A 72,089-nucleotide genomic window follows, 5' to 3' on the forward strand; every position below is an offset into this window, starting at 1 on the left:
GAGAGTGGATGTTTTGCTTGTACTTGATGAGAAGAGGAATTAGAATCCCCAAGTCCCATTGCCCTTCAATCCAAACTCCCAGTAACCAGCCCCTCTTCCAAGAAAAGGGCTCAAATATGGAGTAGAAAGGATTTTAAGGAAAAGCCAAAATATTTTTCAAAATAATATTCAGTATACATCTAAATTCAACAGTGAAAATGGATTAAATAATTATTCCCTTAGGGAACATCCACTGGCAAGCATTTTACCCATTCATTTTTTCTAAAAAGTAAATTCTAGAAAGAAGACTGAAAATTATATTCTACGTATTTTTATACCAATATGTGGAATTTTTGAAAATATTATATAAAAAGTACTAGTTTCCAAAGAAAGTTCAAAAGAAAATCTCTTTCTCTCTCTATATATATGTATGTATACATATATATATTTTTTATCCAAAACTAAACAGTCCAATAGTCCTTATGACAGAGGCTATTAATGCCATGGAAGAATATAAAATTGTGTACAAAGAGTGTACAGAAATATAAAGGAAGTTGACTTAGAATAAGTTTTCTGCTGAAACAATGCTAAACTGAGATGTCATTTATTCATGAAATCAAAGTGAACAGTAAACAGACTCACCATGATTCAAACATATAAATACCCCCAAATCAGTTTTTTTCAAATTCTTTTCTCAGGGTTCTCTCCTGGGATATAAAAAAGAAAATCTTTCTTCTTTTACCAAATCCTCACCCATTCCAGATGATGAGGGTGGTAAGCAGCCACCAGAGTAAGAGGCTGTTTTCATTATTTGCCTGTTAGCTGGTGAAGAAATTCCCTTAGAATTTCTATGTAATTGCATTTGCCACTGAATTAGGTGTCGCAGAGCTTTTCATGTATAAACAGTGTAAGCTGAAACAGTGTTCAAGGGTAAAATTTAGACCTATTAATTTGAAGATTCTTTCTTGAAGAAGTGGTCCAATCTATACTTTTGCATTTAGTAAAACACTGCTTGAAGTGGAAATCAATTCCTAAGTTAATTTAAACCTAAGCTGTTTGAGTACCCAGAAGTCTCAGAGCTCCTTAAAGAATTTTGTTATAAGATTCCATTAGGGACAAAAATATATTTATGAAACACAAAGGTTACATATTGAATTTATATGTATCATATAAAAAAGCATACTCTGCACATAATAGTGATGTGAATAAAATTTCACCATGCTTTCCTAATAATATCAAATCAGTGAGCTATCTGATTAAAAAAATGGAATATTAATAAATTACTGTAAGCAGCCAGAATGCTTGTCAGTCTATTTCTAGTTCCAGCCTCTCCTCTTCCCTCGGATTTTCTTCAAACTCTTCAAATTATATTTTCCAAATTCAAACCCAATTTTTAAAAAGACATGAAAAGAAAGAAATAAATGGCAAACAAAGGTCATTTGGGTAGTGTTCTCCCGCTCCTAAAAAAGAAAGTTTATGATAAGCTTTAGGGGAATTTTATGAAATCCATGGAGAAAAAGTATAGTTCTTCAGGAGGAACCTATCCTTGAAACTAGAAAGTATCCAATTTCTCCATCTCCCTCTCTCTCTCCTTTTCAGAGTCATTTGTTTCTAATTCTATCTGCATTTCTGATTGGTGGGTTCCCCAGTGGTACAAATATAGATGCTTTATGTTCCCAGCACTTATTGAGGAGCCTGACGATATTCTTTATTCTCTGAGGCCCAATTTCATATTCTTAGGGAGAAGATTCAATTTTCTTACATTGGCTCAGTTCCTTAACAAAGAAAGGAGGATTCTGAGGGGTACATCGGATCACAAAGGGCTCATTCCTGAAAAAATACAGGAGGGGGAACATTATCTAACTCAAAATTATTACAAAAAACGAAAACAAAATTGCAGAGCAATGTCGTTAATCAACATAAATGCCAAAACAAAACATCGACAAATTAAATTCAGCAATGTATAAAAGAAAATAATACACGGTGTCCAACTGGGGTCTAGTGCAGGAATGCAAAGTTGTTTTAACATTTGGAATCCATCAGTGCAATTCATTACATTGACAGAATAAAGAAAAATATAATCATCTCAGTGGGAAAAAAAGCATTTGGCAAAATTTAATATCCACTGATTATTTAGTAAAAAGGTTCAGCAAATTAGGATTACATCTGCAATATAATAAAGGGTATCTGTGAAAAGCATATTGCTAATGTAATATGTAATGGAAAAATATTGATTATTTTCCTTCTACAACAGAGAATGGAGCATGGATATCTGATCTCACTTCTTTCATTCAATATTAGGTTGATGGCCCAACTATGCAACTAGGTAACAAAAAATAAAACAAAAAGTATACAGATTGGAAAGAAAGAAATAAAACTACTTGTGATGGACAATTTTATGTATCAATTTGGCTGGGCCATGGTGCCCAAATATTTAGTCAAATATTATTCGGGATATTTCTGTGAAGGTGTTTGTTTGTTTTTGTTTTGTTTTGGGATGAGAATAACATTTAAAGTGGAGGACTCTGATAAAGCATATTATCCTTTATGATGTGAGTGGGCCTCATTCAATCAGTTAAAGCCCTTAAAAGAACGAAGACTGACCTCTCCTGAGCAGGAAGGAATTCTACCAGGAAACTGATTTTGAATTTGAACTGCAACTCCTCCCTGAGTCTCTGGCCTCCTGGCCCACAGCATCAGACTTTGAGTGGGCCAAGCCTCCGTAATCATGTGAGCCAATTCCTTAAAACAAACCTCTCTCTCTATAAATACACATCTTGTTGGTTTTGTTTCTCTGGAGAATTGTGACTACTACAGGTATTTACACAAGAGAAACAAAACGAATTTCTACAAAAAGACTACACAAAAGTGTTTTTCACAGCTTTATGAAAAATAGTCCCAAACTGGAAACAATCTATAACTTCCTCAAACTGGAGATAACCCATAACCCAATCAACAATAAGAACAGATAAACTGTGTAGAAGTATTATGCAATGCAATACTTCTCAGCAATAAATAGGAACTAACTACAGATATATGAGACTACGTGGGTGAATATTTCAAAAATATTATGTTGAACAATAACAACAAAAAAAACGGACACAGAAGAGTACGTTCTGTAGGTCCTATTTCATGAAGCTCAAGAAAAGGGAAAATTAATTTATGGCGGTTGAAATGAGAACAGTGGCATGAAGGAGGTGTAACTGATTGGTAGGAGGAACAAGGATATTTCCAGGTGATGGAAATATTCTGTATCTTCACTGGGAAATATTTAATATTTGTGTGTTTCACAAGATGAACTGTGAACAGTTTACTTCATTTAAGTCAACAAATAAAGATGTAAGTAAATATGTAAATACATTAATAAGTAAATAACATGGGAGTGAGGTGGAATGTTAAATAATGCAGTCCAATCAGGAAAGACTTCATTAACAAAGTGATTTTTGGCAAGGACTTAATAGGGGAGAATCAGTGAGCCATGAGGCTATCTGGGGAAAGTCTTCTGGTAGAGCAAGAACAAGTATCCCGAGGCAGGAACATGCCTGGCATGTGGGAAGAACAAGAGCGGTGTGGGCTTGGAATCGTTAGTGCACAGGTCACACAGGTCCTTGTAGGGTATTTTTATTTTATTATTTATTTTTGGCCACAGCATGAGGCATGTGGGATCTTAGTTCCCCGACCAGGGATTGAACCTGCGACCCCTGCAGTGGAAGCTCAGAGTCTTAACCACTGGACCGCCAGGGAAGTCCCTTGTAGGGTATTTTTAGAACTTTGCTTTTTATTCTGAGTTTCGTGGGGTTCCCCTGCAGTGTTTTAGTAGAGGACTCACATTACTGCACTTACATTATAAAGCACTGTTTAACAAAAATCCCTTTTCATTTAGAAAAATTTCTTTTACTTTGGCATGTATAAAATTAAACAAAAAGTTGTAAAATTGGTTATAATTTAAATGCTGAGCTCTATCAAGTCCAACCTCCATTACAATAGCATTCACGTACTCAGTAAATATTAAGATGGAACAGTTAAAAATATAACTGTAATCTGCAATTTCATCACCCTTCTTATCGATATTTCCAAACAATGTCATGTAAAAAGAAAGTAATCTTATCCTAAAACCCTCACAAGCCCAGGTGATACACAGCATAGAAGCTTATTTTCTAAATTACAAAATCCTAGGTAACACAAAAGAGACGTGCACCTGTGCATTTGTCTTCTAGGTACAGGTGCAAGTGTTCGAGCAATATACAAAGTTTGAATTTGTAATATTACCGGCTCTTACTTATATAATGAGTTTTCCCAGAAATACTCAGAAAATAGGTGTTGCAGATGTGACTGAGTTAATGACCTTGAGATGGGGAGATTATGCTGGATTTTTCAGGTGGATCCAAGGAGATCAGAGAGGAGAGGCAATGCAATGATGGAAGCTGAATGAGATCTGCAGATAGTATGCTGCTGTGTTTACAAATGGAAGGGGCCAGAGCCAAGAAATGCAGGGAAAGCAGTGCTGAAAGCTGGAAAAGGGAATGAAGAAGGTATTCTTCACAGATCCTCTAGAAGGAACCATCCCTGCCAACACCTTGACTTTAGTTCATTCAAACTGATTTCAGACTTCTGACCTTCAGAACTATAAGAGAATACGTTTGTGTTGTTTAAAGCCAATAAGTTTGTGGCAATTTGTTACAGCAACAATAGGAAACTAGTATAACAACACTGTGAAATAGAAGTCTAAGATTTCCTTTTTTATAAAGCGTGAGAAATGCTATCAAAGTAAAATTGCACCAGACAAGTTAAACAGGTAAGGATGACGATTCAAGACTACTGCAATAGTAGTCAAAACTATTACAATAGGGGAGAGAGATAAAAGCCCACTCCATTGAAACAAAAGGTGGGAAAGTTTGTAACCACTGGGCTGAGCTAGTGGAAAAGTACTGGGGGAGGTTGGTCAATGTGATTGGGTCATCTGTATTTGTTAATTTGCTTTTATGGAAATTAATTTTCTATCCTCCCATAGATAGTGGGAGACAGCAGCCCTATCTTTCTTGATGATTGTATTTCAAAACGATGGCCCCCAGATCCGTGAGACATTCATTCATGGGTTATAATCCTGGCAAGAGGCTGGAGGAATATTTAAATCTCAAAGGGGCAAAGAAAGAATTTATAATTGAGAGTTTTTTGAAAAGTAAGTGCTATCAGAAGAGGGAGGTCAGTGGCCTATAATCAAGAAGAAGCTAGTCTAAAGTTTAGTCAAGCTGAGGGGAACATTAAGGCCATCTTGGTCTATGCCTACTAAGAAACCAAACCAGGGACTTCCCTGGCAGTCCAGTGGTTAAGAATCCTTCCAATGCAGGGGACGCAGGTTTGATCCCTGGTTGGGGAACCAAGATCCCACATGCTGCAGGGCAACTAAGCCCACGCGCCACAGCAAAAGATCCCACGTACTGCGACTAAGACCCAACACAGCCAAAAATAAATGAATATTAAAAAATAAAAACTAAACCAGATATTTATATCCAAAGAATGTGTCACATACATTAATTGTATTTGTTTATCCCTTACATTAAAAATCTGGAAGTTTTAAAGTCATAGTAATAAATGAATACTTGCCCATTAACACACAAAAAATATTTTAAGGAAATAAATTGAATGTGCCACTTTAAAGTCTTAAAACATAAATAGGAATTATTTCTAATGGAATGTGTTCTTTGTTTAAACTATTAGAAAGCAGAGATATTTTATAATTTTGGATTTATTTTATGAGTATGTGCCTCCTTAAAATAGAGGAGCTGCAGGAATGAGATATATGTGAAATTGCTATGTACAATTAGGGGAAAAAAGAAAAGAAAACCTAATCAAAATACTAATAGAAGAACATTGGTGCTTTTTTAGAATAATCCTCAAATGTGCATATTAATTATCACAGTATTTGTTGAATATTATGTCCTAGACCAGAGTGAAATACAATTACTGAGAAAAAGTACATGTCCTTAAAATATATACAAATATATGAAAATAAGCAAATTTCAGTGCAGCCTGGTAAATGATATTTAGAGATAAGAGTGAAACAGCCGTGGGGTCATAAAAGATAAAATATCTAACTCTAACTCAAGGAATGCAGTAACATTACCAAGGAAGTAATATTTGAACTGATTCTTGAAGATGAACAAATAGGAAGCACAAGGTGGAAAAAGGGTTGGAAAGCATTTTCGTAGGATGTGGAAAATTTTAAGATAGAGTTAAAGAGCATAACTTGTTAAGATTATGGCGAGTTTAATTTTACAGAAGAAAGAAGACCTTATTAACAAATAATGTCAGCTGACGTAGTACTAATAGCAGTGGTGGTGAGATAAATAATACAAATAGAATTAGAATAGAAATAAAAATACCTACATTTTAGTGAACACTTATATAAGACATTCTAAGAGATTTCAAAGCTTGATCACATTTAATTATGAAATGTATAAAGATTTTATGTCTTTTCCTGATGAGGAACCAAGATTTAGAGAAGATAGAGGATAGTTTAAAAGACTGTGAAAGACCTTGTCTGTTGTGAGAAATTTGGAAACTAATCTTTAGAAACATGAAACAAATAAGAGATCAGTATTTTTTTAAAACTAATTTATTTATTTATTTTTGGCTGCGTTGGGTCTTCGTTGCTGCTCGCGGGCTTTCTCTAGTTGCGGTGAGCGGGCTTCTCATCATGGTGGCTTCTCTTGTTACAGAGCACGGGCTCTAGGCGCGCGGGCTTCAGTAACTGTGGCACGCAGGCTCAGTAGTTGTGGCTCGCGGGCTCTAGAGCCCAGGCTCAGTAGTTGTGGTGCATGGGCTTAGTTGCTCTGCGGCATGTGGGATCCTCCCGGACCAGGGCTTGAACCCGTGTTCCCTGCACTGGCAGGTGGATTCTTAACCACTGTGCCACCAGGGAAGTCCAAGAGATCAGTATTGTCTTCTTTGTTACCTTATTGTTATTAATAGAGGATTGATTGGGTCAGTTTCGTCTTTTGATAATATAGTTTTGTGACAATACAGGAAAAGAGAGTGGACAGTTGTCAATAAAAGGAAACCGAGATACTCCTGGTGAAATAGCCAGTACAGTGACCTAATTAATAGTTTGTGTTAAAGTTTGTAAGATTCTTGAGCACAAGCTTTGTATATAATTTTTTTTTTTTTTTTTTTTTTTTTTTTTGTGGTACGCGGGCCTCTCACTGTTGTGGCCTCTCCCATTGCAGAGCACAGGCTCCGGACGCGCAGGCTCAGTGGCCATGGCTCACGGGCCCAGCCGCTCCGCGGCATGTGGGATCTTCCCGGACTGGGGCACGAACCTGTGTCCCCTGCATTGGCAGGCGGACTCTCAACCACTGCGCTACCAGGGAAACCCTTTGTATATAATTTATATTTGGAATCTCAGAACGCAGCCCAGAAGCAGCCAATGGCATTTAATACGTGTTTTGCTGAGTTTAGCAGAACTGAATAATGGACTGGAACATGAAATGTTCAGAGAGGAATGGAAAATGCAACATCGCATAACATAAATTATTGTTGAATGCCCACTAGGTGGCTATTGCTTATGTTTTAAAATTTTTTAATCACAAAGTCCATTAATATTATTTTCACAACAATTTCAGAGATAATAAAATTAAGCTTTAGAAATATTCATTGAGGGGAAGTCATCCACCAAATCCACAGCCTATAGGTTTTTCTCGGATGGCCCTGGCCACCTGGGATTTTCACATGATAATGGCATGATTTTAAGAGAACAAGTAAAGAAGTGCAAGGGCTCTTAAGCGTATTCCAAACCTAGCACGTCGTCACTTCCACCAGACTGTATTGGTCAAAGAAGTCAACAAATCAGCCCAATTCATCGGTTGAAGTGATAGAGTCTACCTCTTGATGGAAAAATCTGCAGTCACACTGGAAATGGTTTAGTTAGAGGAAGAGTTGGGGACATTTTTGCAATCAACCTACCGAAATGAGTGAGTCTTAATGTTCCCCTTCCTGCCCTTATAGCTCTACAAGTCCAAACTAAGCAGAAGTAAAGGACAGAATTTCAGAGGCTGACTTTGCATGTGAGGCAAAGTTGATCTAAAAATAATATTTAAGTTGAAGCTGACTTGAAATATAGCCTCCTAGATATAGTATCCCAAGTATATATACACTTCTGTGAGTGGCACCCTATAACAAGGTAAGCTCTCTTAGGGGACCTCTATAGTGACACCTGGAAATTTTTGCAATGATAGAGAAATAAATCCACCCAATTTTTCTGCTCTTTATGAACAAGTTACTTACCAAAATGTAATAAACAAAAATAACTCCCTGCATCTAGCTTCCTCTGGTTTGGAATACCTGCTAAAACTTTCTCCCTTGGTGTGGTCATGACACAAGACCAAATCTCATGAAACCACGACCTGTTTATTTTTTATTCACTCGTTTATCTATTCAACAACACCTGGCTAATAAGATTCAGCAGTGGGAAATTACCCTAGCTTTATGTCATCTAAATGAGAAGAATGACATTTATGGATTAGGCTAAGTCACTATTAAGATTGCACATGTGCGCCATAACCTGAAACTTCCATGTTAATTATGGTTATTTGTCTGTTTACTGGAGACATAATGAAGGCAGTAACTGACAGTGCAGTGAGGAGGACAGTTAGAATGAAGAAGTGTTTTTCAGTAATAGTTTGGTGAGAATATTTTACATGGAAGATAAAAATCCATAAGAGAGGTATTGCAACGAATGTCAAAATTGTTTTAAGTGGATATTGGATACAGTGAGGATCCAGTGAAGACCAGAGGGGACACTGCCAAGAAGAAAACAAATTATTCTTCAGAAGAAGGCAGGACACCGTTTTTTAAAGAGATGAAGAAAGTAAGAAAGGATGTGTGATACTTGAAAGATGCCTGTAAGCTCAGTAGTGCAGGTAGTGAGCTCATTTTCTGTTAAGTGTGATTTGGGAAGACAGTAAAAGGAGTTTTAGCACAGTCTATACGAAAATTTCGAAATGGACTTATTTAGAGACCAAAAAAAAAAAGCAAAGGTGCCAGGGGGCAGTTGAATCTGATCGGCGTGACTCACAGTTGATCTAGAGTGGTCATTACACAGATGGTTCACCAATAGTGCTAAGCAGTGCCCCAAAACAAGGGGTCAAAATGAAACAGTCTTAGATAACTGTTTCAAAGTTTTATGTTTAAGTAAAATTACCCAAAACACTCTGTGTTACCACTTAACGTTGCATAAAAGTATCCTAATACTTTACAATATGTGTGTTTTATGAACATTTTCATTAGTTATCTTTTTCTCAGCTTGCCTGAAGGTTCCAGTGTGCAGATAACTCTTTGTTAGTTCTTTGAAAGTGCATTAAGTCTTTGAGGTTTAATGCTCTAGGGTGGCATTCAGTTTCTTAGAGTAGTAATTTACTAAATAGTAGGGTGGGGTGCTCTCTCCTCTATCCAGGAAAGTGAACCAGAGCGAAGAATTAAGGGACTCGTCCTTATTAAAAAAGCTTATTATAGAACTGTGGCAGCGGAGCTAGTGAACATAGGAGAAGAGTACTACATAAAAAAGAAAAGTGAGTTTTCCTTTGATAATATATTACTTCCAATTGGCTAATAAAAAGGAAAATGTCATATAAAAAGCATGCAATTTTGCTAATTAGATCAGCATGATCTCTGCAGTCTTCTCCAAAAGTATGCAATACTTTGGGCTATTTAAATCCATTTAGCCCTTTTGGAAAGGAACTAAATGAAGAGCATACTTTCAATGGTGGATATAGCTTTCTTTTTATCTAGGACAAAGGAGTTCTCTCATACTTACCAAACATCTTGTTTTCAAGTAACGGGGATTTATTTTCAGTTCAATTTCAAGCTGTCCTGTCTGCCAAAATGATCCACATTCAATGACTTTTCAAATGACTTGAACAACTCAATTCAATTGTGCTCCCCCAATCCAAGATTTTACAAAAACAGGGAAATTATTTTAAAATTCTGAGAGGCATCCATTAAGATGACTCCATTTAAAACACTAAGTGGCTTAATGGCATTTTCTGCACAACACAAAATATTCTAACCATGAAAAAAATTCAGCTAACTACTAATATGGAGGAGCTCACTAACTTCAAAAGATATGCTCAGCACGGGCTTCCCTGGTGGCGCAGTGGTTGAGAGTCCGCCTGCCGATGTAGGGGACACGGGTTCGTGCCCTCGTCCGGGAAGATCCCACATGCCGTGGAGCGCCTGGGCCCATGAGCCATGGCTGCTGAGTCTGCACGTCCGGAGCCTGCGTGTCCAGAACCTGTGCTCTGCAGCGGGAGAGGCCACAACAGTGAGACCCGCGTACCGCAAAAAAAAAAGATATGCTCAGCACACAGAAATCTAGTGTAGCAGCTAGGAAATTTCTGAGTAGGTAGTAGATTTATATATATGTATCTACTATATTGTAATATATATAATATATATTTCTTTTTAATTTAAATGAAAATGAATGAACATATTTAGTACTCTAAGCACCTAATAGAAAAATAATTTTATCAGCATAAAGATAGTGTATAAATAAGATCTAAACTGTGAAAAGTTGCAACATGGATGTAATATAAAACCTCTGCACAAACTTAATGTGTCTAAGAAAACATTTCACTTGAATTGACAGGAGGCACTAAATTAAACATACACTAGTCAGATTTGTACCACGGTGTTGTCGGGTCAAGGGTAATTTCCATGAGGCATGTTACAAGGTGTGGCTTTGGATGTGTAGCTTCTACAGATGTTGTTTCTATCAACTCCCCACAGAGGCTAAAACACAAAACAAAACTAGGGGCCTGAAATAGTATAGTAGGTTGAATTCAGAGGAAGTAACCACCTAACACATGGCACTTTCTTGTTTTTTTTTTTTTTTTACTCTTTTGAAAACAGATATATTTGGATGATGCAACTAAGAAGTGCTTTTTCTTTTTCCTATTTCTCTGCATTTTTACATTTTGCTTTGAGTATTGACTATTTTGTGATTAGTATTTTTTAAATTTATTTTTTAACATCTTTATTGGAGTATAATTGCTTTACAATGGTGTGTTAGTTTCTGCTTCATAACAAAGTGAATCAGCTATACTTATACATATATCCCAATATCTCGTCCCTCTTGCATCTCCCTCCCTCCCACCTTCCCTATCCCACCCCTCTAGGTGGTCACAAAGGACCGAGCTGATCTCCCTGTGCTATGTGGCTGCTTCCCACTAGCTAGCTATTCTACATTTGGTAGTATATGTAAGTCCATGCCACTCTCTCACTTCGTCCCAGTTTACCCTTCCCCCTCCCCGTGTCCTCAAGTTCATTCTTTACGTCTGCGTCTTCATTCCTGTCCTGCCCCTAGGTTCTTCATGACCTTTTTTTTTTTCGATTCCATATATACGTGTTAGCACACACAGTATTTGTTTCTCTTTCTGACTTACTTCACTCTGTAAAACATGGCACTTTCTGATTTTAAAACTTTCCAGAAAGAGAATATTTCCCAAGGTATTTATTTACTTTGAAGGATAAATAATGTTAGCTACTTGTCTTGTTTTTCCCAAAGAGACTGCTTTCTTTACATCAAACAATGCTAATAACCAATTCTGTTCAAAGGTAGCACTAAAAAAAAAGAAAACCTTGATCTAGCTTTTGAGTAGAACGATAAGTACATCAGACTACCAAAATGCATACGGCTCACCAAAATTACATATATTCAATTTATATCTTCAGTACATTTGAAAGCAGATGCTCAGAAAGCCATACGGAAAAAATATATATAGATTTTCATTTGTCATTCAGTGTAGAAAAAAAGGCAATTATCACAGTTTTTGGAAGGAAAGTACTGCTAGTGTTGATGGTCCTGTGCTAGTTTCATATAAACCAAAGAAAAACTCATTTCAACAAATAATCTTTAAAAATTGCTATCATGAGGAAATTTCAGCTTGTAGATTTACATTTTTTATTTACATTGTTATACCTTACGTTAAGCCAAAAGGAGAACAATTTAAAATGGGGATAATTTCCATTTTCCTAAATCTGTGAGACCAGATATGCCAACTATACGGTGAGTGAGTCACCCAAAAGGAAAAGAAGCAGCAAAGTTTTAGGGTACAATACTGCAAACCCAAAGTCTCTAAGGAAGGAGGAATTTACTTTTAGCACTGAAGTCTGAGTATAGTTTGGGTAAAAGCACTAAATGGAGTTTTCTTCTATGTTTTCACTAAGTATCAGTCTTTTCCTCCTGGAATTACAGGCAACATGGAATAGTAATTCTATGGCAGCAGTAAGTTTAGATTCAATCAGACATTCAGTTAAGATCTCAAAACACTTACTGAAAATTAATGAATTGAGATGGTGGGAACAAATATCTAAAATTGGAATTGGTCCCCAATGTCAATTTACAAATTTAAACCATGTCTGAATTCAGTTTTGAAAATTTAAGCCCTTCTATATTGTAGTTCAATTCACATATTGACCATTTAATCCTAATAGTCAATGATATTATAGTAACATCTGTGATTCAGCCATAATTATAGAAATGCATTTTGGCCAAGACATTAAACATACAAATGCTAAACACAAATATTTCTCATCTTCTGCAAAAATGTTGGTAAGTGTATTTGTGAAGGGAGTGGCTGTTTTCACAGGAAGTGTCATGTTATCCATATTGAGATATCTGCTTTTATGTAGGACAATGATCAAAAAGTATGTGTTTACAAAATGAAAATAATATCAGAGTGTTGCATCAATGTCAATACTGTTTGTGCTACTGTATTACATTTTTGCACAATGGTACCACTAGAGAAAACTGGATTATGATTTCTGGGATCTCACTGTATCATTCTTCACAACTTTGTGTAAACCTACAACCAATAATAATTTCAATTAAAAGTGTGAGTTTGGGCTTCCCTGGCGGTGCAGTGGTTGAGAGTCCGCCTGCCGATGCAGAGGACGTGGGTTCATGCCCCAGTCTGGGAAGATCCCACATGCCGCAGAGCGGCTGGGCCCGTGAGCCATGGCTGCTAAGCCTGCGCGTCCGGAGCCTGTGCTCCGCACCGGGAGAGGCCACAGCAGTGAGAGGCCCACGTACCGCAAGAAAAAAAAAAAAAAGTGTGAGTTTTCCCCCAAAATGGAGTTCACACACTCTACTTTTCACTACAATGTGTTAGACAAATGCCAACAAGGCAGAAAGTACAGAGATAAGTCAAAAAATGTCTGAGAGTCTAGAGGAAAAAGCTACTACATGGCTGTTTTAAAATATAGCATATTAATGGAAAATTTAAGGCATAGTAAGGACAGCAGATCCGGAAACACTTCCACTGTAAACATAGTTTGTTACTCACAGTACCCAAGAAGAGGGAGCATCCTGTACCAGGGTGGGCGGCGGGTGGGGAGGGGAGACCAGGAAGCACTGAGGTCCATCAAGAGGAAACTTGGGCGAGTACTTTTACTGTGGGCTCTGGGACACAGCACTGTCTCTGATTGTCTGATACAGGCCCTGGGGTAATTAGTAGGATGGCTGGATTGTGGTCCAGTGAGAGCCCAATAAAGGAGGTGCTTGGTGTGTGGGCTCTGGATTGATTGGTTTGTATTAGAAAAGCACACCTAAGGGAGCCGGGGGCCGGGGGGTGCAGAGGGGCAACAAGGAATGCAAGAGGACAAAGCAAAGTGATTCAGTTATATGACTGGTTTGGCCGGAACAAGGAGTGTCCATCATATGCATGTAGGGCAGATGTTAAAACATCAAATTAACAAACGTTTGAAACACGGTTAACGTAGGTCTAAGGAGAGAGGCATAAACTTTCCCAGAAGCATATGTAATGCAGGCAGCCAGCAAGTGCCAAACACATTAGAGGAAAACAGCTTCCTTTAAAATGAATTGGTTATATCTGTTTTCAAGTGGGGATTTAGGGCATTTGCAGAGGGGAAAATTAAGTATTTTTTACTAAGAGTTACGTAACACTTGGCTGAATGCATTTACTGACATGAATTTGGCCAGATAATTGGTTTTGTGCATTAATTATACGTGGTACATTTCCACCACGTCACTTACAAATGAGTATTCTTTTAAATATCTGATTTACAGAAAAAAAAATATAAAATCATATTTAGAAATTTTAGTGAACCTAAAATAATTATTAACATAAATATTGTGGGTATAGAATGCATAGTGAGGCAGAAGCTGAGCTACATAACCCGTTAGCATCACCCAGACACACACGCTTCATTCCTTTGGGAGTGTGCTTATCAATGTTCTGGCTGCACTCATTTTCCCACTCACTCTCCAAGCTTTCTCAGAACTCTACAGCACAAGCTGATTGCCATCTGCTCCTACACCACATGAAATTTCATTAGTGTCATAGCTTGTTCCTTTCCCTAGGCTCGTCCCAAGAAAAATTCGCACTTTGTCTTGGGTGACAGGGAGAAAAATCCCCTCAGCCTCACTCAGTTAAATGCAATCCTTCTTCCTAAGCCCCATGGGCCATCCCAAGCTTCCCAGATGGACTTTTTTGGATTTCATGACCCACTCTCTAGCTAAATCAAACACATTATTCAGACCTATGAAATGCTAGTGGGAAAAAGGATTTTAATTCTTAGACAATCGTTATTTTTTCATGTTTTACCCCAGAGTACTTCCCAGCTCTTTTGGCTTTTGTTTGTTTGGGGTCAATCATGTGGCCTTAAAGTCAAATCATGACTCTCCTATTAACTATTGTTGCTTATCTCAGACAAGGTTCCAAACTGCTAACCCATAGTCTGTGTGGTAGGAAGAGAAACATAAATAACTGTATATTACAGAGTTTTTGTGACAACTAAAGAATGTAAAAGAGACCCATCACTGAACATAGTATCTGTTAAATATTAAGCACTCAAAATTTATTATCGCTATGATTATCTAAACAATCTAGATACATTACACATTGTGCTTAGTTATTTTGCTTCTATTTCAATTTTGCCATTACAGTAGTGATAAAAAATAAAAAGAAGGAAGAAGATAATCCTAAAAGGCCAGCATGGAAAAAAGAAAACATGATGTATTTAAGATCTCTCCTTTTCTAGAACATAAAAAAAGAAATAAAATCCAGAGAAGCTGAAAATAATTACTATTTCCTCAGGCATTTCAGCTGAGTATTCTCACAAATTTTTTAGAGAAAATGAACAAAACATTTTTATTAGAATCCACTGCATACCCTTTAGCACAAATGCATATATGATGCATACCTTGCTCTTTCCACAGAGCTAGAATAGTTATTTCAACAAAACATTTGGTCTCCATATAAAATCCTAATGTTGTCATTTGAGACAACAGAGTAGAGCCAGGTCCCAACACCACTCTTCTAAGCCTAACAGCTGACATGATAAAGAATTAAACACCAAAAATCATGAGAAAAGGGAATTGGTCAATAAGTAAATGAATAAGATAGTTCTTGGAGATTTTGTGTGGCTTGACAAGGTTCAACTTGACATAGCTCCACATAGTACTATATACATTCTTCACAAGAACGCTAAAAAGTTAGAATAAACAATCCTGAATAATTGACCAGTAATTTCTTTCTCAAAGAATTATACAAAGAACAGCAGGAGGAGAACACACTGAAATTTCAATAGAAGAAGAAGCCCCACTTTAAAAAACAAAACAAATCAAGCGCTAGTATTTATTAGACACACTGGGAATTCTCTGCTTAGAGGAAAGTAAGGGATGAAAAACAGTAAGAACATTGTCTCATTATCTCCAACGTTAAACAGAAATATAACCGCACAGGAAACAGATGAAAAAATAACTGAGGTGGGCAGGAGGCCACAAGACATACTGAATTCCCGACGGGCATCCCTGCCCTAACTGTTAGCTTTTAACACACGCACCAAAATGACCTTTCATGCACATTTCCTCATTCTTTAAGAAAGTAGAAGCTTCCACTGGAAAAGAGGAAAGAGGATGAAAATCCCAAGTAAGTGGAGTCTTCTTAAGGGGCATCTCTATATTTGAGGAACAATTTGAAGCCCAAGCGTATTCCAGATGACAATGAAGCAATGACTATATAGTGCTAAGGAAAAGACAAATTCTCCAATAAATATTTTATTCAAATATAAAAGTGGCATAAGCTCTTAGCATTACAGCAACTATGAGCATTTCTTCATTTAAAAAACAAACAAACAAAAACAGAACAAAGCTGAAAACACTACTCAAGGAAGAAATTCCATCAGTCAAATGAAAAGGAAAATGTCAGCAGGGAGTAAGCATCAAATTTATGTGCAAGAAAATCTATGGCTAAACGTAAAATAGATAGCTAGTGGGAAGCAGCCACGTAGCACAGGCAGATCAGCTCGGTGCTTTGTGACCACCTAGAGGGGTGGGATAGGGAGGGTGGGAGGGAGGGAGACACAAGAGGGAAGAGATATGGGGATATATGTATATGTATAACTGATTCACTTTGTTATAAAGCAGAAACTAACACACCATTGTAAAGCAATTATACTCCAATAAAGATGTAAAAAAAAAACCAACAAAATCTATGAGAAGTAAGAAGCATAATGATAGATTTGAAGTTTAAAATCTTAATAATGTAAGAATTAAAATGTAATTAAATTGAGAGGTAAAGGTGAAGAAGAATGTGAATAAATATAATTTTATTTCATTACGCTCATATTGACTTTCACAAAGCCTCATAAAAATTCATTCAAATAATGAGGATATTAACTGCCTCACATGCCTAGAATTCCAGAGTTAGTGAATCCTCCAAACATGGTACAATCAGCACCTCAATAATGTCATCAAAGACCCAGAATCTTTTTGTCTCTCTGTTTCACAATCTTCAGCTTTGGCTTAATTCTAAGTCTACTTCTTTTCACTGTAAGCAGCTTTCTAGGAGCAATCCAAGTTATGTACCCTCCCCTTTTCCCCCTCACATTGACAGTATAGAGTCAGAGGAAAGCTTTCCCACAACCATGAAGTATTCTTTCTTTCTTTCAATGAAATTGGGGTGACGTAACTCACGTGCTTACTGTTATGCTAATAATTGCCATCAAAAGGAAAGGCATTTGCTGATTGCCATATATAGACTAAGAAGGTTCAATACCTGAGTGCAGACACAGCATCCCCTGTGCCACATTGCTACGTGGGGCAAGGTAAACATTTGTACAAAACAGATCTGTTAGGAAGGCAGAGGGAGGGAGGAAATGGAGACAGTAGAATGGATACTGGGTGGGAAACCAACACTTACAAGAGACAAGGATGATTAGGGTGGATAAACCAAAAAAAAAAAAGATTTAAGTATATGATTTAATGTCATAATTATAATAACCAGCTAACTTTTAATAAGGAAGAAAATAACCAACAAAAATAGAAGGTTGAGGAAGTAATGGAGATAATAGGAAATATTAGTGTTTCAACTTTTCTATTTTTCAAAGTTGCAAATAGATAAGCATTCAAGATGCTCATCAACTGGGTTAAGTAAAATATAAAGTTAGTTTTTATAAAGTTAAAAAGATAGCAATTAAAATAATTAAAATAGCCAAATTCATATTACCAGAAGGTAAATAACATAAATAAATCAAGGAATCAAAATCATAATCGAAGTGAAAAAACAAAGAAAAAAAGTAAATTTTAAAATGATAAAGTACATGGTGACAGAATTAGCACCCAATGTGTTGGTTAATTTTATGTCTCAACTTGATTGGGCTAAGAAATGCTAAGAGAGTTGGTAAAACATTATTTCTGGGTATGTCTGTGAGAATGTTTCCAGAAGAAATTAGCATTTGGATCAGTAGACTGAGTAAACTGCCTTCACCGATTCAGATGGGCATCATCCAATCCACTGAGGGCCTGAATAGAACAAAAGGCAGAGAAGAGGCAGATTTGCTCTTTGCTTGAACTGAGACATCCATCTTCTCCTGCCCTCTAATATTAGCACTACTGGTTCACGGGACTTTGGATTTAGACTGGGAATTACATATTTGCTCCCCTGGTACTCAGGCCTTCAGACTCTGACTGAATTACAAGCTTTCTCCACCTTGTAGAAAGCAAATTGTGGGACTTGGTGTCCATAATCACTTGAGTGAATTCCTATATCTCCATATATGTGGTATCTATATATGCAATATCTATATATTTTTATATCTCCTATGGATTCTGTTTCTCTGGAGACCCTTGATTTACTGTTGCAACAATAAACACTTATCAAATATTCTCAAAGAAAGAGAGGCACAGATAATCACAAAAATAAAAAGAAAGGAAAAAAAAGGAATTTATTTGCTAAAAGAGATATGCATAAGGTAGGTGACTGAGAAAAAACAAACAAGAAAATACTGAAAGGAGACTTGCCAGACAAATACAAACAGATTTCAGACAGAGTTATGGTATTAATACCAAACTTTAATTTGTGTAAAATGTTAAAAGGCACAAAAAGGTTCACTTTATCGTAATAAAGGATTTAATCAAAACATCACTGTCTTAAATACATAAATATCACAATATGTAATCAATAAAATTTATAAAACATAAATCACAGAAATGCAAGAATAATTCAATATAGCAGAAAACGAGTAGGAAAATGCACATTATAACTGTCAGCTGATGAGAAGTCAGCATTTAAAAATAAATAAGGATCACACCATACACAAAAATTAACTCAAAATGGATCAAAGATCTAAATATAAGAGCTAGACTAGGAAAAATATTTTTAAAAGATATGGCAGAAATAGGATTACATCCCTAATTTCAAAAGACTCATACAATGAATTAGAAAAGTATAACCAAATTATGAAACAGGAAAAGGATAGAACAAGGGATACTGTATAGAAAAAGAAATACAAATGGTCAAAAAATTGAATATTATTTGCACCTGAGCGATGAAATGATACTCATTTCTATCACTGAAGTGTAAGCTTGCGCTCATATACATTTAGTGGAGTCAAGAATTAGTGCAAATTTTAAAAACTTTTGACAATTCATTGTCATAAAAATAAGAATGTCTTTGAACAAGCACCACACCACCAAGAATTCACCTTAAAGATACAATTATAAAAACTTACTTAGAAAAAAATACAAAGTATACTTGGATTCATATGTATAAGCACACAGGAAAGCTCTTGCCCAGTAATATAATTCCAGTAAATAAACTGAGCTATATACATAAGATAGAGTAATATGCAAAATATTTTCAGATTAACCGGCTTGGTGTGTACTGATAACAAAACACTTCACTGTATGGTATTAAAGGAAAATTGCAAGATGCAGAACTATGTAGAGTACCGGATCCCTTTTGAATGAATAATAAAATACTATCTAAATTGATGTACACGGGAAAATATTTGTCCTTAAAGAAACAGTGAAAAATGACCCAATAGATTCCTTTGGAAGAGAGACTTGGGGTGCAGAGAATTGAAGCTCCCAACGTGCAGGTAGGTTTGTGGAAACTGAGGAAACAAAAATACACAGAGATATGTATGGCAAGACAACCCACAACCCAAACTAATTCAAAGGGAATCCAGAGTACAGAGTCGAGGAGAATAATATGAAATTCAGCCTTCAAGGTATGTGCAGAAATCTTGCTGTGGACTCTGGGCTTCCCATGGCAATAAAGAAGTGGGAGAGTATTTGAAGGCAATTTTATCTAGATCTCAGGAGGAAAGGAAAACCAAATGATAGTTATGCACATTATATCAATTTAACTGTTTGTTGTGTGTTCTGTAATTATATAAATTCTCAGGCTTATATTCAAAGTGTCTTCCTGCCTATAACCTTTACCTATAGTTATCCCTATTGGCACCAGTAAAAACATCATACTTATTATCCTTTTTTCACAGGCTTCCATGTCTCTGAAATATTCTTTTCTTATCCAATGTTATTAAATCCTATCTTTCTCTGAGATCCAGCTTAAGCCTTAATAACTGCCTAACCTTGAATATAAGAGAACAATTCTCTTCAGTTCTCTAAGCCTCAGAATTTTTTCTCTTTAAAATAAAGGGATTGAATTTGACATCTCTTAGTTCTAAAATTCCATGAGCTTATATAAGCCCCAACCTAAGTCTCATAAATTTATCTCTCTTACCCATGCCCAATATATAAAACTGTATTGCACTTTTCCTAGAAAATAGAAAAATTGTGAGATTAAACCCTACACAAACTTGTCTAATTGGCAAAGAATATGAAAAAGAAAAATATTTTTAATACCTTTTGCTATATCAAAACATCATTTCCTTATTGTTTAATAAATGCTTGAATAGTCCTTAATTAATAATAGCAGCCAACACACACAAGCACACAATTTTGTAGCAGCAGTAGACACAACAAAATAATTTTGAAAGGATTCCTAAAAACAAAAAAAAATTAAAATAACATACCAAAACACCACAACGAAACATAAGACACTTATACTAACATCCAGTAGTAGATTGTATGTACATGTGATCACATGTACCATATGCTCATATCTATTATATTAGATATTCCAATTTTTTTCTGCTATAAATTTCTTCCACTGGCATTTCTTGCTATTTGTGAGTCTAGGTAAGAAATATCTCTACACTTAATCACCAGAAAACTCAGTCTTGACTATGTTAGAAAATTGTAAGTTAGTATTGATTTTCTCAATAGTAGTGATTCAACAGAAGGAGTAACAATGTTTTTTGGGGTTTTTTAAAATTCACTTCATAATAATAGTATTTTATTATTGGGAAACATTTCCTGAAATGAATATTAGAACCTATCAATTCTTTTGGGCTGATTCTAAATATCCACAGTAGGATGTTTTTATTGCTTGAGAGAAAATTACCATACCCAAGATTAGAGAAGATACAAAACGTGGTAATATGAAAGAAAACCCACATTACAGATATCCACATTACATCAATTTAACTGTTTGTTGTGTGTTCTGTAATTATTTCAGACATTACAGCATACTTCAATCACTGTGAATTTGGCATAATTCAAAGAGATCATCAGACAGAAATGGTTTTTAAAAAGGAAAACAAAGAGACTAAACACAGATTTACTCATTATTTCAGTGGTACCTTACAATTACAAGTATAATATATTGTACATAAACCTCTTACTTTAAAAAGCAGTAAGATAGAGAGGATTCTGTGAAGAAGGTAGAATAGGAAGCACTAGGAATCTTTTTTTTCACACCTAGACAAAAATTACAGTGACAAAATCTCTTTGATGTAACTATTTTGTAATTCAGGAGTCTACTGAAGGCTTGTACTTTCCAGGGGGAAACCCAATGGTAAATTGAAATTAATTTTAGTCAATTTCAGCTGTTAGCATAGTAGCATCTACCCATCCTCCATCCCCAGGCCAATGCCAGGAGGCAATACACACATTCTAGGAGCAGCTTGCATGCAGCTTGTATCAGCCAAGGTGGGCAAAAAGGATCCTGAGCTCCAAATATCAAAGACCCGTGTTGTTTCTTTTTGTTTATGGTTTCCATCCCACAGAATGGGAGAAAATATTTGCAAATGATGCAACTGACAAGGGATTAATCTCCAAAATTTACAAACCGCTCATGCAGCTCAATATCCAAAAAACAAATAAGCCAATCAAAATATGGGCAGAAGACCTAAATAGACATTTCTCCAAAGAAGACATACAGATGGCCAAGAGGCACATGAAAAGATGCTCAACATTGCTAATTATCAGAGAAATGAACATCAAAACTACAATGAGGTATCATCTTATACCAGTCAGAATGACCATCACCAAAATGTCTACAAACAATAAATGCTGGAGAAGCTGTGGATAAAAGGGAACCCCCCTACACTGTTGGTGGGAATCTAAATTGGTACAACTACTATGGAGAACAGTATGGAGGTTCCTTAAAAAAAACGAAAAATAGAGCTACCATATGATCCAGCAATCCCACTCCTGGGAATATATCCAGAGAAAACCATGATTCAAAGGGATACATGCACCCCAATGTTCATTGCAGCAATGTTTACAACAGCTAAGACATGGAAGTAACCTAAATGTCCATCAATAGATGAATGGATAAAGAAGATGTGGTACATATACAATGGAGTATTACTCAGCCATAAAAAGGAATGAAATACTACCATTTGCAGCAATGTGGATGGACCTGGAGATTATCATACTAAGTGAAGTAAGTCAGACAAATACCATATGTTATGGCTTTTATGTGGAATCTAAAGAAAATTATACAAATGAACTTATTTACCAAACAGAAACAGACTTACAGACTTCAAAAACAAACTTACGGTTACCAAAGGGGAAAGTTGGTGTGGGGCAGGGGAGGGGGCATGGGGGCGGATAAATAGGGAGTTTGGGATTGACATATACACAGTACTATATTTAAAATAGATAACCAATAAGGACCTACTGTATAGCATAGGGAACTCTACTTAATATTCTCTAATAAACTAAATGGGAAAAGAAACAAAAGATTAAAAGAAAAAGATGTGTTGTAATCAATGATTTTTGCTTCTGATCTTAGAAGTGCAGAAAAAGAGGTGGGCAGTCATTATGGTTGTGCCTCCCCACATCACTGAGAGCCACTCCACTTTGGTTGAAGCGAATTCCAGGAGTTTTAAAGGGCTGGTGCCCATTTCCCCCCCTTTATTTTTATCTTTTTTCTCCTTTTTGAAGGGAGACATTAAAGACTATGGCATTGAAAAGCAACCACATTTATGAAGGACATTAGAAAGCCATTCTCTATGCCCAGGAAAAGGTTCAGGCTCAGAAAAGGCCTGAGAAATTTACTCCTTAGGCTGATACTTGGTACAGAGATAGCCTACAACAATTAAAAACAACAATAACAGAAAATCCTGGTGACAGGGGAGAATCAGATTTCCAGAGTTATCACGCTATTAGGTGCAAATATCAAGTTTCAACAAAAAGTTATGAAGCATACAAAGAAACAGGAAAGTACAGCTTATTCAAAGGAAAAAAATCAGCAGAAATCATCCCTAGAAAAAACCTGATGGCAATCTACTAGACAAAGACTTCAAAACAGATATAATAAAGATATCAAAGAACTAAAGAAAGATATGCAGAAAGTCAAGAAAATAATATTTGAAAATATTAACAAAGAGATAAAAAACCTTAAAGGAAACCAAAAAGAAATTCTGAGGCTGAAAAGTACAATAACTGAAATTTAAAAATTCACTAGAGGATTTAAGATTTAAAGCAGGCATATGAAAGAATCAGTGAACTCAAAGATAAAACAATAGAAATTATCAAGTCTGAGGAACAGAAAGGAAAAAGATTGATGAAATGTGAGCAGAGCTTAAGGGACATGTGGGACATCATCAACTAGACTAATATACATATTGTAGGATTCCCAGAAAGAGGAGAGAGAGAGAAAGGAACACAGAGAATAATTGAAGAAATAATAGCTAAAAATTTCCCAAATTTTATGAAAGGCATGAATATAAACATTCAAGAAGTTCAACAAACTCAAAGTAAGATGAACTCAAAGAGACTCACACCAAGGTATGTTAAAATCAGACTTTCAAAAGACAATGAGAAAATCTTGAAAGCAACAAGAGAGAAATGACATAACACTTATAAGTGATCCTCAGTAAGATTATCAGTAGATTTTCTATCAGAAACTTTGGAGGCCATAGAGCAGTGGGCCAATATATTCACAATACTAAAAGGAAGAACAAAAAACCTAGCAAACAAAAATTCCATATCCAGAAAAACTCTCCTTTGAAAGTGAGGGTGAAATTAAGACATTCCAAGATAAACAGATGTTGAGGGACTTTGTTACCATTAGACCTGCCTTGCAAGAAATGCTAAAGGGAGTCCTTCAGGTTAAAATGCTAGACAGTAATTTGAAGCTATATAAAGAAATAAAGATCTCTGTGAAGTTAAATATATGGGCAATTATGAAAGCTAGTATTATTGTGACAATGGAATGTAACTCCACCTTTCATTTTGTATATGATTTAAGAGAGTAACACAGTAAAAAAAATTAGTCTGAAAGCCAAGATTATTTTAACATTAGTTTGTAACACTACATTTTGTTTCTACATAATTTAAGAGACCAATGCATTTAAGATAATTAATTTATGTTTTAGGGCATAGAATATATAAAGCTGTAATTGTGTGATATCAACACTGAACAAAGATGGGGTTGAAGCTGTAAAACAGCAGAGTATTTTGTGTACTCTTGAAATTAATTTGGTATCAATTCCAATGAGAGTGTTATAACTTTAGGATGTTAAATGTAATCCCCATGTACCACAAAAGTAAATATTTATAGAATATAGACAAAACAAAATGAATAAATTTAAATATTTTTTATAATCAACTAAACACAAATGAAAATAGTAATGCAGGAAATGAGGGACACAAAACCTATAAGATATATGGAAAACATCCAGCAAAATAACAGAATTAAGTTTTTCCTTATCAGTGATTACTTTAAAGGTAAATCAATTAAACTCTCCAATCAAAAGACAAATATTGGTAGGATGGATAAAAAGAAAACATGATTTGACAATATGCAGTCTATCAGAGCACTTTAGACCCAAAGACACAAATAGGTTAAAAGCGAAAAGATGTGAAAACACATTCCATACAAATAACCAGAAGAGAGCAGAAAAAATAGACTTTATATCAAAAAAGTTTATAAAAGATTATATATTAATAAAAGATTCAAAATGGCAAGAAGATATAACCAGTATAAATATTACAGACCTAAAAACAGACCGTCAGAATACATGAAGCAAAAATGAACAGAATTGAAAAGAGACATCGACAGTTATCTAAAAATAGTTAGAGACTTCAATACCCCACACTCAATACTGGGTAAAATAACTACACAGAAGACAAGTAAGGAAGTAGAGGACTTCAACAACACAGTAAATCAACTAAATCTAAGAGACGTACATAGAACACTCTACCCAACAAAAACAGAATACACATTCTTCTTGTGTGCATGTGGGACATTTTCTAGGATAGACTGTATGTTAGGGCACAAATTAAGTGTCTATAGATTTGAAAAGATAAACATCATACATGTATTGTCTTCATTAGAAATCAGTAACAGAAGTAAAGCTGGAAAATTCACAAATTTTTGGAAATTTAAGGATAAGCTCTTAAACAACCAGTGGATCAAAGAAAAAATCACAAGGAAAATTAGAAAATACTTAGAAATGAATGAAAATGAAAAAAATCCCACAACATACCAAAATAAGAGATGCAGCAAAAGCAGTGCTAAGGGGTAAAATTTATAGCTGTACACATTTACATTAAAAAATGAGAAATATATCAACTCAACAACATAGCTTTATAACTTACAGAAAAAGAAAAAAGAAAACGTTAAACCCAAAGCTACAGAAAGAAATAAATAGTAAAGATTAGAGTAAATAAAATAGAGAATAGTAAAACAATAGAGAAAATAATTGAAACCACAAGTTAGTTTTTTAAAAAGATCAACAAAATTAAGAAACATTTACCTGAATGGACTCAGAAAAAAAGAAAGATGATTCAAATTACCAAAATCAGAAATGAAAGTGATTGGGTACATGATTACCAATTCTACAGAAATAAAAAGGATTATAAGAGAGTACTATGAACAACTGCATGCAACAAATTTGATAACCTAAGAGGCACAAAAACTACCAAGACTAAATCATGAAGAAACAGAACAGATCTGGATAGATCTGAGTAGAAATCTGAATATATCTACAACTAGAAAAATCTTGAATCAGTGATCAAAAAATCTCTCTACAAAGAAAAACCCTAGACATGATGGTTTCACTGATGAATACTACCAAACATTTAATGAACATATATACTTCTCAAACTTTTCCAAAATTGAAGAGGAGAGAGTACTTCCTAACTCATTTTTTGAGACCAGTATTATCCTGATATCAAAGATAAAGACACTATAGAAAAAAAGAAAGAAATTAAACTACAGAGCAATAGTCCCCATGAACAATGATGCAAAAATCCTTAATCATATAATAACAAGCCAAATTCAGCAGTATATTAAAATAATTATACACCATGATCAAGTGGGTTTTATTACAGGAATGCAAGTATGGTTCAGTATACAAAAATCAATGAATGTAATACACCACATTAACAGAATGAAGAAAAAGAACCACACACACAATCATCTCAATTGATGCAGAAAAAGCATTTGACAAAATTTTATATCTTTTCATGATAAAACACTCAACAAAGGAGGAATAGAAGGAACCACCTCAACATAACAAAAGCCATATATGAAAAATGCACAGCAAGCATCATACTCAATGCTGCAAGACAGAACACTTTTTCTCTAAGATTGAGAAAAAGGCATGCATACCTGCTTTTGCCACTTTTATTTAACATAGTACTAGAAGTTTTAACCAAAGCAATTAGGCAAGAAAAAGAAACAAAAGTCATCCAAGTTGGAAAGAAAGAAGTGAAATTATCTCTGTTCACAGAAGATATGCTTTCACATGTATAAAACCAAAGATTCCACACACACAAAAATAATTGTTAGAACTAATAAATGAATTCAGCAAAGTAGCACCATACAAAGCCAACAGACAAAAAATAATTGTATGCTCATACAACTAACAATGAATAATCCAAAAAGGAAATTAAGAAAACAATTTCATTTATAATAGCATTAAAATGAATAAAATACTTAGTAATTAACTTAAGAAGGTGAAAGAAAACTATAAAACACTGCTGAAAGAAATTAAAGGAGACATAAATAAATGGAAACATATTCCATATACATGGATGGGAAATCTTATAAGACTACCCAAATCTTTCTATAGTTTAAACACAATCCCTATGAAAATCCCAAAGACATTTTTTTGCAGAAATAGAAAAACCCATCTAAAATTCATAAAGAAGAATAAAGCTGGAGGACTCACACTTACTGATTTCAAAACTTACTATAAAGCTTGAGTAATCAAAACAGTGTGTTCCTGGGACAAGAACAGACATATAGACCAATGGAATAAAATAGAGAACCCGGAAATTAACCCTTGCATATATGGTCAAATTATTTTCAACAAGGGTTTCAAGATCATTCAACGGGGAAAGGACAGCCTTATCAACAAATGGTGCTGGAAAACTGGATATCCACATACAAAGGAATGAAGCTGGATCCTTACCTAACATCACATACAAAAATTAACTCAAAATGATTCAAGGACCTAAATGTAAGACCTAAGGTATAAAACTCTTGAAAGAAAACAGCACAAGAGCTTCACAACATTGGATATAGCAATGATATTTTGAATACAACACCAAAAGCACAAGCAACAGAAGACAAAAAATAGACAAATCAGAATTCATGAAAATTAAAAAATTTTTTACATGAAAAGTAAATTTTTCTACTTTCAACAATGAAAATGCATCCCACAGAATAGGAGAAAATATTTGCAAATCATATATCTGAAAAGGTATTAATAACCAGCATATACAGAGAACTCCTAAAATTCAACACCAATTAATAAACAATCCAATTAATAAATGAGCAATGGACTTGAATAGATATTTCTCCAAAGAAGATGTACAAATGGCCAATAAGTACATGAAAAGGTGCTCAGTATGACTAATTAGAAAAATGCACATCACAACTACAATGAGATACCACTTCATACCTATTAGGGTGGCTACTGTGAAACAAATCAAAACAGGAAATAGCAAGTATTATTGAAGATAAAGAGAAACTGGAACTTTGTCATTGGTAGTGGTAATGTAAAATGGTATAGAGACTGTGGAAAACAGCATGGCAGTTTCTAAAAATATTAAAAATACAATTTCCATATGATCCAGCAATTCCACTTATGGGTATATACCCCCCAAAATTGAAAGCAGGGTCTTGAAGAGGAATTTGTATCCCCGTGCTTATCACAGCATTATTCACAAAAGCTAAAATGTATTCACAAAGCAACCCAAGTGTCTGTTGATGTATGGATGGATAAGCAAAATGTGGTATATACATACAAGAGAATATTTTTCAGTCTTAAAAAGGAAGAAGATTCTGACATACACTACAACATGGGTGAGTCTTGAGGACATTATTCTAAGTGAAATATTCTAGCCACAAAAAGACAAACACTATATAATTCCATTTATATAATGTACTTGATGGAAGAGATGAGGAAGAAATAGAAGCGTCTATTACTAAGTCAAGTAAGAATATATAATGAGTACTCTCTTATTCAGAAAAATTACCATATATATATATATATATTTTTTGCCATACGTGGGCCTCTCACTGCGGCGGCCTCTCCCGTTGTGGAGCACAGGCTCTGGACGTGCAGGCTCAGTGGCCATGGCTCACGGGCCCAGCCGCTCCGTGGCATGTAGGATCTTCCTGGACCGGGGCACGAACCCGTGTTCCCTGCATCGGTAGGCGGACTCTCAACCACTGCGCCACCAGGGAAGCCCCATATATCTTTTTTAGAAAAGAATAAAGCAGTGATGAAGATATCTACTTCCTGGATATCCGGTAGAAATTATATATTTGGCCAAATATATATATATATTTTGCAAAGTCATAATTAACAATGCTACTTTTTCCCATTTTCATTGTGTGTGTTTGTATAAAACAGTATCTATATAGTATATTCGTATGTGCAATATATATGTAGTATAATGTAATAGTACATATAGTATAGTAGACAGCATATATGTAATTGTGTGTGTATATAAATAAATATACACTATATAGAAACCACATATTATACTATATATAGTATATAGTATATCCTATACACTACACTACATATATAATATAGATACCATATATTATACCGTACGCTATACTATGTATATAGTATCTATATGTCTGTGTATATAGTATTTACATAATGTTTATTTATGTGTGTTTGTGTGTGTATATTCACCATATAGCTTTGATAGCCAAGTCAGAATCTTTAACACTTTGAAATGTATATCTTTAGTTTCTAATGAAGCATTTTTTTAAGCCTAATAAAAAAAGTCTATGTAAAAATAAATTTAACCACATGAAATAGCCATTTTGGTGGACACAACTTTACTTTAGACCAGCATGGGTTTCAGAACTAAATCTGTCACTTAAATAGCTATACAGCAATGAGAAAGTTTCTTTATTTCTTAGTGCGTATTTATCTGAAAAAATGTAATAATAAATCATGCACTGAAGGATGTTACAAAGATTAAGTGATATATGAGCATTTATATTTTTAGCATAATGTTGACACATGACATGTGTTTAATAATGTTCACTTTAATAACTAAGAACTGTAATTTGATAGACATTCTAGAAAATAAAACTGGTGCTCAAGTTGGAAGCCAAGACAGATTTCAGTATATTATAAAGAAAGACTTTTTCAACAGCCTAAGCTCTCTGAAAAACAAATTACAGTTCCATGAAGCAATAACTTTTCTATCACTGGATATTTTCAAATACAAATTTTCTCCTATAATGCACTCAGAAAATTATATTATTTGCATACCACATGGGGGTGTACAGATAAAGCTATATCATATATATATAACCCAATTGAGTAGTGCTGGCATAAATGCCAGTGGTTACAGAGTCATTGTTGTGGATTGAATGTTTGTATCAAACATTTTTATGTTGAAGTCCTAACATCTCAGTGTGATCAGGTCTTTGGCAGGTGATTGGGTCATGAAGCGAAGCCCTCATGAATGGGATCAATGCCCTTATAAAAGAGATCAATGCCCTTATAAAAGAGACCCCAGAGAGCTCTCTGACCCCTTCTGCCAATATAAGGACACAGCAAGAAAACAAGCTGGTCCTCAGGAGACAACTAACCTGCCAACGTCTTGATCTTGGACTTCCCAGCCTCCAGAACTGTGAGAAATAAATGTGTATTGTTTAAGCTACCCATTCTGTGGTATTTCTATTATAGCAGCCTGACCAAACCAAGACAGCCATCTAACTCCTTTCATGTAGACTAAAAAGTCTGAGTCTCAGGGGCAGAATATCCCATTTACCTGACCAATCAGCAGGAGGACAAGCATGCTGGAACAGATATCCCACATTTGCAGTTCCTTTCCTTGCAGAAATACAATTCAGTTGTGAAAAGTGGCTCATAAAATGTCTCAAACTTTGACCAATCATACCGGCGTCACATCTCTTATCTAGAAAAGGAACTAGTAAGCATGGAATGGAGAATGGTACAGAGGAAGAAGTTTCCTTTTCCTTATGGAAAGAAGTAGAAACATAAGAGAATACACGCCTTACTCCTCACACATTCAAATAGTATTTTATACACAATTTCCAGTCTGCTAGCTCTGATTTTACCTGCTTTTTCTCCCACTCAAGACCTAGGTCTTTGTTTCATTGTGGGTATCATAATGATTATAATTCAGTACTACATTATTAGTAACAAAAATTTTGAACATATGCCGTTTAAGTCCATCATAGGATGATATATTATGAAAGAATAAGTAACACAAAACCAGGCCGGCTGGGTGCAAATTCTCACTCCATTATTTTCTAGTTTTCATTATTCTAGCAAGCTGGTTAACTCTCTTAAGCCTGATTTTCTTAATCTTAAAAAAATAATAAGAATCAAAATACCTCCCTTAATAAAACGCTGATTCTTTCCCACTCCTTCATAGTGTTACCCTAACCGTCTCAATTTGTTCAGATTATAAAATAAACCAATTAAATATATTAATGTTTCCCAAACTTCTCTGATAATAAAAACCTAGGAATCTTGTTAAACATGCAGCTTCACAGCCTGCTCCCCTAGAGGTTCTGATGTTATGAGTTTCAGGCTCTTGGAAATTTGTATGGTTAATGAGAATCCCAAATGATTTTAGCACCATAGAAATTTAGGAAACACTGACCCAGGTTGTTCTAAAACACAAAGTTCTGGGCACCGTCCCAAATATGACAACTTAAATTCCAGAGGAGATGCCGCGTAGCCATAATTTTAATCAGTGACGCAGGTAATATATATGATTAGGCATGACTGAGAAACGCTACGTTAAATGATTGATAAGGTCTCATCCAGTTCTACAATTTGTTGAATACTATACAGTCTAGATTTTAAACCAATTTTTATAAGAAGCATCCTTTCCCAGACATAAAACCCTATTTTACCTCCAAGTAGCTCTGATTACTCTCAACATGTGGAAGGGATAATGCCCAGTAAAGGTAGAGAGCTTCTTGATTCTCCTGCCATTTTCTGTTTAGGGAAAACCTAAAGATAATACTTTGGTATGTGTGGAGGTTTTTTTGCTCTTGTTTTTGTTTTATGTGGCAGGCATATTTAGCTTCCATGTACTACGTTTACTGTTTCTTCTTCCTGCAAATACTAATGAATTCTGAGAAGAATCAATTATACTGAAAAGTGATTTACTTCTGGCTAATTGTCCTAAAAGCAAAATAGGCAGTAATTTTTAAGTTGATGCTACTTTACATTTCATTGGGTTACGTGGGACTCTACTGACTCTCATCAAATGATATGTACTAAAAATGTTGTAATATGAAACTGCCATTTGCTTTCACTTAATACATATATAGGTACATAGGTATACTTGCCTTAGTAGGTATAGACTATATTTTCTTCCATACACATTCATAAGATATATTTTTTTTACTATGTTCTATTCTTCATCTGACTCTTTCAAAATTCAATTCAGGATTCAGCCCAGTTTGATTTGGATTTTCCACTCACACATGTAACCCCCTATGCTTCACTCTATCACATATGGCATTAAGTAAAATAGAATTATTAAGTTACTTGTCTCTAATATTAGATACTTCTTAAGAGTGAAGACTACATAATTTTTAATTTAAATTCCCCAAACACAGTGTGGTGCTTGCAAAATAAAACAGTAACTGCTTAATAAATATTTGATGAACAAATAAATGATTTCCCAGAATGATGGCTGGTTCCACTAATAACCTGAAATATATAGTCTTAGACCTACTAAATTATAAATGTAAACCCCCAAAATCTCAACTGCGTATTTGAAATAAATCCAGAAGCCTACTCTGCATTTTAAACATACATGTGAAATCATTCAACAAATATGTTAAAGTCAATGTATGCTAGATAAAATTGATAATTTTTGGTATTACAAATATGAGAGCCAGACAGAACCTACCCTTACAGGTCTTATAGGTTAGTAAGAGAAAAAAAAACCATTAAAATAGTATGTAGGTAATATGATAGAAGTTTGCATGGTGTGGAGTTTTGTAAAGGGAAGGAGTACTATCAATACACTTTGGCAGGTAATTGCATTAGAATGAGTCAGAAAAAGCTTCACAGGGAAGATATTATTTGAACTAGATGTACAAATACAAGAATGTAGAAGGGTACCTGATGGGTGAGGATAATACAGTCCATAAAATAGTAGCAAGCGATAAAGAAGTAGGTTTTATTATAGCTGATATGTTGGATTCAAGGGGTCACAGGGAGAAATTGAAGATTAAAGACGACAGCAAAGTCAAGTAGAATCATGTTTGTGAATCCAGAAATGTGTATATTCTTTAGTAGATAATTCCAAGCCATTAAAGAGATGCCAGCAAAGAACTAATGTCTGAGAAAGACTCCTCTAAGAAAACGAAAAAAGAAACAAAAAGATTACAAGCTGGACACTGAGATATCAATTAAGAGACCACATCAGTAGTCCAGATAGACTTTGTTTAAGGACTATAACAGGATCTTTGGGAAGAGAAAGTTCAAATCTTTAAAAATGTAGAATTAACAGAACATGAATACCAAGTGGAGGTATGAGAATAAGGGAATAAATAATGTCATATTATCTCTAGAAAAGTTTATTTTGATGGATGGATGAATAGTGAGATCATTCACTGAAATAGGAAATAACAAGAGAAAACACAGTTTATTCTAGTAGGGGGTAGGAGTGAGGTAAATGAAGAGTTTAGTTTTGGTGGTATAAATCTTTATATTCCTGGTAGAATTTCTATAAACTCTGGGATAAACATACCTGGTACTGGAGAAATACTTAGATTCAAGTATATAGTATGAAGTTTATATTAAAACTTTGGATGCTAACGGATGTGACCGTAAGATTTGCCCTAGGTAACTCTGATATGAATTTTAATACTTCACTTTTGCACATTCAAAAGAGTCCTAGATTGAATGATAAATTTTATAATCTCTCTAACTCTGAAATATACCTCAATAGAAAGTTAGAAAAAAGAGCAAGATCTTAAATGGCTACCGAGGCTTTAACAAGTTGTTCTATGACATTTTGAGAGCCAATTAATATTTGTAAATGGAATAAATTTTCAAACAAGCCATAATGTCAGTTTCAATAGTATGATTTATTTAAAGCTATGCATAGATGTAATTGCTGCTTCTAACCATGACTAAATAATTGGCACTGCATCTTCTCTGCCTCTAAAAGAACTATAAAGCTGGAAAAAAATATGAGTCAACTCTTTTCATATGAAAAAGCAAGCAGGGCATGACTGTGATTTTTGAAAAAAAGACAGTATAAAAGATGAGCTTCATGAGGTCATTCCAGTTTCTTCCTAATAGCACTTCTTTCTAGAGAGCAGTTAGTAGATGCCCAAGTGAGGCTGTGGTTCTCACTGATCTGAGGAGGTAGAGATTAGAGTTCTAAGCTAATTAAGTAACTGCAATTTGTATAACTGAGAACTGGAAGCTTCTCATTTGGGGGTGGGAGGGTGTGAGCATTTTCTGAATGAGCATTAACAATGAGCTCTTGGCTAGGACTGATTTGCACATGCCCAGGGCCAGCCTTCATTGGGCTGAGAGGTCTTCTATTACTGGACTGAGAGCTAATACTAGAATTCACTGCTGAGAGACAACTGGATTTCCAGCCCAGCCAGAGCTGAGAGACCTCACTGAGAATTCAGCTGAGACCTCAGAAAGGCCAAGCCTTAAGAGTAAGTATCATGCTCTATGGTGAGGGATGTACTCTAAGAACAAATTCAGTTTTTCACCGAATGATGTTTGCTGTGGGTTTGTACTATATGGCCTTTATTATGTTGAGATAGGTTCCCTCTATGCCCATTTTCTGGAGAGTTTTTTAATCATAAATGGGTGTTGAATTTTGTCAAAAGCTTTTTCTGCATCTATTGAGATGATCATATGGTTTTCATTCTTCAATTTATTAATATGGTTTATCACATTGATTGATTTGTGTATATTGAAGAATCCTTGCATTCCTGGGATAAATCCCACTTGATCATAGGGTATGATCCTTTTAATGTGTTGTTGGATTCTGTTTCCTAGTATTTTGTTGAGATTTTTGCATCTATGTTCATCAGTGATATTGGTCTATAATTTTCTGTAAAGCAATTATACTCCAATAAAAAAATAATAAATAATATTAAAAAAAACAAATTCAAAACCAAAACAGACCTACCTTAACAAAGAATAAAACTGAGCCAGCAAGAACAAAATGATCTATCAATAAATTAACTATCTGCCAGGTATAATTCAATACCAAGTACAGAATAACCCAATCCAGACTCCCTACAATGGACTCTACAATGTCCAGTGTACAATAAAAAATTGCCAGACATGAAAAGAAACAGGAAAATTGGACTCACATTCGAGGAAAAAGTGGTCAACAGAACTAGACTCCAGAATGATCCAAATGTTGGAACTGACAGATAAGGATCCTAAAGATTTAGCCTATTTGAACATGTAAGTTTCAGTGCCACCCAGATATGGGTGCTTAACACTAAGATAATGGTAATTAATTAAACGTAATTACTGAGTTTGCCATATGTCAGTGTTACATAAAGAGCTATAAATGCTATGCATTATCTCATTGAATCCTTGTAAAAACCCCTACATGATAGACAAAATTTGTTCTTTATTCCAAGTAGAAAATCTGAAATTTAGAGAGGTTAAGTAAATCATCTAATTCTGTTGTGTATGAAGAAATTAGGCACCTAACATGTAACTATACACACTTTTGAGGTAAAATTATGTATCTGACAAAGAAATTCAGACAGGCATATGATGCTCTGCAAAATCCATTACTGAAATGCTGATGGTTGAATAAATTCATTCATTAATTAAAACGGCACCAAGTCTGTCTCTGTGTGAAAATAAGTTTCTGAAGTAGAAGAATCACTCACCTACTGAAGCAGGCTTCTTGCATCATGGGCCATACAACCTAGGTAGGAAGAGATCACAGACAAGACCATTATATATACTTAGAATAATAGAAAATATGTTTGCAAGTGCAATAAAATGCATGATGGCAATAGTTAACACTGGAAATAAATTTAATTTAAATTATTATTCAAATGCTTTAAACCTCAGTAGTCAAAAACATTGAATCTTGGGTGAAAAATGCCAGAGAACAAATGGAATAAATTCCTAGGGGCCAAAATATATATCAGACCCATGAATACTTAACTGTCTCAAGTACGTTTAGTAAAGAGAAGGTTATTAATATGCATGATGAAAATATGAATATTTCCTTATTCACTTTCCTCTATGAAGTTCTTAAAATGAAATATCTCCCATAACCTTTGGAAAATAAGCTAACTCAACAGCCACTGACTTAGGACAAGTTTTTTTTTGTGGCACGCGGGCCTCCCACCACCGCGGCCCCTCCCGCCGCGGAGCATAGGCTCCGGACGCCACCAGGGAAGCCCTAAGGACAAGTATTTGAATTTATCTTTACAAGTGGGCAGAAGTGGTCACATCCATGTTAAGTCGACAAGTTTAAAAATACACCAGGGGGTTTCCCTGGTGGCGCAGTGGTTGAGGGTCCGCCTGCCGATGCAGGGGACACGGGTTCGTGCCCCGGTCCGGGAAGGTCCCACGTGCCGCGGAGCAGCTGGGCCCGTGAGCCGTGGCCGCTGAGCCTGCGCGTCCGCAGCCTGTGCTCCGCGGCGGGAGAGGCCACAACAGTGAGAGGCCCATGTACCGCAAAAAAATAAAATAAAAATAAATAAAAATACACCAGGGATTGTTCAAACTTCCACATTTCTGCTCTTGATGTACTGATTTGAGAAGATATGGCACGAGGAAAGAAAGTGGGCTGAGTGGGGCTGGTGGAGAAAGAGGGAAGGTCTGCACCAAGGCTCCTCCCACCTCCCCAGATTTTACACCTTCACTTTCCATATGACCCCAGCTCTTTTGAGGGAAGGTTTTAGAGCACTATTTCAAGTGGCTTTTCTGCTCATCAAAGTCTTTTTTTTTGTCCAGAAAGATAATTTTCTTGTCATGAAGAACATAATTGTCTAATGAAGATAGCTAAAATGAACTATTCTAATAGCTGACTAATCTAATGCTTGCTATTTGTAAAATACTGTGTTAAGTGCTTTAATACATTACCCAATGCAGTGCTTACAACACTGTGTCATTTAAGGATAATAAGCCTTGGAGAGGTTATACAAGTTATCCTGAGACTCAAGCTAGTGAGTGGTGTGACAAAATTAGATCTCAGTTCTAACCCAAAGCCCATGTTTCTGATAATTACTCCCTTTCAAAAAGTCTTTTTCTTACAGAAGTAAATTTGTAACATTAAGCTCCACGAGCATACATTTGTTCAAGCATATAAAAATAGCTAAAAGAAATAAACATCATCAAAAATACCTTTTAAATAAGGTTTGTCAAATAACTCCTTATTTGAATAAGTAATATTTTGTCTTTGATAGTTTTGATGTTTGATGTGGGAAAAAGAACATACTCAATTGTCTTATTATTCTTTTACAATCAAAGTGGTATTGTTTTACTTTTATACATTCTGCTCAAGCAGATAATATTTTCAGTCAACACTTTCAAATCTTCTTTAAAAATAAAACATTTTTCAATGTAGTACTATTGGAGGGAAGTAGATTTAACAACTGAAAATGCCTGGAGGCAAAAAAGTAATCTAAACCCATTATCAAAATAATCTTTATGAACTCTGCAGTATGTATATTTGAAATAAGATAAAAGCATCAAGATTTTTTCTCTTTGCATTTTTCCTTCCAAGACACCATGTTTTTAACTTTCTTGAGGCATATTGTTGTGAGTTCTTTAAACGTTCTGTAATTTGCTATTATCTTTTAAAAAATAAGTTTACAAATATGAAGTCAATTAAATAATTGCTCAACTGTGTTTTAAATGATTAAGGAGAACAGTTATTGCACCATTAAAGTATCATTAAAATACTAAAGTAGATAGTAAATTGGGGGCTAACTTACTAACATAAAAATAAGAGTAGCATTTTAAAGAGTTATTTCTAGTCTTGTAGAAGGATTTTGGATTTGTTTTAATTCTACTTAAATAATAACTGCCTATGATTTTCTTTCCAGTTCTTCACACAATAAAACTTGACTCCATATTTATACTATCATCTTCCCAGTATATTTTCTGAAATCGGATTTCAGGAAAAAATATATATATATATATAAAATTAAAAAATATATATATATGTAAACATATATATATTTATATATGTATATAAACATATATATAAAATGAAGCATTTTAGACAGTCTTGCTTGTCTTCTGAAATCCATATGCTTAAAATCACAAACCAGCCTTCATCGTCTTCTCATTTTATTTTTAAAAGGGACTTTATTGTTTACCATAGCATCACCATAAGGACAGTGAGTTCCTCAGCTAATTCATTCATTCCCACATTTTAATAATTTCTTTCTGGTTCTCAATATACATTCATTACATTAATACACACTACATATTAAATCTGAAATATATTACTCTACATTAAATCTGAAATAGCTCTTTGAAAGTCTTTTATTAACTTTAATGTATGAAAGCCATTTCCACTAACATAATATTACATTGTTTAGTGTGTTTTTCCCGTTATTACTGGATTACTGAATAACAAGGTGTCCACAGTCACAATCGATTGACTCAGACTTGGGACAAAGTATACAGGGTCAAATTAGTGGGGTTTTGTCTAAAGGAATGGATATCCCCAAAGCTAATGTTCCCAGGAAGAGTTTATGCCCTACGTAGGCTTTGGAAGGATCTCTCAGACAGGTAGAGACCTGGAACAATTCTCAAGAGGGTAGAATTTCTGCTCCTGACCATCTGAAGAGATGCAAGGAGCAGGCAATTGCTCCAAGCTTCCACTGATTTGTGGTGATGAAGAAGAGGCAGCACCATCAACATGGAAGTAGTGAGGCTCTGGGGAAGTAAGAGTCTGGGACAGCAGTGTGAGGTCTTCTAGAGAGCGTGTGAATAACAAGCACTAAGATAAAACCAATAAAGCCAGAGTCCATAGGAGAGCCAATGTAAGATTTCAATGTCAGTCACTGACACTGAAGCAGTAGTGGCTGTGACACGGTAAGACAGAAAAGGAAAGCCTGAAGAGAACACCCAAAGAGACCTGTTCATTAGCACATGATCAGCAAAACCTGTGAAACTCTCAGAAGCAGTTAAGAGACCTTTCCAGGAAGCTAATTTCTAGCAAATAAATGTAGGAAAGTTTGATCTTTTATAAAAAAGAAAAAAGAACAAGTTCTCTCTATTTTCAATTGCAAAAAGTACAGTTTACTTTGTTTTGGTTTCCCTCCAAGGTAGGTACTACATCACAAATACCTTTGGGAACCTACCTAATTTAAAGCATTCCTTACAAATACAGAGTAGAAAGTAGACAGAGGTAATTTATTAACAACATCTGAAGAGTTTAAAAACTCTGAAGAGTTATTAAAATAGGGATTCTTATTACTCACACTGATTTTGGCAGTGCAAAGATGGAAGAAGGACCTCAGTTCTTGTCTTCTTGGAAGAAACAATTCAGCAAAGAGACCAAAATTGTGAAAAAGATAAAAGCGCTTATTAGAAGCAAAGGACGTGTGGAAAAAACAAAATACGTGTCAAAGAGCACACAGGTGAGCTCACAGTGAGTTGCACCCAGTAGGGGTGGCTTACATTGCTTACATAGGGGCAGTTTTCTGGGGTGTCTCTGGCCAATCATCTCCACATTTGGTCCTGGTGTGAGCACGCATCAGCCAGGATGGATTCCAGCTGGCGTCTTCCCCTCCTTTTGTCCTTCCCCTAGACCAAGGGCCTTCTCTGAGCATGTGTCAGGCCGGGAAATTCACAAGAATGCACCCAATCAGGGCCCAATGCTCCTCCTGGTATCCCATCTGGAAGCATCAGCAGGAGACCAGCTGCAGCTGCTCACCCTGGAGAAACCAGTTACAGCAGCTCAGCCTAGGGCCTGTCTATCTCCTATCTCAACCCCAGTCCTGCTAACTCACAACCACTAAGTACTGGGAGCAGAAATCTTTTATTTTACCAAGTTCTTTACATTATTCTACGTGGCCACTCTGACACCTGCTTATGATCTGGCAGTTAAAAACTCCAAGAAAGTATTTCTCTTGGAATAGAAAAATATCACAATTCATATAGAATCTATCATTTCAGTGTTTATTGTGTCCAAGTAATATTTGTGTTAGATAAAGATCCACTTTGATCACTCACCTTGCTGTAAGTGTAAAAACTTTTAATTTTGTATGTTATTATACTACAAAAGAATATTACATGTGGAAATGGTATACATGCGTCGTAACATAAAAGGTGGCACTGATGTAACAATTAGCATGCAATGACAAAATGAATTATCAGTAAAATCCAATTCATATTTAGAAACATTTTCTATATTTATCAAAGACACTTTTTAAAGTATTTTTTAACACCGGTCAGAACGGCCATCAACAAAAAATCTAGAAACAATAAATGCTGGAGAGGCTGTGGAGAAAAGGGAACCCTCTTCATTGCTGGTGGGAATGTGAATTGGTACAGCCACTATGGAGAACAGTATGGAGGTTCCTTAAAAAACTACAAATAGAACTACCATATGACCCAGCAATCCCACTACTGGGCATATACCCTGAGAAAACCATAATTCAAAAAGAGTTATGTACCAAAACGTTCACTGCAGCTCTATTTACAATAGCCAGGAGATGGAAACAACCTAAGCGTCCACCATCGGATGAATGGATAAAGAAGATGTGGCACATATATACAATGGATTATTACTCAGCCATAAAAAGAAATGAAATTGAGTTATTTGTAGTGAGGTGGTTAGACCTAGAGTCTGTCATACAGAGTGAAGTAAGTCAGAAGGAGAAAAACAAATACCGTTTGCTAACACATATATATGGAATCTAAGAAAAAAAAAATGTCATGAAGAACCTAGGGGTAAGACGGGAATAAAGACACAGACCTACTAGAGAATGGACTTGAGGATATGGGGAGGGGGAAGGGTAAGCTGGGACAAAGTGAGAGAGTGGCATGGACATATATACACTACCAAACGTAAGGTAGATAGCTAGTGGGAAGCAGCCGCATAGCACAGGGAGATCAGCTAGGTGCTTTGTGACCACCTGGATGCGTGGGACAGGGAGGGTGGGAGGAAGGGAGATGCAAGAGGGAGGAGATATGGGAACATATGTATATGTATAACTGATTCACTTTGTTATAAAGCAGAAACTAACACACCATTGTAAAGCAATTATACTCCAATAAAGATGTAAAAATAAATAAATAAATATTTTTTAAAATAGATATTCTTAAAGCAGTTTTAGGTTTGCAGCAAAATTAAAGTTTTCATTAAAACATTTTTCATTTAAAAATTATAGTTTATAAAATAGTAAGGTAAAAGGCTAGGATGCAAAGTATTCCTCAAAAGTCTGAAAATTTCAATAAAAAACCTTATTATTCATATATAGGTTGAATACTTTAAGGATAGTTGGCATAAATATAATATTGTAGACAGTTTTTTTTTAATTTAAGAAGCATGATTTCTGTTTCATCAGAGTAAAATAAACATGTATACTGTCAAAACAGAAAGTTTTCTTATACTCAACAGACTATCTTCATGATCTAAAATATTCATGCTTTGATAATTAACAACTGTTTTGAGATGCATACTAAGTACCAGAAATTACCACTTTAAGTCTTTGGCTCTTGTGAATATTTCTGGTAGTTTCAAATCTGACACTGGGAGAGGAAGGTGTATTTAAGTTGATGCTAAATAAACCAATGCTAAGCATAATCTTCAAATAGTTTATGGATGCCTGGCTCATATTGCTGTGACTGCATTTCAGCAAATTTATCAGCAGATTTCTCTTTGAGGAGGAAAAAAATTGAGACAACTGTCTAGAGTAAGAATAAGTTAGTTACTGATAACATATTTTGGGTTATAAATTACGGTATAGAGTTGCAAGTTAGAAAAAACCTTTCTTTTTTTCTATACATAAACTTAATTTTTTAATCTCCAAGTCAATGGAAAATTCGACAAGATTCTTTCATGGAGCACACCCACATCCATACCCACTAGGTCTTGTCAAGATTCTGGAATCTCAAAGATTACCAAGCCACTGAGAAGGAGCCTTTTTTTCCCTTAGTCATCCAGGCATACATGTCACCAGGGTACAGCTGAGAATACTGGTCCAAGTTATATTGGTGCCTTAGATCCAGCAGCTCAGAAACTTATGCCAAGCTGTGAAAACTGGAATCTTTTACAAGATTGAGAAGCCTGGTACTCATGGAACCAACTCTCTAAATATATCACAGGAACTATCTTCTTTCAAGCCAAGCATCTTCTGTGTATGTTTTCTGGGGAAGTGGTACAGTCATCACTGTTCAGGATACGACAAAACCCTCTTTTCCCTATCCTGGAGAAATCCTCTAAAGTGGAAGAAATACTTTTCTTTCTCAAACCCTATTCTTCTCAAGAAGCTTAATTTTGGGGCAAGAAAGTCAGTAAATTTTCAAAATTACCTTCTGCTTTCAGCCCAATCAAATACCTTCCTTGAAGTAATAAAGTATAAATCCAAACCTCTTCAGTGGGGAAAAATGGAAGGGAAAATGCAGAACAAAATTAATTCCTAAAATGAAAATCAGTGATGTTCAAAATATTTTCATTTAGGCTTTAAAAGTTAATTGCGGGACTTCCCTGGCCGGTCCAGTGGTTAAGACTCTGCACTCCCAATGCAGGGGACACGGGTTCGATCCCTGGTTGGGGAACTAAGATCCTGCATGCCTCATGGCGTGGCCAAAAAAAAACAAAAAACAAAAGTGACAATCAAAATACATGAGAATTAAACAAAAACAAACAAACAAAAAAGATGTTCCTTCTAGGACTTATCTTAGAAAAAAAAAGTTAACTGCATGATCAAAATCATTAGTCATTAGGGAAGCACAAATTAAAACCACAATAAGGTATCACTGCATACCTATTAGAATGGCTTATAGTAAAGGAAAGAATAAACTGATAATACCAAGAGCTGGCAAAGATGCCGAGTAACTGGAACTCTCATGCACTACTGGTGGAAATAGAAATAAAAATAAAACTGTACAGCAACTTTGGAAACGAGTTTGGAATTTTCTTATAAAATTAAGCATACCCTTACCAATGACTCAGCACCCTCAATCCTGAATATTTACTCAAGTGAAATGAAAACCTATGTTTACACACACACCTGTACAAAAATATTTATGATGGCCTTGTTCATAATAACAAAAGACTGGAAACTACTCAGATGCCCTTCAACTTGAGACTCAATAAACAAACTGGAAATCCATGCAATGGAACACTACACTGAAATAAAAAGGAATGAAGTACTGATACAGGCAACAACACAGTTGGCCTCAAAAAATTATATTTAATGAAAGAAGATAGATTCAAACTGCTACATAAGCTATAATTCCATTCATATGACATTCTGGAAAATATAAAACTATAGGAACACAAAATAGATCAGTGACTGAAAGGGACTGGGAAAGGGGGGAGGTGCTCACTGCAAAGGGATAGGAAGGAATTTGGGAAAGTGATGGAATCTATATCTTGATTGTGCTGTGGCTGCACGGCTGTATACATTTACCAAACTCATAGGACCATATATTATACTAAAAAGGGTAAATTTTATTACATGTAAATTATATGTCAATAAAATGAGAAAAATTATAATTATGAAAGTGTATTATGAGAAAAAAATAATAGAGGGGCTCATAGTTGGCTTCAGAAAAGTTCTATGTAAATGATAGCTTGAGCCCATTGCTCAAAAGTTAGGACAAACTTATAAAACATTAGTAAATATTTAGCATCAAGAAGCAGGATGACACTAGTCTTTATTTTGATTAAGATGTTATTAAATGATAATGATTAAATGATTCTTCCCTTAAATAAATTGGATACTTTTTTACCTACAAAATTAATAATTTCTGAATATTTTATTTTTTCCATTCAAAATGAATTATTTAGAGATCTTAGAAAATTTGGAATCAAAAAGTAGGAAATTTAAAATAAAGACAATTAGTCACTACAGGTCAAATTTTTAATCAAAAAATCTTCCATATTTCTTTTTACCATGTATTTTTTTAAACTTGTAAATTGATTTTTAATAATTTTTATATGTGCCTTTGTTAGATTTTGTTTGAATTGTCTTTTAGCAACACATATACATAATGATAGTTATATATGCACATACAATAGTATATTTGTTTTGTGATAAGCTTTTCTTACAGCAATAAATTATTAATATATTTACAAGTTTTTATAAAATAATGATTGCATGTTTAATGATTGCATGTTCTTTAGTTGACTACAACATAGTTTATTAAGTCAGTCCTCTCTTGTTGGATATATAGTTATCTTTTTCACTATCATAGTGCTGAAGTCTTTATACTTGTTTGTCAAATTTACTTGAATATCATTATAGATATGATATTAAAAGACTTTTCAGAAAGAAAACAAAAGATAATAAAAACTGTAAAACAGTTGCATTTATGAGTCCATACTGTGGTTCAAACTTTAAAAGAGTATACTTGCTGTAGATCAGAACGGTTTTTATTAACATGTGTCCTAAACCATATCTGGGTCACTGTATAAGGTCTAAGTATCAGAAATATTTTATTTTCCATTAGTATCTTTTAATGATGAAAACAGTTATTAAATAAATGTAAGAAATTAAAATATTTTAAATAATTTAGCTAAGATTTAAATAATGAGAAAATTAAAGAGGTAATTCAAATAGTCATTAAGTTATAGACATTATAATAATCCCACTGTAGTTTAATTCAATAAGTTTATCAAGTGCATCATGAGACAAATTATGTCCTAATTGAGTATAAATACAATTAAAAATCAAATGAGACATGATTAACCTATAAAACACACTTTAAATAATTCTATACAATATTTTGTTTACATTATATTTCTAAATACTCCTTTTCATAAATTTTATTCAATTATCATTTTGCTAGCAGAAAAATAAGGTAATTTTGCTTAGTTTGCACCTTTTATGGACTCAGTGACATACCCTTTAAGTTTTTACTAGCTCTTTAGTCTTGCATAGTCTTTTTTTTTTTTTTTTTTTAGGAAAATGACCTTGCATAGTCTTTTAAAAGCAATTACAAATGATTAAGTCACTTCATTGTGGTTTTCCTCCTATGATTATCATTTTTGAATTTGCATATGCTTAAATATTCCAACTATTCTTTAACCTATCTCTTACAATAGACAGTTGGCAAGGGTTTTATTATATTTTAATTATACAGATTTCTCTTCTTCATGTTCTTGTCCAAAGAAGATATAAAAAGTTAAGAATCCTTCTTTTTAATATGTCATTATGTTCATGAATCTCATTTGGAAGCCAGGCTATTTCTCCCTTCTACAGAGTAAAAATGTTAAAGTTTGTTAATTATTATCATCGATTTTATTTTATTTTGTTCTCTTTATCTTTTGACAGGGAACATTTATAGATATATAATTATTTCATTTTGTCCTCTTTAGATTTCTCACATCCATATGACCATATGCACCACCAATTTTTCTCAAGTAATTTCACCATCAATCCAGTTGCCCCTTGAGAGACATTCTCCTCCTATCAAAAATGTATAAGGCAGCAATCACACCAGGGGACTTAATCATTAAAATATTTCTACTATAGTTGTTAAATTTCTAGAAAAGGAAGGACAACAACTTTCAGAAAGGAAAAGCTGAGATATTAGTAGAATGATTTAGGCCCCTAGGGAGATTCAACACATCAGGTTGTTTGTTCGGCTTAAGTGTCACAGTACACTAAACCCGTAGCTCTGCCGTTAGCAGCCTTTTGTGTTCACTCTGTTCTGTCACAATGCCGAACACATATTGCGTTCTCCAAAAATAGAGGTAAAATAATCTAAATCCTTACAAAGTAATGGTGAGGAGAATGGAAACTTTTCCATAAAAGCAATAGTGGAAGGAAGTTAAAGAATCTCCATTTCTCAAAGTCCGTTTGCCACACAATATAACCTAATCACAGGAGTAAAATTTATCATATCCACAGTCCCAGCCAATATACCATGGGGCAGGTACTGCTTCTACACAGTTTCCTCATCATAAAGTGGAAAAATAAGAATATTTATCACCATGTAATCTTATGGTAAGAATTAATGGGGTGATTTCTGTAGTGACTGATAGTAAATATTCAATAAAAGTTATTATTATTTGTAAACATATCAAGGATGTTAAATGAATCCATTAATATTTAGGAAAGTTTCTCTTGTTTTCTCAAAGACTCGATTTTATATAAGCATCATTAACCCAAATCATGAATTAAGTCTTTGTATGCTTATGATATGTACTTTAGAGTCTATTTTAAGTAATTCAGTGAAGCTCCTAGCATAAGCTCACGGAAGAGTCGAGTGGTTTATTTACTCTGTGAAGTACAGGCAACTAAACAGTTGAGGCCAGGTGCTAAATCTATGTTAACAGTTTCCTTAGTTGCCTTTTCTGTATTCCATTTTATATTCTACCCGGTTAACCTAGTCGAGGCTTTATTCGTAGACCTTAGGCATTTATTTTCATTTGTTTGTTTGTCTTTGCTTCCTGGCATTCTTTCTTAAGCTAGAAACCTCAAAAAGTCTGGTTCACATTTGCTCAAACATGAGATATTTAGGACAGATAATAAGCTATTGGTGAGATATAATGGAAAAAGCCTTTTTTTCCTGAGGCAATCAAGATGGAATTTCAAAAGGTCTTCAGACAAGAGAAGTCTGCTCATAGAAAACTCTTCAATGCATCCCAGCTAGCTTAATACCCTAATCTTTCCAATCCAAGTATATTTTATGCCAACAGCTAAAATGATATGGAGATAACTTTCCATACAGGGCAAAATGTTTTACTCGAAAATGGCAGTAAATAAGGACATAATGATGGTACATCCTATTAACACTAGCTCCTGAAATGAAAATATAAAGGAGAAGCTTACAAACTCAAACTAGTGTGTTGTCACTAACATTATTAAAGGGTGTTTTTAAAAAGTACTAAAGGAATCTTCACCTTAAATTTAGACATTCTTAATTATGCTTATTATTTTCCACATTAAATGCACATGTATGTGGTCAAAACTACCTTGTTTTTATTCATATTTTTCTGGATATTCAACAAAGCCTGCAGTATGGGCAATTCCTGGTGTAGTATGACACTATCTTATACTTAATGAGAATACAAGTATCCAGATATCTCATTAGAAAAAAATATTTTTCTAGAGAAATAATCCATAGGAAAACAATCTTTCTGTACAGATTTAATTCAAATAAGGAGGCCTTGGTAAAGAAAATGTCAGATACCCCAAAATAATTATCTCAGTACATAGGTACATACTCTACTAAGAGTTCAAAACATGTTTCAATAGAGTTAGTTACATAAACTTACTTTTTTTGTGTGTGGTGCACGGGCCTCTCACTGTCATGGCCTCTCCCGTTGTGGAGCACAGGCTCTGGACACGCAGGCTCAGTGGCCATGGCTCACGGGCCCAGCCCCTCCGCGGCGTGTGGGATCTTCCCGGACCGGGGCACGAACCCGTGTCCCCTGCAACGGCAGGCGGATTCTCAACCACTGCGCCACCAGGGAAGCCCATAAACTTACATTTTGACTAAAGGAATAAAATAATTAAAGCTGACTTGAGCAGCTAACACTTAGCTGAATTCAATAGTGACCAATTATCAGCTGCTTTTAATTGCTTTCTCTTATGTAATATTTTTTGTGTTTTAAGTGTTAGATTAACCAAGTATCCTTACCCACAAAGTGATAGTGCATCACCTAGTTTCTCATATATTAACGTGCTTAATTCTTCATAAGTGTTTTTCCAAACAAAAATATGTTTGCAATAATTCACACACCATCCAAGCTCCATTTTTAGTTATAACTTTGGGCACCGATTTCTTTTAACCAGCTCAAGATGTTAATGGCTGAAAACACATAAAACCTAACCTATCATAGACCACTTTTTGTTTTTACAAGTCTTGTTAGTATTTCCTGGTTGCAGGGAACATTTTATTTCAATGAATGTGGCATGAGTTTGCTGTGTCTTTGCCCTAACAGGAATGTATGTGAAAACTGAAAATACTTGGTTTCTAGCATGCATCTAGACTTATAGCTCTGAATCCCGTAGAAGAGCATTCTTCCAGGAGCAGTAACACATCTGACTGCTGACGTCAAGTTTCCTACCTAAGTGAGAAGTGACTCGGCATTCCTCCACACATCTCATGAACATAACTTCTTGCTAATTGTAACAGTGTTAGTGAGAAAATTGTGTGTTCATTTTCTTCCTTAATCTTCATTTAAAAGCAAATCATGAAGGACTCTGCTAATTTCTAACCAAACCATTCTCATTGTATCTCCTTTATAGCATGGTGAGAAAGCCTCAGGTTTTTTAAAACAATCAAATCAGTAGTGAACAAAATGCTAGCTTATATATGTTTAATTAACACCAAATGTTTGAAAAGATGAAGTTCAATAAATATATAATGGCTTATTTAAAAGCACATAAGAAATTACATATTATGATTAACTTTATTATTAACTCATTATTATTCTTATTACTAATGCTACTCTATTATTGCCAATGATGAGATGTGAAGCTGATTCCTCAGGAATTCATTATTGTTTTGTTACCATAAAGGAATTCATAAATTAGTTAGGTCTTTGTTATTTTTGTGTTGTCACCAAGTTTTTTCAGGTTGTTAAATTGGTAGAGTGGAGAAAGCATTAAATCTGGAAGTTAGTTTCTGCACTAGATCACTCTGTAAACTTGTCACTTAACATCTCTACACCAAAATTTCATCTGTAAAATGAGACAGTTGCTCCAGACTAGTTCTGAGTTTCCCTGAATGCTGCAACCATCTATTTTCCAGGAAATGCAACAGAGACCACCATTGCTGATCTAGTTTCTTTCTTTTTTTCTATTTCCATAATTACATTGTCTTCTTCATCCTTTTGCAGAACACTTGCTCCCAAGTGTATTAGGGCTACATCAAAACATGAAAAACTCGGGCTTCCCTGGTGGTGCAGTGGTTGAGAGTCCGCCTGCCGATGCAGGGGACACGAGTTCGTGCCCCAGTCCGGGAAGATCCCACATGCTGCGGAGGGGCTGGGCCCGTGAGCCATGGCCGCTGAGCCTGTGCGTCCGGAGCCTGTGCTCTGCAACAGGAGAGGCCACAATAGCTAGAGGCCCACGTACCGCAAAAAAAAAAAAAAAAAAAAAAAACCACATGAAAAATTCATGCCCTCATATTTCTTATAGAAAGTTGAATAAATCTGGTGTACTATGATATGAGTAAGAAACTTTTAAAACAGAAATGTAGCGATTTCATTTCATTTTGGAAAGAGGAAGTGCACAAATAATTACTTCATAGATAGGTAAAGACATGATAAGAACTAAAATGTAGGACATTAGAGTATATATATTTATACATACATATATATCTTTGATTTAAGATAGTATATATTTTATTTTATTAAGACAAGACTTACTGACATTACTGAAAAGTAATCCATGGCCAAATTACTCATTTATTCATCTGTCAACTGTTAATTATGTGAGATCCTGTATTATGTGCTCCTAATAAAATATTGTGAAAAGCAGGTATTCTTTTCATCTTCATGGAGTACACTGTCTAATGGAAGAGGAGACAAAATCAAGTAATCATATAGGTCTTAAAAACTGTGATAAGACTTAAAGACAGGGTTCTATAAACAGGAATATGACTAGCATGGAAGAATTGGTGAAGGTAACTTGTGATAGGGGGATTTTACCTGTTCTATGAAACATGTATGAATAGTGTTTAACTAGATGTGTGTCTGTGCATGTGTGTGTTTTGGGGGATGGGAGTAAAATGGAGCCAGAAAGAAAACTCTGCAGGACACCAGGCCATTGGGCATGCACATAGGTCATAGGACAGGAATTAGCATGAGGCATCCAACAAGCAATGCTGACCTGGTCCAAGGATGGACCCTGAAGGCTAGTTTGATATACCATGCAACAACTGCATTCAGAAGAAATTCATAAAATTCCTTATAAGGAAGTACAATATTTTTTTATTTTCATCTCAAGAGCAATGAAAATCTATTAAAAGGTCAGAAACAGAGGGGGTGACATGCTTTGATTTTTGTTTCAAAGAATATACTCTGTGGTACAGATAACTGGTATAAGGCAGTCAAGAGTGGATGTGTTGGAAGTATGACAGCAGTCCAGGTAAAGAATAAGATTAGGGAGAAAATTTACATAAAAAACTGAGAAAACCTGAGGGTGGTTTTGATAAGGGGCTGTGGAAAGGATTTTTATTTTTTTTTAGATTTTGACACAATGTTGAAGAATAAAATATGTTAACAGAAAAATAACCAAATAACCTTAGAGGCTTGTAAAATAATGGTTTATAGAATATCCTCAATGTTAAATACAGTAACTCCTGATTTTGCATGTGTGTGAATTTTGGAATTTATTAATTTATTCTGTTGGTAATTTCTGTCTCCATGGAGCTCTGCATAGAGACCATTAATATTAATGATTAATATTAATCATTAATAATAAGATTGAGGGCTTCCCTGGTGGCGCAGTGGTTGAGAGTCCGCCTGCCGATGCAGGGGACGTGGGTTCGTGCCCCAGTCCGGGAGGATCCCACATGCTGCAGAGTGGCTGCGCCCGTGAGCCGTGGCTGCTGAGCCTGCATGTCTGGAGCCTGTGCTCCGCAGCGGGAGAGGCCACAACAGTGAGAGGCCCATGTACCGCAAAAACAAACAAACAAACAAACAAAAAAAAACAGATTGAAAAAGACATAGATGTATACACTTCAATGACACAGAATTTAATTAGGGGGCCAATTTGATGTCACCTCAAAGGCTCATCTGAAACAATCTGCGTGTGCATTTTACAGTAACAGGATTTTCTATACTCCCTAGCTACTGACACCAACATTGGCCTTATAAACACAGAGCCTGAATCTCCAGCACCAGGCCAGTGACCATCATGACCTCTTACCCGGTTCAGAAGTACTTTCTGTAGTAGCCTGCACATGTGAAATCACTTTTTTCCTTTGTTATCCCCCCCTCCCTTCCTTCACTCCCTCCTCCCTTCCTTCCTTCCATTCTTAACTTCTTATATAGAGACTGTAAGTCTGGCATAAATATCTGGTACACACATCTCATTTAAAAGCAAGAGCAGCTCTCTGTTTAGAGCAGCTTCCTCAGGTGTAGAATGTAGACCAAAGCACAGTGGTGGCTGACCAGCCAGGTCTTGAATTATAAAATATATTTATTAATCAGAGGGGAGTAATGCAGAATGAAGAAGTTTCTCCTTAAAGAATATCATTTAGAAAATTACATTAAAAAGCAGAAATATATTGAAATTTTGGTTAATTCATATGACAGCACATGACACATCAATATGTCAGATGAATATCTTCAATTTTACTCATAATTCTCTCATCTATTCTCCCATTTATCTAATTAAAGAAAGCAAATAAAAGATAGACTTTACCATTAGTACTCTATCAATGTAATATAGTATTCATTAATTACTGACCTTAAGCTAAGAGAGATTTCTTTCAAACAACTTAATTAATATGAAAATGATTGCTGATGCTATATAAAATTCCAGTCAGATTAAGTATTTTTGTCATGTAATCAACATTTACAGTGTGCGTTCCAAGTCTGAAGTTAACACTAAGAAAATAATGAATAATAATTTGGATACTTATCAGGGGCAATAAATACACACACGCACACATGCACACACACACACACACACACAAATAGTGGAAACACAGAATTAGCATTTCAAAGATCATTTCTCCCCAAAATAAGAACTGAGTAAAATAAAATCCAGTCAATTTAAACAACAAAAATCAATTTGCATTCCAATCTTGTTGCAGTCCTTATTTCCCAGACACCAAATCCTCATTTACTCAATCCTACACAGTCTAACCTTAACTGCACCAAAGTGGTACCTTGAGGAATTTTGCTTCTCCTCCTTTACTTTCTCTTCTCTTCATGTAGGCAAACATCAAATTAGCCATCAAGTTCTATTAATACTTATTTTATAATTTTGCTGACAGGTATCTTACTCTTTCCATTTCTACTGCCACTATGTTTAGACTGTTATCAATTTAATTTTACTATTACAGAAGACTATAATTTTCACCTGTTCATTGTCCTCCTCTTCCAATTGTCTAAACTACAAACTTCAGAACTTTTACAGTACCCTGTGATCACATCAACTTCGCATTTAAAAAAAAAAAGAAGAGGAAAAGAAAACAAATCAAGAACAGAAAAGTGTGAACCAACAAACAAAAAGATCTTCCCCAAATTCTCACTCTGATCGTTTAGGTTCTTAATCAAAAACAAATTTTAACAAGTATAAGAATTACCTGGAGAGGTTTAAAAAACTGAGAATCAGAGATTCTCATTAAATTGGTCTGGTGAAGAACATGGGAATCTATACTTTAGCAAATATTTTAAGTGATTCTAACAAAACTGGCCCTAGACCACACTGAGAAACTTAATTCCAAGTCTTCTCATTTTTAAGTTTTGTGAAAAAATCTGCTCTAATAAAAATGTATTTTCACTTTTCTGACTCTTCCTATACTAGTCCTTTTGCCTAGATTTTATTTTCATTTCCTAATCCCCTGCCAATCTCAAAACTCACTCATTTTCATATATACTATAAAGCTTTCCCTGATTATCTCCAGCCAAAAGTAATCTCTCTATTTTACAGTTGCCATTTTAGTTTCATATGACATTCAATATATACCACCTGCACAGTTTTCTATTACTAAATAACAAATGACCACAACTTTAGCAGCTCAAAACAATGCTCACACATAAGTCACAGTTCTATAGGTCAGAAGTCCAGTACAGTGTGGCTGAGTTCTCTGCTTAGGCGGCAGTCAAGGTATGGCCTGGGGCTCAGGGTCCACTTCCAAGTTCATTCACGTTATTGCTAGAGTCTAGTTCCCAGCATTTTTACTACCAAAGATCTCACTTTCTTGCTGTCTGTTAGCCAGGAACACTTGCAGATTCCAGAGGCTGCACTCACATCCCTATACCACAGCCCCCTTCATCTCAGCAAAAGAGAATTTCTTTCATGTCAAATCTATCTCACTCTTCTAATATCTCTGACGTCTTTGTCTTTTACTAGTTGGAGAAAACTATCTGCTTTTAAAGGGTTCATGTGATTATACCAAGCCCACCTGGTAATTACTCCATCTTAAGTTCAACTGCACCATATTATATAATCTAATCATGGGAGCAAAATGCACTTACTTAACAATTCTAGGTGTTATACAAGGCATATATACCAAAGGGCTAGGAAATCTTAAGGCACATCTTAGCATTCTGCTGTGTATTCCTCTGAAACATATATTTATTTTTCCCTTTCTTAAATATAAGTTCCTAAAGAGCAAGGATGATGCATTATACACTTTTTGTCTATCACAAGTCACCTGTCCTAAGGTTTCACACACAATAAACATACAATAAACAATTGTTGAATGAATGGGCTCTTCCTGTGATAACCTCTTTCCTGATGCATTAAATTTAAATGAATTAATAGCATTGGGCCTAGCAAAAATAAATGTGTAGTCATTCACTCTTGAAAATGTATAGTCATTCATTCTTGAAGAGATTGAAGCAGTTAGGAACTCAAAACACTGAGTTTTTTATCCTCTTCATCTTAGTGAAGAATAATAGTACCATCAATCAAAGTTCCTTGTTGTCAGAAGACATAGCTAAGTAAACTATCCAAATATGAAACAGAAGACTTTAAAATGAACAGCTCATTAGTGTATTGTGGGATAAATTCTGCAAGTGACATAATGTTTGAATTACTGAAGTCCTCATACGAGGAAAAAGGAGGAGAAGAAAGAGAATTAATCTTTGTGTTAATAGTGGGCTAAAGTTTTTCAAATTTGATGAAAACAATAAATCCATATATCAAAGCAATTTGATGAACTCCAAGAAATATGAAGAAAATCACACAAGGAACATCATAAAGACGTTTCTTATAATGAGTGAGAAAAATTCTTAGAATGAAGAAAAAATCTTAAAAGCATCCAGAGTACAGGATAAACCGGAAAGAAATAGACTTTGTAAGTAAAAACCTTTAAGTATAAAAACTTCAGAACAAACAACTTCACTGACAAATTCTACTAAAAATTACTTCAGAGGAATCAATACTAATTCTACACATTGAGTAAACAATACTGAAGTGAAAGGAATACAGAACACTTCCCTACTCATTTCATGTGGCCACAATTAACCTAAGATCAAAACGAGGAAAAGACAGAGAGAAAGGAAAACAACCGATCATACATCTCATGAATAGGTGTGAAATTTCTCAACAATATTAACAAATGGAATCCAAAAGCATCTAAAACTATAATACCTAATGACAAAGTGGGGTTTATTCCAGGAATAAAAGGTTGGTTCAACAGTTGAAAATCAATCAAGGTAGTAATTTATAATATCAATTGACTGAAGAAGAAAAAGCACATGGTTATCTCAGTATGTACGTAAAAATCCTGTGACAAATTCAATGTCAATTCATGATAAAAACTTTTAGTAAACTGTGAGTAAAAGGGAACCTCCTCAACACGACACAAAGCAATTATAAAAAACTGATTGCTAATATCACACCTAGAGATGAACGTCTGAATTCTTCTCCCTATAGTCAAGCACTAGGCAAAATTGTCTACTCTCACTAATTCTATGTATCATGGCACAGAAGGTCCTAACTAAAGCAATGAACAAAGAAAAAGCAATAAAAGGCATTGAACTTGAAAAGAAGTAAATAAAATTTATGGCATACAACATTATTATGTTCAGAAAACTCTAAAGAATCTACAAAAAGCCGTAAGAAATAATCAATAAGTCTAGCAATGTGAGAGAATACAAGATCAATACATGAAAATCAATTTTATTTCTATATACAATGAACAATTAGAAATCAAAGTGTGGAAAATATTACCATCTACAGTAGAATTTTAAAAATCATTGAATAAATAAAGAAAAATCTTATAAAACATACAAGATCTGTACAGTGAAAATTATAGAACATTTCTAAGAGAAGTTAAAGAAGACATAAAGAAACTGAGTGCTATAATGCGTTCATGGCTAAGAATACTCAATATTGTTCAGGTGTCAGTTCTCCACATCTATGAATACAATGAAATCCCAGTCAACATTCCATTAGGGATTTTTTTCCCCTAGAAATTGAGAAGCTAATTCTAAACTTTATATATGGAAATTTAAAATTTATATGGAAAGAACCCAAAACACCAAAGACAAAACTGAGTTGAAAACTATTATAAATTTTAATCAAACCAGTATGATATTGGTGTAAAGATGGAGGAATAAATAAATAGAACAGAACAGAGAATCTAGAAATAAAACCACAAATATATGGTCAAATGATCTTTGATAGAGGTACAAAGGTACTTAAGAGGAGAAAGGATTATCTTTTCAACATATGGTACTGGAATAATTGGATATCAATATGCAAAAATGTAAACTTCAATCCATATCTCACACCAGATACACAAGTTAATTCAAAATCAATCATAGACCTAAATGCAATAGCCCAAACTATAACATTCCTGAAAGAAAATATTGGAGAAAATCATTGTGACCTTTCGATAGGCCAAAATTTCCTATATATGACAAATGAAGTATAATCCATAAAGGAAAAAATAGAAAAAACTGAAATAAGAACAACCCTTTGTGAACACAACTCTTAAGACAATTTGTCCTTCAACAAATTTGAAGAAAATATTTTCCAATCACATATCTGCCAAATTACTTTTTTCCAGAATATATAATAATTTCTAAAACCCAATATAATTAGAAAATGTAGAATAATGATAAAAAGAGTAAAAGATACTTTACCAAGGAAAGAGTAAGCAAATAAGCACATGAAAAGATGTTCAACATCATTCAGCATCATTTGTGTGTGTGTGTGTGTATCCATTGGAGAAAATGACAGCATGTCTATGCAAAGATATAAAAGATATGTATACAAATGTTCAGAGCAGATTTATTTATTTGTGGTCATCAAAAACTGGAGACAACACAAATTTCCAGCAACAGAAAAGTGTATAGACAAAATCTGGTGTTTCTGTACAACAGAATACTAATCAATAAGTAAAAATAAAAAAATATTTACAACTGTAATAATATGGATGTCTCAAAATAATTTTGCTGAGTGGAAGAGGCTACACCCCAAGAACTGGTAGAAACTCCCTGAAAAACTACTTGAGAGAAACTCCTTGAGAAAACCCAGGCTTTCAACTATAAGAGTTAGGACAGGACAAGTGAACCAAGGAAAACCACTGTTAGGCATCTGAGGTTTTTACAGACTACAGGGCCACTACCTGCTCAATGTAGAGGGAGTGGCAATAGTGCAAAAGAGACCCCTGAGATGGAGCAAGTAGGGAACACGGTGGGAAAGCAAAGAGAATCTCCCAGCAAATGAAAAACCTGGCACCTGGGCTACAACACATGGAGAGATATCCCACAGTTTCAAAAAAATTGGCAGTTTCTCTGTTAAGCACAAGCCAATCTCTGGAATCTTAGCAGTACTTAGAACCTAAAGCTTCTATATGGGAAAATCCTGATCCCACTTTTAAAACATTTGAAACCAATGGTGAAATAAATAAAACCAAAACTTTAAAAGAACCTTGTAAACTACAGATCATCTTTTTTTAGCCTTTAGTCTAGCAGCCTGACTTATACAAGGAGTGCACTTCTTTCTGGACGTAAATACAATTTATTTCAATCTCTATTGTCATTTACTTTTTCCTATATCAAATACAGATATGAGATCTGTTGCATAAAATTAAACAATCTAACAACATATTTTTAGTTAAGATAGCATAAGGAATAGAGAATGTGACAGAAGAAATATTTGAAGAGATAATGTCTATCAACTTTAAAAAATTCATACATGGTATCCACCCTCAAATCCAAAAATCTCAGCAAACCCTAATCAAAGCAAATAAAAAGAAAGCCACACTTAAGCACATGATAATAAAAACAACATAAACAAAAGATAAAATGTAGAACTTCAAATACCCAGAGGAAAATGGCATACTATCTGCAAGGGAAAAATAGTATGAACAATGACTTATTTATCCAAAATAATGGAGGCAAGAAGACAAGACAATGAAAATAAATTTTCAAAGTGTTAGAAGAAAAAAATATCAATCTAAAATTTTATATCCACTGATAATATCATTCCAAGATTAAGGTGAAATAAAGAAAATCTCAGAATGACAAAACTGAGAGAATTCACATTCAGTAGAACTGTACTAAAAAAATGGTTTTAAAAAAACCACTTCAGTTTGAAGATAAATAAAACCAAATGGTTTTATTTACATAAGAAGAAAAAATAGTAAATGAAATTTACTACTGTAAAGTTTTAAGCTGTTTATGCATTAGTATACTATTATTTAATGGTAGACTGATTTAACTTAAAGATACAAGCAACATCTTTAAAAAAACACATACACAAAGAGGTATTGTTAAAAAGCAATACAGAAGACAAAATAACATATTACTAGTACCCAAAACATCCAAGAAAATGTAGAATACACAGAATAGAATAGCAAAAAGAAGCAGAACAGAAAAACAAAGAATAGGATAAATATACAACCAACACCAAGCTGGTGGAGTTGAACTGGATACATCAATTATACCAAATGTAAATGGAATAAACATTCCCATTAAAAGTCTAAGACTATCAGACTAGATTAGAAAGTGTGTTTTAAAATAAGAATACTCTGAATTTGGACTTTAACAGGTTGAAAAGATGAAGGCAGAAAAACATATACAATGCAAAGAGTAAGTGGAAGAAAACTGGCTTAGTAATATTAATATAAGACAAAACAGACTTTAAGATAAAGACATAGACATAGAAAGGCACACTTTATAATAGTAGAAGGATCAATCCGTCTAGAACACATGGTAAGACTAAATGTGTAGCCCGTGCTCACCACAACTAGAGAAAGCCCATGCACAGCAACGAAGACCCAATGCAGCAACCCCCCAAAAAAAGAAAAGAAAACAAAATAAATAAGACATAGGAAATAGTAGAAATGAATTGTTTAGTTAATCAAAAAAATAGACAAATAATGGAGAAAAGTCAGTGAAAACAATCACAGTTTTGTTAAAATTAATAAAATTTATAAACCTCTAACTAGACTTATTAAATTAAAAAATAAAAGAAACTAGTTACTGATGTCAGTAATAAAATACCATAACTCCCTACAAACTCTACTTTATGAGGACTTTATTAATATCTGAGGCTTTCTGAGGATAGTAAAGTACTCTGATGTAAACAAAGATTTATTGGAACAAACTCAAAAAGCACTAATCAGAAAAAAAAAAAAAAAATATATATATATATATATATATATATATATATATATATATATATAAACTGGAATTCATGAAAAAGATCTGCTTATCAAGAAACCACATTAGAAAATATAAAGAAACCACATAATGGGAAAAATATTCCCCTTGCATATGTTTGAGAAAGCAGTTAGATCCAGAATATATCAATAATTCTACAAATCAAAAATAAACACACTAATAATCAAATAAAAATGGCCCCAGTAACCCCAAACTGGAAACGACCCAATGTCTATCAACAGGAGAAGGGATATAAAGAAAGTATGGTAGATTCATACCACATGATAACACAGATGAATGTCTAAAACATTTGTAACAAAAGAAGCCAGAAACCAGAGAATATATACAGTATAATTCACTTACATGAATTCCTAAAATAGAAAAAAAAAATAATACACAGTGATAAAAATCAGAAAGTGTTTGCTCTGGGTGAGTGAAGGGGGGAGTGTTGACCAGAAAAACACATTACAGGATCTTTTGAGCAGTTAAAAATATTCTACATCTTGCTCTGAATGATGGTTAGATAGGTGTCTACAACTGTCCATGCAGTTTTTATATAGATTGTACTCAGTTTTTTAAAGGAAGATATGAAATCACTGAAAACAAACTAAATGTCTATCAATTAGAGAATGGATAAATTGTGATACAACTGAAAACTATATAGCAATCAAAATGCTTGAACTAGAGCTACATGTATGAACACGATTAATTTCAAAAACTTAATGTTACTGAAAAAGTAAATAAAAGAAAGACAACTTGCAAAGAATGCAATGAATATGACATCATTTCCCTAAATTGTAAAGGTATAAAACATCACATTCGTGAAAGTGGGTTCACATGGGCCATGACCAGTGGGTAAGAAAAGAGAGCAATGGGATTGAGAAGAGGTAACAGACAACTAGAGGACTTTTGTAAGGGAAAAAATATTTTTTAAAATGTTTAAATTTTTAAAAAATTGGTCTGGTATGTTTTAAAAATGATTGACTTTCATATTGTTGGAAATTTACCAATATAGAAATTTAATATGATTGATTTAATTCGTATTTAATAGCCTGGTTCTTTTATAAATCCATGCAAAGTATTGCAGATTACTTCTTTCCTTCGTACTTGATTAATTCACTAAATCTATCTGTCATAGGAAACAATCTGAGACAACCTATGTGACCAGCAGACCATGAAAAACTAACCTTGGCCTTATGATGAAGAGTGCTCATTTTCTTCCAAAGAGAACAACAAGACCAGCATGCAGCATGAATTTCTCCTATCAATAGAAAGTCAGTGACCACCAATGAATAACAGAACAACAGAAGACTATAGAGTAGAATATCTCATTCATAATACCTGGAGATTTGCATCCATCCACCTCCAACTGGGACTCCTGAAATGATTTCTCAAGTGATCATATGTCCATAACTGGAGGTCATTATCTAATTATAAACTAAAGCAATAAACACAAGGACACTCCTGGAAATGTATCTCCTGGTCAATCTGAATTGAGCAAGGGAAAACTCTGTTGAGAATGCTTGCATTGCTCTAACAGTGTTCAGCATAACAATGATTAAATAGGGCCTCCCTTGAGCTGCTTAATAGGGTAAAGTGGAAAAAGCAGGGCATGGATGTTTGATAGTGTTACATAGAAACACTGGGCTCAAACTGATTAAACAGCAATGTCCCTGTGCTTCTGCATTCTTCAGAAAGTGTCATGGTGCTGCACAATGTAGATCTGTTTTCAGCTTGAACTCCGAAAAGAAACTGAATCTTTCCACCAAGACTATTTATTTGTTTTTTGTTTATTTTTGCAATGTGAGTCTGTCTCCTGATCCAGTTGATTAGGCTCCTGACCAAGCTATGCCAATCAGTGCCTCCTCTGGGGATTTGGAACTGAGGTAAGAGACAAAATTACAGTTACACCACGTGTCCAGAATATGGCATGTAAAGTTGGGAATCATTGGTAACCATCGACCCTCTGTCATGGGACCCCAGACCCAGAGAAAAACTGTTCACTAAGGAAGAAGAATGAAGCAGATGTCGATGTGCAGGAAGAAGACAATATGAGAGCATGAGACAGAGTGCCTTGAATTCTAGCACTCCCTTTGTTCAACTTGCCTTAGAAAGATTTTTGTTTTGATCCAACACATTGTACTCTGACAGGAACGCAGTCCAAGAACATTTCAGGCAAGACTTTGAGAACTCTGGATTGTAAGTACTATTCTTGACAAGTAAATCAGTGGACAAGAGAAACATAAGGAAACATGGTAAAATATAAACCAACAGGAAGGCTATCATTTCCTCCTGTTTTAAGACATGACCTCAAGAAGCCTCTAGAGGGCAGGAAGGCTAATTTTATTGAGAGACCAACAATTGGGTTTTCTCCATATAACAGACAGCATTTATTGTACAATTACTTTGTGCCTGATGCTCCTCCAAATGTTCTGCATCGATTAAATAATTTAATTTTTGCACAAATCCATCTGATAGGTATCATTTTTATCTGTTTTATAAATGACTCAGTCAAAGATACAAAGCAATTAAAAAACTTGCTCAAGGTGATACAACCATTAAATGCTGAGCAGTTACCAAACCAAGGCAATCTCCCTACCCTGGCACTTGTTCACTCATCCACTGGGCTAGCTGCTTCTCATATATTATATAATTGATGTTTTTCTATTGCAATACTATGCCTCTGCAACTCAAGCCAAGGGAAAAATAGGAATTTCAGCTTAAAGAAATACACCAAGTCCCAAGAATGAAACTCTAATTTTCTGGGGTATCACATTGTTACAAATAAAATGCCCATCTTTCTAAAGAAACCCTAAAACTAATGTTACGGACTAAATATTTATAACCCCCCCCTAAATTCATATTTTGAAATCCTAACCCCCAACGTGATGGTATAAGGAGGTGGGGCCTTTGGGTAGTAATTAAGTCATGAGGGTGGATCCCTGATGAATGAGATTAGTGCCCTTATAAAAGAGACCCAAGTGAGCTCTCTAGCTCCCTTTCTGCTTTGTGAGGACACCATCTACCCAGGATCCAGGAAGCAGGTCTCACCAGACACCAAATCTGCTGGCACCTTGATCTTGGACTTCCTAGACTCTAGAACTGCGAGAAATAAAATTTGTTGCCTAACCCATCCAGTTTATGATAATTTGTTATAGCAACTTGAACTAAAACAATTAACAACCCAGTAACAAAGTTATACTGAGGCAGTACCTAAAGCTCTCCTTACCTTTGTTCTGGTTGTATTTGCAAAAGAGGAAAAAAATAGAAGATACTGTTGCAGTGTATCTATCACATATGAAACACTGACTTTAAAACTCAGTCAACTATTTTTAATCTAGGCATAGCTCTTGTGATCCATCATTCTGTCTATAAAACACAAGAACTGGGATGACTCAATGGTGTAGTAACTAAGTTAATACAAATTTTAAATAACAAGCTGCTGAGTAAAAAATAAAATGCTATGCAAATGGAGAGCCTAATAATTACTCTGGCTTCAGAAAGAAATAGAATGAAACTCATATGTGCTACAAATTGCTGGAGATGGGCCACTGGTACTAGCAGTAGAGGGAAAACTATCTAACAAGCATGACACTAACCAACCATATCAGCTCTGTGAACAGATGCCAGGGTTCAAATCTGTACCTTGGCAGATTTACAATTAAGGCATATTCTATTGTCTCTCAAAACCTAAGTTTTCTCATCTGTAAAGCAATGTTAATGATAACATATGCTTCTGAGAGTTGTTACAAGGGTCACGTGAAAGTACATGTTACTGTAATATGTGGAATATGATAATTGTTAATGGATGTTAGCCAATATTAACAGCACCATGCTTGGCTCTACTTCTTTTGAAACGATATTAAAGCAGTTCCCTTTACTTCTCTAGGAAGATAACCATTACATATGAAAAATGCCAACATCTTTGATATGAAGGGAAAATTAGTGAAAGATGGAAGACTAAGTAAAAACACAATTTTTTTCTGTCTCGATTTATTTAATAATAGGTGATAAGTAATCAAATGTAGCAGAACATACAGTGATCCCAAGTTCATATTTATAAGTAATCAACTTCAGTTGCATGATTTACAATTGCAGTTTTTGCTTTCTATTTTCAAGTTTTACAGAAAGTGTGTTTTGGCAGGAGGTGGAGGTAAAGAGGAAGAAAGCAAGAAAACAAGAAATTTCAGGGACATTTTGCATGTTAGAATCCTCCCACCGGGGGCTTCCTTGGCGGCGCAGTGGTTAGGAATCCGCCTGCCAATGCAGGGGACATGGGTTCAGGCCCTGGTCCGGGAAGATCCCACATGCTGCCGAGCAACTAGGCCCGTGCGCCACAACTACTGGGCCTGCAGTCTAGAGCCCACATGCCACAACTACTGAGCCCACATGCCACAACTACTGAAGCCCGCGTGCCTAGAGCCCGTGCTCCGCAACAAGAGAAGCCACCGCAGTGAGAAGCCCATGCACCACAACGGAGAGTAGCCCCCATTCGCCGCAACCAGAGAAAGCCTGCGCCCAGCAACGAAGACCCAACACAGCCAAAAATAAATAAGTAAATAAATAAATAAATAAAAAACAAAAAAAAAGAATCCTCCCACCCGGACTGTTTCTTACCCTATTTAAATTTTTTTTCCTTTGTTAGGTATAAAAAAACCACTAATTTTAAAAGGGAATGAAATGTACAGGTGAAACAGAATGCTCTGGGATTTACCCATCTACAAGCAGAAATATGCCACATTTCTAGTAATACCTCAGATATCAAAGCAACATGCCGTCTTGAATTCAACTAGCAGGAATACAAGTGTTTTTCCAGAATCTCCTCCTTCTTTTGTCTTACTATATTCTCAACAATCCCAAGAATGTTCACTCCAAGACTCTACAAGTCTCTGAATTCCAAGTTAGCATTTTTTTTCTTTTCTTTCTTTGTTTTTTTTTAATCCAGGATGGAGAAGCAGAAAGATAGAAAGATCCTGGATCCCTAAACACATCAATGAGCCACTGGTTGAGTCTTGAAATCTATCACCCAGATTACTCATTGTGTGGGGAAAATAACCCCTTTCTTGTTGTCAGAATTTTCTATTGTTTGCTGACAAGAACATTTCTAACAGGCAGAGACTAATGACAGTATGTGTTTTTATATACCAGAAACTTCTCGTCTCCCCCAAATAGAAGTGAGCTATAACTTGGTCAGAAACTTATTAAATCATATGTAACAGGAGTGGCCAAGGTACAGTTAAGCACAGCTGCCCAGTTTATTTCCAGGGAACATTCCAAACTATGATACTGAGTCTGACCCACTGTGCCATACTGTTTTCCTTATTTGAGGAAATTTGCTTCTAAATCCCAATCATTCCACAACAAATGCTGTTTTCTGGGATCTCTCTTCCATCAAAAATAGATTTTTATAAATGAATCATAAATATGAACAATGTTCATGAAACATCATATGAAAGTCCTGGGAATATAACAGGGTAGCTCTTTTAAGGACTCTTGAAGCTTCCATCTTATTTAGCAGTTTTCAAATTTTCTAAGGTACTATTGTCGGCTTGTCTCCTAGAAAATACAAAGGATTTAGGGGTGGTTTTTAATAACCCCACAGATCAGCCTATCAGAATTTCAGTCTTGATCTAGCCTAGTGCTACAGCAAATCCAAAAAGTCTTCTAGGACTGTAAGATGCAGGAAAGGAAGATAAGCTCATTATTAGAAACATTAAAAAAGTATATGATTCCACACATTTTTTTCATTCATAGATTTGTATTATTTCATAATTTTATCATTATGGCTATGGCTTTGTGTTTTGCTTATATTTGATTTCACTTAATATTCTTTTCGATCATCAATCCTTATATATCTATATTTTAAGTATTACATATAATTTACAGGTGAGGTATCTGTTTATCCAGAGCATTCACATCTTTACCTTGCAAATGGAAAAGCCCTGATTAAATATAAACTTTTTTTTTAAAAACATCATTTTCAACCTCCAATTCCTCCCTCTAAAAAGAAAAAAAAAATACACTCACAGAATCCTGTCTATTTCTCTTCATTTTCTTCTGCTGTAGATCAGATTTCCCATTCCCCAGATAGCTTGGTTTTCTAACTTGTGAAAATCACATAGTCACCATTAATTCTAAATACAATGTTAGACTCCCATGCTTCAAATTAAGGTGAATTATTTTAATGTAATTATTCTAGTGGTTTCATTATGAAATCAGTCAAAATGAGAAATAAAAAGCAAAATTGTCAAAATACTTGAGTTTGGACAAAAGAAAGGCAGACATTTCTTGAATTCTTCTGATGCACTAAAAAAACAACATCTATAATTCAGAGAACACTCCTACTGACTTCTCCACAAACAATGAAAAATTCTGTTTCAAACAGAGGTAATTAGTCAGTGATTAAGAGACAGAGAGTAATTAGTACAAGAGAATTGCCTTTGTTTGTATAAGAGCTGCCAGTCCAGAAAAGGAAGACTTTGGAGAAAAAAAAATTTAATGAATTATCTAAAGTTTTAAAGTTAATTGATTCCAAAGTTAAAAGTTCAAAACTATGAGCACAAAAGTATAAAGTAAGTCAGCATAAGTACACCCTTTAATATGTGGCTTGCACAGGGGATACTTTCCCACATCCTCAGGTGCCTTGTCTCCTCACCATTCAGTTTCACTCACAAATGCCTTCTCTTCAGTTGGGGTTCCCTGATCACCCTAGCTAAAGTAGATCCCAACTCTTTACTCTGCCTTCTCTTGTTCACAGTATTTATCAGAAACTGAAATTATATTATGATGCATTTTCTTCTTGGTTGATTATCTGTCTCTCCCACTAGAATATAAGTTTCATGGTGACAGAATGTTTATTGTGGTCTAAGGTGTAATTCCAGTACCTTTAATGGTGCCTGGAACATATTAGGTGGTTAATGAAACTTCTGTTGACAAATGAATACCTAATAGCTGAAGGAGATTCTTTGTTTACAAAGATCTATGGGGGTTAAAAGAATGAGATGTTGCAAAAGATTTTATTCTTGGTAACATCTGTATGAGGTTTTTTTTAGGGATGTCTGGAAATAATGGATAGAATCAATGTGCATTACTTACCTGAGACTTTATTAATGAGCCCAAATGATACCTCCTCCCAGAAGGCTTCCTAATTAACTGGATTAATGAATTCCTCATAAATGTTCATCGACAGAGGAATTGATAAAGAAGATGTGCTACATATATACAACAGAATATTACTCGGCCATAACAAAGAATGAAATAATGCCATTTGCAGTGACATGGATGGACCTAGAGACTATTATTCTGAGTGAAGTAAGTCAGATAAAGACAAATATCATATGATATCGCTTATATGTGGAATCTAAAATAATGGAACAAATGAACCTATGTACAAAACAGAAATAGAGCCACAGATGTAGAAAACAAACTTATGGTTACCAAGGGGGAAAGTGCGGGTGGGGGGAGGGATAAATTGGGAGATTGGGATTGACATATACACACGACTATATATAAAATGGACAACTAATAAGAACCTACTGTATAGCACAGGGAACTCTACTCAATACTCTGTAATGACCTATATGGGAAAAGAATCTAAAAAAGAGTACATATATGTATATATGTAACCGATTCACTTTGCTGTACAACTGAAACTAACACAACATTGTAAATCAACTCTACTCCAATAAAAATTAATTTTAAAAAATCAGTTCCTCAACTGTGATTGAAAGTCCCTTGTTCATTTGTGCTCCTTCAATAGTAACCATTCAGTGGTGAAGATTAGGTCCAATTCCTCTTCTTGTCAATTAGATCTTTTATGAATTTTCCAGATAAAAATTGCATATATTTAAGGTGTAGAACATGATGATTTGATACACATAGTGAAATGATCACTATAGTCGACCTAATTGATATTATCTTCTCATCACATAGTTACCTTGTGTGTGTGATGAGAGGACCTCAAATCTACTCTCTTAGCAAATTTCCAGTGTTCAGTATAGTACACTGTTAGTGGGAATGTAAATTGGTATAGCCATTATGGAAAATGATTCATCTTTATAATTGCCTTAGTACCTAACACTGTATATAGTATCAGTGCCTTAAAAAATTCTCATTGAATGAATAACTCAAACCATCACAGGATGCAAAGTTTCTTCTGATGAAAACATTCTTCCTTCAAGTGTTTATTAAAGATCTCTGCCCAACATCAATGCTGTCCAAACTTGAAAGCGGAGTTCTTCAATATGCTCCATTTCTCTTTATGGCCCTGTGCACAGGCATTTCTACACCACGGTGATTGAAGCAGTTAGACTATTTTCACAACACAGTTTATAAAATAACATTGTCACTTTCTATATGTGGTGTCCTTTTATAAGTGTTCCCTGCTTCCACTACCCCAATACCAATCACGTTAATAAGAAAAATATATATACAGCACTGGTAAACCAGTAAAAACTGCCATAACTTCCCTTACGTCTGCCTATCCTCCTGTTGTAGGCAAACAAATGTATTTTCCAGTCTTCCCCAGAAGATCACAATTGTCTAAAGATACAGTGAGATCCAAATCTTTTCATATCAAGAAAAACACTGAAGGAGAGAGTTAAGTAAAACTCTTGCTAACTTAATCAGTTATGAAAACAAAATGAACTCTATGATTTTTAAATTAAGTTGAATATCTACACATTTCTGTACTGTCACAAATCCGAAACAAAGTCATTGTAATTAATCTTCCATCATGTCTTGTACTTTATATCTAATATTTTAGATCATAGATAAAAATATACTTTTGAGTGAAGCTATTTCTCACTTATAGTGCATGTCGGAACCATAGAACAAAGTTGGAGGTGAAGATTCCACAGATTTTTACTGATGTATAAAAGGCATTTCAATATTTACTTTCTAAAAGCAACATACATATTCTCTTTAGTGAATAATGAGATTATTATTTTTTGTGTGTGTGTGTGGTACGCGGGCCTCTCACTGCTGTGGTCTCTCCCGTCGCGGAGCAACAGGCTCCGGACGCGCAGGCTCAGCGGCCATGGCTCACGGGCCCAGCCGCTCCGGGGCACGAACCCGCGTCCTCCGCATTGGCAGGCGGACTCTCAACCACTGCGCCACCAGGGAAGCCCGAGATTACCTTTTAATGAACCTCATTTTCTAGGGAAAAAATTAACCCTTTCTAGTTATTCAAAGAAATATTTTAAATTATATTATTATATGTCAAAGCTTAGAGATTTTTTCCCTAAAATTACCCTTTAGAAGTAATAGAAGTCACCTTATGTTTATAAAAAATACTCTCTACATAAATATTCTTACACTAGAGTGGCATGTTCAAGGTCACTATATTTTGAATAAAACTATCTGAAGAGATATTAATATAAACAACCCTCTATTAATACCACATTTGGATCATTAAAGCAATTAGATGTATAGTGGAAAAAAGCAAAAAGTAAAAATAAATATGTCATAGAAATTTAAAACATGTAACAATATTAGGGCTCTGATATTTACAATTTCAAATGCTGTATATGTTCATACACAAGCATTTTCAATCAACTTAAAAATAGGATAGGAGAATTGGGTGCCATGCAGACCAGGGAATATTTTTAGGTCCAATTTCACATTCATTCACAAGACAACCATGGGCCACACCTGGTAACAGGTTCTGTCAGCAGGACAATGTCAAACATTCCACATCAATGACAGTAGTCCTGACAGCAATTCATACAGCAGTCAACACAGCCCCCCAAGTGACAGTAAGATGTGGGAGGAAAAGATTCATCTTGGTCAAACACAAAAGGCGGCTTGCCCTAAAAGCCTTACGCCCTACAGGAAACAATATGTCTTGTAAGAACCTATAGTCATAATTTATAGCCACCCTGGAAGCCCACGCCCAGTCACAAGAATCACCACATTATTGAAGCCTAAAAGTATAATGCACTTGTCAGTAATTTAGGGTTCATTAACAGTTTCTCTCACTACAAAGGCTATTTGTCAATCTGTGGCAAACAATGTTGCTAATAATACAGCTATTCTACCTTTATCCAGCTCCTAGGGGGAGAAATGTTGATTAATTGAATCATAACTATTCAAATAGAAAAAAAATCAGACTGAAGGAAACTCTATAGGTCAAATGCCCCAAGTTCTTCAACAAATACATAAGGAAAATACAGTTATAGACTGAAAAAAATTAATAGACACTGATTTTTATAAAATGGTCAAGACTAAAGTAGAATCTAGGGGGTGCACACTTAAAGAAATCTTAAGTTACCAGCTACTGTAAATGTCAGTACTGCGTTTCATTTTGGAGGGCAAAGGGTTTAAAATTGTGTCAAAGCACATGGAAAGCTCTCTGAGGTGGCTGGAAAAGTACTATTCCCTTTTTTTTTCAGTAAAATATACATAAAATTTATCCTCTTAACCATTTTTTGATGAATACACCAGATTTTATTTAACTTTTCCCCCTACCGTCAGATTTTTAGATATTGTTATTTTTAAACCGTTACAAAGAATGCTATAATTACAAAGAAGCCTGTTTATGGCTGCCCCCTTTTCATTTTTTGCACTTTTAAAAATTAAGCAAAATATATTTAATAAGGAAAACTTGGAGAGTACAGATAGTCATGGAGAAGGAAATTAAAAATGCTCATCATGCCCCCACTGGAAACAGAAGTTTTCATTATTGTTACATAGCTACAGTTGAAAGAACTCTGATGTAGGGATGGTTAGTACCAATCTCTTCGTGTGTACCTTTTCCTAATTCATTATCATATATTTCCTGATACATATGAACTACTACTGTGTATACATACAGCTTTGTACCTTGCTTTTGTCACTTAATATTTTGTGGTCTAATATTTCCATGTCTCTGACAGGGATCCTAGCACCTTTTTTAACAACTACACAGCATCCGTTTAGTGGACAAACTATAATGTATATAACCCCCTCGTTACCCTGTTCAATTTAGACAAAAAGTAAACAACGTAAATGAATCATGGCCACCTTAAAGGCAGGTAGCACTGAAAGCAAGTCAACCCTTCCTTTTGTTTGCATCTTGGTCACTTTCAGAAAGAAGAAAGAACTGCAAGGACTTTAACCATTTTTAAGCACACGGTTCAGTAACATTAAGTATATTCACACTGCCATGAAGCCATCACCAGGATCCATCTCCAGAATTTATCACTCCAAACTGAAGCACTGTACTCATTAAACAATAACTTCACCATGCTTCCTTCCTCCAGGCCCTGGTAACCACCATTCTACATTCAGTCTCTATGAATCTGACTATTTTAGGTACCTCATATAAGTGCAATCATCCTTTAGTGTCTGGATTATTTCACTAAGCACAGTGTCTTCAAGGTTCATCCATGTTGTAGCATCTATCAAAATTTTATTCTTTTAAAGATGGAATAATATTCCTGTGTATGTGTGCATGTATACACCACTTTTTGTTTATTCATTCATCGGTGATGAACACTTGGGTTGCTTCTACCTTTGGACTATTGTGAATAATGATGCTATGAACATCAGTGTATAAATATCTGTTCAAGTCCCCATTTTCAATTCTTTTGGATATAGATCCAGAAGTGCAATTTCTAGATCATATGGTAATTCAGTGTTTAAATTTTTTGAGGACCTGCCATGATGTTTTTGAAAAGTGCTATTTCTTAAAGTGGGTTTATAGTTATAAGAAGTGTAAGACAAAATGATCTTACAGCTAGACTGGGATAGCTTTATGCTTACCTCCCAGGACAGCTGGCAGTGTGGTATTGACTCAGCCAGGAACATGTGGGCTACTTACTGATTTATGATGACTATTTAAAGTTCGAAACTCCTCAGCTTACACTCAGGGCCAGCTTATCTACGGATAACTTACACCTGGTGTAACTGCTTCAACAGCATGTTTGGCCTTAGCATTCCTGCAACCAAGATTTTTCATACACATATTGGAGGTTCATAATCTGGAAGCAAAATGCATCCTTTGTAACTAAGAAATGACCCTGGGAAATTGCACCTAGAAGTCTCTTGGGACCCTGATATGTGCCTGCACTTTCTTTCTTCTACTACTGTACTTTTTGCCTTCCATGAATAGGCTCTATGGAGTCTTGTGAGTCCTTTCCATTATTCAAACCTGTGTAGCTATTGCAAAAGGAAAATTGCCATATATTTGCCTTGTGTACTTTTATCTGTATAGTTTTCTTAAAAATAGAAAAGGTTAAAAACAGAGTATTTCCACTAACCAGAATTCCTACCCCATATCCTTTCCCAATCACTAAACCCCTCCTCACAGATGTTAACAACTGTCATTACTTCTATACCTATTAATTAATTTTGTCTGTTTTTAAATCCTACATATGGAACCATACAGGATGTACTCTTGTGCCTTGCTTCATAATTTGCTTCATGAACTCTCCTGTTGTATAGTATTCAATTATCTGAATATGACAAAATATATTCGCCTACTCTACTGTTGACAAATATTTGTGTTTCTAGTTTCAAGCTATCAGGAGTAGTGCTGCCATGAACTGTATATATCAATTGGCAAAATACGTATACATTTCTGTTGAATATACCTAGCAGTGTAATTGCATATATTCTGCTTTTCATGTCCTGTTTAAGAAATTTTTGCCTACACTGAAATCACTTGCTTAAGCATTCTTCTAAAAGCTTTTTTGTAACTCCTTTTACATTTAGGTCTCAACCCATCTAAACTGGTGTGAGATGAGGGTCAAGATACATTTACTTTTCTATATGGATATCCAACTGACACAGAAGCATTTATCAAAAAGATAATTCTTTTCCACTGCATTTTTGTGACGTCTGTAAAAATCAAGGATGATAGATAGAAAGATAGATAGATAGGTAATAGAAAAGATGAGACAAATAAATAGGTTTAGATATAGATGTAAATGTAAATACATATAGATAGAGATGTTCTGAATTTTCTATTCTGTCCCAAAGATTACATTATCTTAATTACTGAGCTTCATTATAATTCTTTTTTTTTTTTATTTTTTTTATTGCGGTATGTGGGCCTCTCACTGTTGTGGCCTCTCCCGTTGCGGAGCACAGGCTCCGGACGCGCAGGCTCAGCGGCCACGGCTCACGGGCCCAGCCGCTCCGTGGCATGTGGGATCTTCCCGGACCGGGGCACGAACCCGTGTCCCCTGCATCGGCAGATGGACTCTCAACCACTGCGCCACCAGGGAAGCCCTATTATAATTCTTAATATGAGGTAGTATAAATCCTCTTTATTCTTCTTTTTCAAGATTGTTTTGCTTATTCTTGGCATTTGCATTTCCATATGAATTTTAGAATCAGCCCATCAACTTCCATACACACACAGAAGTTACTGTTGGGGTTGTAAGTAGGGTTACATTGAATTTATAGTACAATTTGAGGAGAATCACCTTTATAATATCAAGTCATACATTCTGAAAACATGGTATGCGTCTCCATTTATTTGGACTATCTTTAAATTAAGTCAGTGATATGTCTTATTTTTGTAGTGTGGTCTTTCATATTATTTACTAGATTTATTCCTAATATTTGAGTATATCTCTTCTCTCCTTTTTAAATCTGCATTCTACTGATCTATGTTCCCACTCAATAAACTCATATATTGAATACTTCATTTCAATTTTTGTATTTTTCTGTTCTGGAATTTTCATTTTAACCCTTTCATGGAAAGGGATAAAATTAGTCTCTGATAAAATTATCAATCATGTTATCTATTCTCTTGACTATATTAATAATTATTTCAAGATTTGTACCTAAAAACTTTCATATCTAGATCTTTTATGGATCTATTTCTCTCCTCTGTTTTATTTTCTATTGGTGCCTTTTTTTTTTTTTTTTTTTTTTGTATTTCTGATTCTAAATATTTTGCTTGAAATACTCTAGAGATTTTGGGCAACAGAATTTTCCTCCATTGATTTTACCCTCTGAGAAGCAGAAGAGGGACAGATCCTTCCAATCCAATCAGGGGCTGAACTGATTTGAAGCTGGGTTTGGAGTGTTACTCTGAGTTGAATTCTGCTTTGCCCTGTGTCTTACATGTAACTCTCCAAAGTTTCCAACTGAGTGTATCCTGGAGATCTTGGCATTCCTGTCCTTCGATTATATGTCTTCTAAGCTCTATGAGAGTGCCTAAAACTGTATTCTGCTTTTCATTCTCTTTCTGTTCAACTTCATAGTCTCTGGCTCTGGCTTGCCAAATCAGCAAATACGTAGAAGGGAAAAAGGTGAGTTCTCTCTGCACCTGCTTTCTCTCCAAGCTCTTGGCCCCTTAAGTCTTGGATTCTTTAGCAATCCCAAATATAAACATTTTACTCTCTATGCCTATAATACTATCTAAAGCTCTTCGGGCTTTTCTGCTCTTTAGTTTCTTGCCTCTGTCCATGTTCTCAGACTTTTGACTTCTACCATAAACTGGCAAATGCTCTGAGAGAATAACCACATTCAGAACATTAGATTTAATAGAACTCATTTGGAACTTATTGTTTAATGAAAG

The sequence above is a fragment of the Orcinus orca genome, chromosome 14 (assembly GCF_937001465.1).
Source record: "Orcinus orca chromosome 14, mOrcOrc1.1, whole genome shotgun sequence".
In the NCBI taxonomy this organism is placed as follows: Eukaryota; Metazoa; Chordata; class Mammalia; order Artiodactyla; family Delphinidae; genus Orcinus; species Orcinus orca.